Raw genomic sequence first — 61,299 nt, forward strand, 5'->3', positions numbered from 1 at the left:
GGTTTGTAATGGATATATTTACAGTATAAAACACATATTTTCTTTTCATTTCATGCAATCATGATGACAGAAAAATATTGATACTAAACCTTGTGTAACCATGCAAACATAGCTCAGTTGAGGTCTTAGTGACTTTTGCCATACACAGACTTTGCCCAAATAGCTCAGTTGGGAGAGCATTAGACTGAAGATCTAAAGGTCCCGGGTTTCAGCATGTTTGAGTACCTTTTTTCTTCTTTCCTTGAGCAGTTATCAGTTTTTAAGTATTTCAAATGTAAACAACATCATTTCTTAACATAGTTGAGTATTCAGTGGTAACTTCTAAATGATGAGAATGTTTATTTAACAACACGGTGCATAAATACAGCTTAAATATTGTTTTCATGATGTCCATCATGCTACTCTATTATGAAAATTTGAAATAAACTAACTGCTTTCTGACCACAATTTGTTAAAACTTTTACTTAAATGTATGATTAAGGGTTTGTAATGGATATATTTACAGTATAAAACACATCTTTTCTCTTCATTTCATGCAATCATGATGACAGAAAAATATTGATACTAAACCTTGTCTAACCATGCAAACATAGCTCAGTTGAGGTCTTAGTGACTTTTGCCATACACATACCTTGCCGAAATAGCTCAGTTGGGAGAGCGTTAGACTGAACATCTAAAGGTCTCTGGTTCGATCCCGGGTTTCGGCATGTTTGAGTGCATTTTTCTTTTTTCCTTGAGTAGTGATCTGATTTTAATTATTTCAAATTTAAACAACATCATTTCTTAACATAGTTGAGTATTCAGTAGTAACTTCTAAATGATGAGAATGTTTATTTAACAACACGGTGCATAAATACAGCTTAAATATTGTTTTCATGTTGTAAGTTACGCTACACTAACTATTATGAAAATTTGAAGTAATCTAACAATGCTTCCTGACCACAATTTGTTAAAACTTTTACTTAAATGTATGATTAAGGGTTTGTAATGGATATATTTACAATATAAAACACATATATTCTTTTCATTTCATGCAATCATGATGACAGAAAAATATTGATACTAAACCTTGTGTAACCATGCAAACATAGCTCAGTTGAGGTCTTAGTGACTTTTGCCATACACAGACTTTGCCAAAATAGCTCAGTTGGGAGAGCGTTTCACTGAAGATCTAAAGGTCCCGGGTTTCAGCATGTTTGAGTACCTTTTTTCTTCTTTCCTTGAGCAGTTATCAGTTTTTAAGTATTTCAAATGTAAACAACATCATTTCTTAACATAGTTGAGTATTCAGTGGTAACTTCTAAATGATGAGAATGTTTATTTAACAACACAGTGCATAAATACAGCTTAAATATTGTTTTCAGGATGTCCATCATGCTACTCTATTATGAAAATTTGAAATAAACTAACTGCTTTCTGACCACAATTTGTTAAAACTTTTACTTAAATGTATGATTAAGGGTTTGTAATGGATATATTTACAGTATAAAACACATATTTTCTCTTCATTTCATGCAATCATGATGACAGAAAAATATTGATACTTAACCTTGTGTAACCATGCAAACATAGCTCAGTTGATGTCTTAGTGACTTTTGCCATACACAGACCTTGCCGAAATAGCTCAGTTGGGAGAGCGTTAGACTGAAGATCTAAAGGTCCCTGGTTTCGGCATGTTTGAGTGCATATTTCTTTTTTCCATGAGTAGTGATCAGAATTTAATTATTTCAAATTTAAACAACATCATTTCTTAACATAGTTGAGTATTCAGTAGTAACTTCTAAATGATGAGAATGTTTATTTAACAACACGGTGCATAAATACAGCTTAAATATTGTTTTCATGTTTTAAGTCACGCTACTCTAACTATTATGAAAATTTGAAGTAATCTAACAATGCTTCCTGACCACAATTTGTTAAAACTTTTACTTAAATGTATGATTAAGGGTTTGTAATGGATATATTTACAGTAAATAACACATATTTTCTTTTCATTTCATGCAATCATGCTGACTGAAAAATATTGATACTTAACCTTGTGTAACCATGCAAACATAGCTCAGTTGATGTCTTAGTGACTTTTGCCATACACAGACCTTGCCGAAATAGCTCAGTTGGGAGAGCGTTAGACTGAAGATCTAAAGGTCCCTGGTTTCGGCATGTTTGAGTGTATTTTTCTTTTTTCCTTGAGTAGTGATCAGAATTTAATTAGTTCAAATTTAAACAACATCATTTCTTAACATAGTTGAGTATTCAGTAGTAACTTCTAAATGATGAGAATGTTTATTTAACAACACGGTGCATAAATACAGCTTAAATATTGTTTTCATGTTTTAAGTCACGCTACTCTAACTATTATGAAAATTTGAAGTAATCTAACAATGCTTCCTGACCACAATTTGTTAAAACTTTTACTTAAATGTATGATTAAGGGTTTGTAATGGATATATTTACAGTATAAAACACATATTTTCTTTTCATTTCATGCAATCATGATGACAGAAAAATATTGATACTAAACCTTGTGTAACCATGCAAACATAGCTCAGTTGAGGTCTTAGTGACTTTTGCCATACACAGACTTTGCCAAAATAGCTCAGTTGGGAGAGCGTTAGACTGAAGATCTAAAGTTCGCTGGTTCGATCCCGGGTTTCAGCATGTTTGAGTGCATTTTTCTTTTTTCCTTGAGTAGTGATCTGAATTTAATTATTTCAAATTTAAACAACATCATTTCTTAACATAGTTGAGTATTCAGTAGTAACTTCTAAATGATGAGAATGTTTATTTAACAACACGGTACATAAATACAGCTTAAATATTGTTTTCATGTTGTAAGTCACGCTACTCTAACTATTATGAAAATTTGAAGTAATCTAACAATGCTTCCTGACCACAATTTGTTAAAACTTTTACTTAAATGTATGATTAAGGGTTTGTAATGGATATATTTACAGTATAAAACACATATTTTCTTTTCATTTCATGCAATCATGATGACAGAAAAATATTGATACTAAACCTTGTGTAACCATGCAAACATAGCTCAGTTGAGGTCTTAGTGACTTTTGCCATACACAGACTTTGCCAAAATAGCTCAGTTGGGAGAGCGTTAGACTGAAGATCTAAAGGTCCCGGGTTTCGGCATGTTTGAGTACCTTTTTTCTTCTTTCCTTGAGCAGTTATCAGTTTTTAAGTATTTCAAATGTAAACAACATCATTTCTTAACATAGTTGAGTATTCAGTGGGAACTTCTAAATGATGAGAATGTTTATTTAACAACACGGTGCATAAATACAGCTTAAATATTGTTTTCATGATGTCCATCATGCTACTCTATTATGAAAATTTGAAATAAACTAACTGCTTTCTGACCACAATTTGTTAAAACTTTTACTTAAATGTATGATTAAGGGTTTGTAATGGATATATTTACAGTATAAAACACATCTTTTCTCTTCATTTCATGCAATCATGATGACAGAAAAATATTGATACTTAACCTTGTGTAACCATGCAAACATAGCTCAGTTGATGTCTTAGTGACTTTTGCCATACACAGACCTTGCCGAAATAGCACAGTTGGGAGAGCGTTAGACTGAAGATCTTAGGGTCCCTTGTTCAATCCCGGGGTTCGGCATGTTTGCGTGCATTTTTCTTTTTTCCTTGAGTAGTGATCAGAATTTAATTATTTCAAATTTAAACAACATCATTTCTTAACATAGTTGAGTATTCAGTAGTAAGTTCTAAATGATGAGAATGTTTATTTAACAACACGGTGCATAAATACAGCTTAAATATTGTTTTCATGTTTTAAGTCACGCTACTCTAACTATTATGAAAATTTGAAGTAATCTAACAATGCTTCCTGACCACAATTTGTTAAAACTTTTACTTAAATGTAAGATTAAGGGTTTGTAATGGATATATTTACAGTATAAAACACATATTTTCTTTTCATTTCATGCAATCATGCTGACTGAAAAATATTGATACTTAACCTTGTGTAACCATGCAAACATAGCTCAGTTGATGTCTTAGTGACTTTTGCCATACACAGACCTTGCCGAAATAGCTCAGTTGGGAGAGCGTTAGACTGAAGATCTAAAGGTCCCTGGTTTCGGCATGTTTGAGTGCATTTTTCTTTTTTCCTTGAGTAGTGATCAGAATTTAATTATTTCAAATTTAAACAACATAATTTCTTAACATAGTTGAGTATTCAGTAGTAACTTCTAAATGATGAGAATGTTTATTTAACAACACGGTGCATAAATACAGCTTAAATATTGTTTTCATGTTGTAAGTTACGCTACACTAACTATTATGAAAATTTGAAGTAATCTAACAATGCTTCCTGACCACAATTTGTTAAAACTTTTACTTAAATGTATGATTAAGGGTTTGTAATGGATATATTTACAGTATAAAACACATATATTCTTTTCATTTCATGCAATCATGATGACAGAAAAATATTGATACTAAACCTTGTGTAACCATGCAAACATAGCTCAGTTGAGGTCTTAGTGACTTTTGCCATACACAGACTTTGCCAAAATAGCTCAGTTGGGAGAGTGTTTCACTGAAGATCTAAAGGTCCCGGGTTTCAGCATGTTTGAGTACCTTTTTTCTTCTTTCCTTGAGCAGTTATCAGTTTTTAAGTATTTCAAATGTAAACAACATCATTTCTTAACATAGTTGAGTATTCAGTGGTAACTTCTAAATGATGAGAATGTTTATTTAACAACACGGTGCATAAATACAGCTTAAATATTGTTTTCATGATGTCCATCATGCTACTCTATTATGAAAATTTGAAATAAACTAACTGCTTTCTGACCACAATTTGTTAAAAATTTTACTTAAATGTATGATTAAGGGTTTGCAATGCATATATTTACAGTATAAAACACATCTTTTCTCTTCATTTCATGCAATCATGATGACAGAAAAATATTGATACTTAACCTTGTGTAACCATGCAAACATAGCTCAGTTGAGGTCTTAGTGACTTTTGCCATACACATACCTTGCCGAAATAGCTCAGTTGGGAGAGCGTTAGACTGAAGATCTAAAGGTCCCTGGTTCGATCCCGGGTTTCGGCATGTTTGAGTGCATTTTTCTTTTTTCCTTGAGTAGTGATCAGAATTTAATTATTTCAAATTTAAACAACATAATTTCTTAACATAGTTGAGTATTCAGTAGTAACTTCTAAATGATGAGAATGTTTATTTAACAACACGGTGCATAAATACAGCTTAAATATTGTTTTCATGTTGTCCGTCATGCTACTCTATTATGAAAATTTGAAGTAAACTAACTGCTTCCTGACCACAATTTGTTAAAACTTTTACTTAAATGTATGATTAAGGGCTTGTAATTTATATATTTACAGTATAAAATACATCTTTTCTCTTCATTTCATGCAATCATGATGACAGAAAAATATTGATACTTAACCTTGTGTAACCATGCAAACATAGCTCAGTTGATGTCTTAGTGACTTTTGCCATACACAGACCATGCCGAAATAGCTCAGTTGGGAGAGCGTTAGACTGAAGATCTAAAGGTCCCTGGTTTCGGCATGTTTGAGTGCATATTTCTTTTTTCCATGAGTAGTGATCAGAATTTAATTATTTTAAATTTAAACAACATCATTTCTTAACATAGTTGGGTATTCAGTAGTAACTTCTAAATGATGAGAATGTTTATTTAACAACACGGTGCATAAATACAGCTTAAATATTGTTTTCATGTTTTAAGTCACGCTACTCTAACTATTATGAAACTTTGAAGTAATCTAACAATGCTTCCTGACCACAATTTGTTAAAACTTTTACTTAAATGTATGATTAAGGGTTTGTAATGGATATATTTACAGTATAAAACACATATTTTCTTTTCATTTCATGCAATCATGCTGACTGAAAAATATTGATACTTAACCTTGTGTAACCATGCAAACATAGCTCAGTTGATGTCTTAGTGACTTTTGCCATACACAGACCTTGCCGAAATAGCTCAGTTGGGAGAGCGTTAGACTGAAGATCTAAAGGTCCCTGGTTTCGGCATGTTTGAGTGTATTTTTCTTTTTTCCTTGAGTAGTGATCAGAATTTAATTAGTTCAAATTTAAACAACATCATTTCTTAACATAGTTGAGTATTCAGTAGTAACTTCTAAATGATGAGAATGTTTATTTAACAACACGGTGCATAAATACAGCTTAAATATTGTTTTCATGTTTTAAGTCACGCTACTCTAACTATTATGAAAATTTGAAGTAATCTAACAATGCTTCCTGACCACAATTTGTTAAAACTTTTACTTAAATGTATGATTAAGGGTTTGTAATGGATATATTTACAGTATAAAACACATATTTTCTTTTCATTTCATGCAATCATGATGACAGAAAAATATTGATACTAAACCTTGTGTAACCATGCAAACATAGCTCAGTTGAGGTCTTAGTGACTTTTGCCATACACAGACTTTGCCAAAATAGCTCAGTTGGGAGAGCGTTAGACTGAAGATCTAAAGGTCCCGGGTTTCAGCATGTTTGAGTACCTTTTTTCTTCTTTCCTTGAGCAGTTATCAGTTTTTAAGTATTTCAAATGTAAACACCATCATTTCTTAACATAGTTGAGTATTCAGTGGTAACTTCTAAATGATGAGAATGTTTATTTAACAACACGGTGCATAAATACAGCTTAAATATTGTTTTCATGATGTCCATCATGCTACTCTATTATGAAAATTTGAAATAAACTAACTGCTTTCTGACCACAATTTGTTAAAACTTTTACTTAAATGTATGATTAAGGGTTTGTAATGGATATATTTACAGTATAAAACACATCTTTTCTCTTAATTTCATGCAATCATGATGACAGAAAAATAATGATACTAAACCTTGTGTAACCATGCAAACATAGCTCAGTTGAGGTCTTAGTGACTTTTGCCATACACATACCTTGCCGAAATAGCTCAGTTGGGAGAGCGTTAGACTGAAGATCTAAAGGTCGCTGGTTCGATCCCGGGTTTCAGCATGTTTGAGTGCATTTTTCTTTTTTCCTTGAGTAGTGATCTGAATTTAATTATTTCAAATTTAAACAACATCATTTCTTAACATAGTTGAGTATTCAGTAGTAACTTCTAAATGATGAGAATGTTTATTTAACAACACGGTGCATAAATACAGCTTAAATATTGTTTTCATGTTGTAAGTCACGCTACTCTAACTATTATGAAAATTTGAAGTAATCTAACAATGCTTCCTGACCACAATTTGTTAAAACTTTTACTTAAATGTATGATTAAGGGTTTGTAATGGATATATTTACAGTATAAAACACATATTTTCTTTTCATTTCATGCAATCATGATGACAGAAAAATATTGATACTAAACCTTGTGTAACCATGCAAACATAGCTCAGTTGAGGTCTTAGTGACTTTTGCCATACACAGACTTTGCCAAAATAGCTCAGTTGTGAGAGCGTTAGACTGAAGATCTAAAGGTCCCGGGTTTCGGCATGTTTGAGTACCTTTTTTCTTCTTTCCTTGAGCAGTTATCAGTTTTTAAGTATTTCAAATGTAAACAACATCATTTCTTAACATAGTTGAGTATTCAGTGGGAACTTCTAAATGATGAGAATGTTTATTTAACAACACGGTGCATAAATACAGCTTAAATATTGTTTTCATGATGTCCATCATGCTACTCTATTATGAAAATTTGAAATAAACTAACTGCTTTCTGACCACGGTTTGTTAAAACTTTTACTTAAATGTATGATTAAGGGTTTGTAATGGATATATTTACAGTATAAAACACATCTTTTCTCTTCATTTCATGCAATCATGATGACAGAAAAATATTGATACTTAACCTTGTGTAACCATGCAAACATAGCTCAGTTGATGTCTTAGTGACTTTTGCCATACACAGACCTTGCCGAAATAGCTCAGTTGGGAGAGCGTTAGACTGAAGATCTAAAGGTCCATGGTTTCGGCATGTTTGAGTGCATTTTTCTTTTTTCCTTGAGTAGTGATCAGAATTTAATTAGTTCAAATTTAAACAACATCATTTCTTAACATAGTTGAGTATTCAGTAGTAACTTCTAAATGATGAGAATGTTTATTTAACAACACGGTGCATAAATACAGCTTAAATATTGTTTTCATGTTTTAAGTCACGCTACTCTAACTATTATGAAACTTTGAAGTAATCTAACAATGCTTCCTGACAACAATTTGTTAAAACTTTTACTTAAATGTATGATTAAGGGTTTGTAATGGATATATTTACAGTATAAAACACATATTTTCTTTTCATTTCATGCAATCATGATGACAGAAAAATATTGATACTAAACCTTGTGTAACCATGCAAACATAGCTCAGTTGAGGTCTTAGTGACTTTTGCCATACACAGACTTTGCCAAAATAGCTCAGTTGGGAGAGCGTTAGACTGAAGATCTAAAGGTCCCGGGTTTCAGCATGTTTGAGTACCTTTTTTCTTCTTTCCTTGAGCAGTTATCAGTTTTTAAGTATTTCAAATGTAAACAACATCATTTCTTAACATAGTTGAGTATTCAGTGGTAACTTCTAAATGATGAGAATGTTTATTTAACAACACGGTGCATAAATACAGCTTAAATATTGTTTTCATGATGTCCATCATGCTACTCTATTATGAAAATTTGAAATAAACTAACTGCTTTCTGACCACAATTTGTTAAAACTTTTACTTAAATGTATGATTAAGGGTTTGTAATGGATATATTTACAGTATAAAACACATCTTTTCTCTTAATTTCATGCAATCATGATGACAGAAAAATAATGATACTAAACCTTGTGTAACCATGCAAACATAGCTCAGTTGAGGTCTTAGTGACTTTTGCCATACACATACTTTGCCGAAATAGCTCAGTTGGGAGAGCGTTAGACTGAAGATCTAAAGGTCGCTGGTTCGATCCCGGGTTTCAGCATGTTTGAGTGCATTTTTCTTTTTTCCTTGAGTAGTGATCTGAATTTAATTATTTAAAATTTAAACAACATCATTTCTTAACATAGTTGAGTATTCAGTAGTAACTTCTAAATGATGAGAATGTTTATTTAACAACACGGTGCATAAATACAGCTTAAATATTGTTTTCATGTTGTAAGTCACGCTACTCTAACTATTATGAAAATTTGAAGTAATCTAACAATGCTTCCTGACCACAATTTGTTAAAACTTTTACTTAAATGTATGATTAAGGGTTTGTAATGGATATATTTACAGTATAAAACACATATTTTCTTTTCATTTCATGCAATCATGATGACAGAAAAATATTGATACTAAACCTTGTGTAACCATGCAAACATAGCTCAGTTGAGGTCTTAGTGACTTTTGCCATACACAGACTTTGCCAAAATAGCTCAGTTGTGAGAGCGTTAGACTGAAGATCTAAAGGTCCCGGGTTTCGGCATGTTTGAGTACCTTTTTTCTTCTTTCCTTGAGCAGTTATCAGTTTTTAAGTATTTCAAATGTAAACAACATCATTTCTTAACATAGTTGAGTATTCAGTGGGAACTTCTAAATGATGAGAATGTTTATTTAACAACACGGTGCATAAATACAGCTTAAATATTGTTTTCATGATGTCCATCATGCTACTCTATTATGAAAATTTGAAATAAACTAACTGCTTTCTGACCACGGTTTGTTAAAACTTTTACTTAAATGTATGATTAAGGGTTTGTAATGGATATATTTACAGTATAAAACACATCTTTTCTCTTCATTTCATGCAATCATGATGACAGAAAAATATTGATACTTAACCTTGTGTAACCATGCAAACATAGCTCAGTTGATGTCTTAGTGACTTTTGCCATACACAGACCTTGCCGAAATAGCTCAGTTGGGAGAGCGTTAGACTGAAGATCTATAGGTCCATGGTTTCGGCATGTTTGAGTGCATTTTTCTTTTTTCCTTGAGTAGTGATCAGAATTTAATTATTTCAAATTTAAACAACATCATTTCTTAACATAGTTGAGTATTCAGTAGTAACTTCTAAATGATGAGAATGTTTATTTAACAACACGGTGCATAAATACAGCTTAAATATTGTTTTCATGTTGTAAGTCACGCTACTCTAACTATTATGAAAATTTGAAGTAATCTAACAATGCTTCCTGACCACAATTTGTTAAAACTTTTACTTAAATGTATGATTAAGGGTTTGTAATGGATATATTTACAGTATAAAACACATATTTTCTTTTCATTTCATGCAATCATGATGACAGAAAAATATTGATACTAAACCTTGTGTAACCATGCAAACATAGCTCAGTTGATGTCTTAGTGACTTTTGCCATACACAGACTTTGCCAAAATAGCTCAGTTGGGAGAGCGTTAGACTGAAGATCTAAAGGTCCCGGGTTTCAGCATGTTTGAGTACCTTTTTTCTTCTTTCCTTGAGCAGTTATCAGTTTTTAAGTATTTCAAATGTAAACAACATCATTTCTTAACATAGTTGAGTATTCAGTGGTAACTTCTAAATGATGAGAATGTTTATTTAACAACACAGTGCATAAATACAGCTTAAATATTGTTTTCATGATGTCCATCATGCTACTCTATTATGAAAATTTGAAGTAAACTAACTGCTTTCTGACCACAATTTGTTAAAACTTTTACTTAAATGTATGATTAAGGGTTTGTAATGGATATATTTACAATATAAAACACATCTTTTCTCTTCATTTCATGCAATCATGATGACAGAAAAATATTGATACTTAACCTTGTGTAACCATGCAAACATAGCTCAGTTGAGGTCTTAGTGACTTGTGCCATACACATACCTTGCTGAAATAGCACAGTTGGGAGAGCGTCAGACTGAAGATCTAAAGGTCCCTTGCTCAATCCCGGGTTTCGGCATGTTTGCATGCATTTTTCTTTTTTCCTTGAGTAGTGATCAGAATTTAATTATTTCAAATTTAAACAACATCATTTCTTAACATAGTTGAGTATTCAGTAGTAACTTCTAAATGATGAGAATGTTTATTTAACAACACGGTGCATAAATACAGCTTATATATTGTTTTCATGTTTTAAGTCACGCTACTCTAACTATTATGAAAATTTGAAGAAATCTAACAATGCTTCCTGACCACAATTTGTTAAAACTTTTACTTAAATGTATGATTAAGGGTTTGTAATGGATATATTTACAGTATAAAACACATATTTTCTTTTCATTTCATGCAATCATGCTGACTGAAAAATATTGATACTTAACCTTGTGTAACCATGCAAACATAGCTCAGTTGATGTCTTAGTGACTTTTGCCATACACAGACCTTGCCGAAATAGCTCAGTTGGGAGAGCGTTAGTCTGAAGATCTAAAGGTCCCTGGTTTCGGCATGTTTGAGTGCATTTTTCTTTTTTCCTTGAGTAGTGATCAGAATTTAATTATTTCAAATTTAAACAACATCATTTCTTAACATAGTTGAGTATTCAGTAGTAACTTCTAAATGATGAGAATGTTTATTTAACAACACGGTGCATAAATACAGCTTAAATATTGTTTTCATGTTGTAAGTCACGCTACTCTAACTATTATGAAAATTTGAAGTAATCTAACAATGCTTCCTGACCACAATTTGTTAAAACTTTTACTTAAATGTATGATTAAGGGTTTGTAATGGATATATTTACAGTATAAAACACATATTTTCTTTTCATTTCATGCAATCATGATGACAGAAAAATATTGATACTAAACCTTGTGTAACCATGCAAACATAGCTCAGTTGATGTCTTAGTGACTTTTGCCATACACAGACTTTGCCAAAATAGCTCAGTTGGGAGAGCGTTAGACTGAAGATCTAAAGGTCCCGGGTTTCAGCATGTTTGAGTACCTTTTTTCTTCTTTCCTTGAGCAGTTATCAGTTTTTAAGTATTTCAAATGTAAACAACATCATTTCTTAACATAGTTGAGTATTCAGTGGTAACTTCTAAATGATGAGAATGTTTAGTTAACAACACAGTGCATAAATACAGCTTAAATATTGTTTTCATGATGTCCATCATGCTACTCTATTATGAAAATTTGAAGTAAACTAACTGCTTTCTGACCACAATTTGTTAAAACTTTTACTTAAATGTATGATTAAGGGTTTGTAATGGATATATTTACAATATAAAACACATCTTTTCTCTTCATTTCATGCAATCATGATGACAGAAAAATATTGATACTTAACCTTGTGTAACCATGCAAACATAGCTCAGTTGAGGTCTTAGTGACTTGTGCCATACACATACCTTGCTGAAATAGCACAGTTGGGAGAGCGTCAGACTGAAGATCTAAAGGTCCCTTGCTCAATCCCGGGTTTCGGCATGTTTGCATGCATTTTTCTTTTTTCCTTGAGTAGTGATCAGAATTTAATTATTTCAAATTTAAACAACATCATTTCTTAACATAGTTGAGTATTCAGTAGTAACTTCTAAATGATGAGAATGTTTATTTAACAACACGGTGCATAAATACAGCTTATATATTGTTTTCATGTTTTAAGTCACGCTACTCTAACTATTATGAAAATTTGAAGAAATCTAACAATGCTTCCTGACCACAATTTGTTAAAACTTTTACTTAAATGTATGATTAAGGGTTTGTAATGGATATATTTACAGTATAAAACACATATTTTCTTTTCATTTCATGCAATCATGCTGACTGAAAAATATTGATACTTAACCTTGTGTAACCATGCAAACATAGCTCAGTTGATGTCTTAGTGACTTTTGCCATACACAGACCTTGCCGAAATAGCTCAGTTGGGAGAGCGTTAGTCTGAAGATCTAAAGGTCCCTGGTTTCGGCATGTTTGAGTGCATTTTTCTTTTTTCCTTGAGTAGTGATCAGAATTTAATTATTTCAAATTTAAACAACATCATTTCTTAACATAGTTGAGTATTCAGTAGTAACTTCTAAATGATGAGAATGTTTATTTAACAACACGGTGCATAAATACAGCTTAAAAATTGTTTTCATGTTGTCCGTCATGCTACTCTATTATGAATATTTGAAGTAAACTAACTGTTTCCTGACCACAATTTGTTAAAACTTGTACTTAAATGTATGATTAAGGGCTTGTAATTTATATATTTACAGTATAAAATACATCTTTTCTCTTCATTTCATGCAATCATGATGACAGAAAAATATTGATACTTAACCTTGTGTAACCATGCAAACATAGCTCAGTTGATGTCTTAGTGACTTTTGCCATACACAGACCATGCCGAAATAGCTCAGTTGGGAGAGCGTTAGACTGAAGATCTAAAGGTCCCTGGTTTCGGCATGTTTGAGTGCATATTTCTTTTTTCCATGAGTAGTGATCAGAATTTAATTATTTTAAATTTAAACAACATCATTTCTTAACATAGTTGGGTATTCAGTAGTAACTTCTAAATGATGAGAATGTTTATTTAACAACACGGTGCATAAATACAGCTTAAATATTGTTTTCATGTTTTAAGTCACGCTACTCTAACTATTATGAAAATTTGAAGTAATCTAACAATGCTTCCTGACCACAATTTGTTAAAACTTTTACTTAAATGTATGATTAAGGGTTTGTAATGGATATATTTACAGTATAAAACACATATTTTCTTTTCATTTCATGCAATCATGCTGACTGAAAAATATTGATACTTAACCTTGTGTAACCATGCAAACATAGCTCAGTTGATGTCTTAGTGACTTTTGCCATACACAGACCTTGCCGAAATAGCTCAGTTGGGAGAGCGTTAGACTGAAGATCTAAAGGTCCCTGGTTTCGGCATGTTTGAGTGTATTTTTCTTTTTTCCTTGAGTAGTGATCAGAATTTAATTAGTTCAAATTTAAACAACATCATTTCTTAACATAGTTGAGTATTCAGTAGTAACTTCTAAATGATGAGAATGTTTATTTAACAACACGGTGCATAAATACAGCTTAAATATTGTTTTCATGTTTTAAGTCACGCTACTCTAACTATTATGAAAATTTGAAGTAATCTAACAATGCTTCCTGACCACAATTTGTTAAAACTTTTACTTAAATGTATGATTAAGGGTTTGTAATGGATATATTTACAGTATAAAACACATATTTTCTTTTCATTTCATGCAATCATGATGACAGAAAAATATTGATACTAAACCTTGTGTAACCATGCAAACATAGCTCAGTTGAGGTCTTAGTGACTTTTGCCATACACAGACTTTGCCAAAATAGCTCAGTTGGGAGAGCGTTAGACTGAAGATCTAAAGGTCCCGGGTTTCAGCATGTTTGAGTACCTTTTTTCTTTTTTCCTTGAGCAGTTATCAGTTTTTAAGTATTTCAAATGTAAACAACATAATTTCTTAACATAGTTGAGTATTCAGTGGTAACTTCTAAATGATGAGAATGTTTATTTAACAACACGGTGCATAAATACAGCTTAAATATTGTTTTCATGATGTCCATCATGCTACTCTATTATGAAAATTTGAAATAAACTAACTGCTTTCTGACTACAATTTGTTAAAACTTTTACTTAAATGTATGATTAAGGGTTTGTAATGGACATATTTACAGTATAAAACACATCTTTTCTCTTCATTTCATGCAATCATGATGACAGAAAAATAATGATACTAAACCTTGTGTAACCATGCAAACATAGCTCAGTTGAGGTCTTAGTGACTTTTGCCATACACATACCTTGCCGAAATAGCTCAGTTGGGAGAGCGTTAGACTGAAGATCTAAAGGTCGCTGGTTCGATCCCGGGTTTCAGCATGTTTGAGTGCATTTATCTTTTTTCCTTGAGTAGTGATCTGAATTTAATTATTTCAAATTTAAACAACATCATTTCTTAACATAGTTGAGTATTCAGTAGTAACTTCTAAATGATGAGAATGTTTATTTAACAACACGGTGCATAAATACAGCTTAAATATTGTTTTCATGTTGTAAGTCACGCTACTCTAACTATTATGAAAATTTGAAGTAATCTAACAATACTTCCTGACCACAATTTGTTAAAACTTTTACTTAAATGTATGATTAAGGGTTTGTAATGGATATATTTACAGTATAAAACACATATTTTCTTTTCATTTCATGCAATCATGATGACAGAAAAATATTGATACTAAACCTTGTGTAACCATGCAAACATAGCTCAGTTGAGGTCTTAGTGACTTTTGCCATACACAGACTTTGCCAAAATAGCTCAGTTGGGAGAGCGTTAGACTCAAGATCTAAAGGTCCCGGGTTTCGGCATGTTTGAGTACCTTTTTTCTTCTTTCCTTGAGCAGTTATCAGTTTTTAAGTATTTCAAATGTAAACAACATCATTTCTTAACATAGTTGAGTATTCAGTGGGAACTTCTAAATGATGAGAATGTTTATTTCACAACACGGTGCATAAATACAGATTAAATATTGTTTTCATGATGTCCATCATGCTACTCTATTATGAAAATTTGAAATAAACTAACTGCTTTCTGACCACAATTTGTTAAAACTTTTACTTAAATGTATGATTAAGGGTTTGTAATGGATATATTTACAGTATAAAACACATCTTTTCTCTTCATTTCATGCAATCATGATGACAGAAAAATATTGATACTTAACCTTGTGTAACCATGCAAACATAGCTCAGTTGAGGTCTTAGTGACTTTTGCCATACACAGACCTTGCCGAAATAGCACAGTTGGGAGAGCGTTAGACTGAAGATCTAAGGGTCCCTTGTTCAATCCCGGGGTTCGGCATGTTTGCATGCATTTTTCTTTTTTCCTTGAGTAGTGATCAGAATTTAATTATTTCAAATTTAAACAACATCATTTCTTAACATAGTTGAGTATTCAGTAGTAAGTTCTAAATGATGAGAATGTTTATTTAACAACACGGTGCATAAATACAGCTTAAATATTGTTTTCATGTTTTAAGTCACGCTACTCTAACTATTATGAAAATTTGAAGTAATCTAACAATGCTTCCTGACCACAATTTGTTAAAACTTTTACTTAAATGTATGATTAAGGGTTTGTAATGGATATATTTACAGTATAAAACACATATTTTCTTTTCATTTCATGCAATCATGATGACAGAAAAATATTGATACTAAACCTTGTGTAACCATGCAAACATAGCTCAGTTGAGGTCTTAGTGACTTTTGCCATACACAGACTTTGCCAAAATAGCTCAGTTGGGAGAGCGTTAGACTGAAGATCTAAAGGTCCCGGGTTTCAGCATGTTTGAGTACCTTTTTTCTTCTTTCCTTGAGCAGTTATCAGTTTTTAAGTATTTCAAATGTAAACAACATCATTTCTTAACATAGTTGAGTATTCAGTGGTAACTTCTAAATGATGAGAATGTTTATTTAACAACACGGTGCATAAATACAGCTTAAATATTGTTTTCATGATGTCCATCATGCTACTCTATTATGAAAATTTGAAATAAACTAACTGCTTTCTGACCACAATTTGTTAAAACTTTTACTTAAATGTATGATTAAGGGTTTGTAATGGATATATTTACAGTATAAAACACATCTTTTCTCTTCATTTCATGCAATCATGATGACAGAAAAATAATGATACTAAACCTTGTGTAACCATGCAAACATAGCTCAGTTGAGGTCTTAGTGACTTTTGCCATACACATACCTTGCCGAAATAGCTCAGTTGGGAGAGCGTTAGACTGAAAATCTAAAGGTCGCTGGTTCGATCCCGGGTTTCAGCATGTTTGAGTGCATTTATCTTTTTTCCTTGAGTAGTGATCTGAATTTAATTATTTCAAATTTAAACAACATCATTTCTTAACATAGTTGAGTATTCAGTAGTAACTTCTAAATGATGAGAATGTTTATTTAACAACACGGTGCATAAATACAGCTTAAATATTGTTTTCATGTTGTAAGTCACGCTACTCTAACTATTATGAAAATTTGAAGTAATCTAACAATGCTTCCTGACCACAATTTGTTAAAACTTTTACTTAAATGTATGATTAAGGGTTTGTAATGGATATATTTACAGTATAAAACACATATTTTCTTTTCATTTCATGCAATCATGATGACAGAAAAATATTGATACTAAACCTTGTGTAACCATGCAAACATAGCTCAGTTGAGGTCTTAGTGACTTTTGCCATACACAGACTTTGCCAAAATAGCTCAGTTGGGAGAGCGTTAGACTCAAGATCTAAAGGTCCCGGGTTTCGGCATGTTTGAGTACCTTTTTTCTTCTTTCCTTGAGCAGTTATCAGTTTTTAAGTATTTCAAATGTAAACAACATCATTTCTTAACATAGTTGAGTATTCAGTGGGAACTTCTAAATGATGAGAATGTTTATTTAACAACACGGTGCATAAATACAGCTTAAATATTGTTTTCATGATGTCCATCATGCTACTCTATTATGAAAATTTGAAATAAACTAACTGCTTTCTGACCACAATTTGTTAAAACTTTTACTTAAATGTATGATTAAGGGTTTGTAATGGATATATTTACAGTATAAAACACATCTTTTCTCTTCATTTCATGCAATCATGATGACAGAAAAATATTGATACTTAACCTTGTGTAACCATGCAAACATAGCTCAGTTGAGGTCTTAGTGACTTTTGCCATACACAGACCTTGCCGAAATAGCTCAGTTGGGAGAGCGTTAGACTGAAGATCTAAAGGTCCCTGGTTTCGGCATGTTTGAGTGCATTTTTCTTTTTTCCTTGAGTAGTGATCAGAATTTAATTATTTCAAATTTAAACAACATCATTTCTTAACATAGTTGAGTATTCAGTAGTAACTTCTAAATGATGAGAATGTTTATTTAACAACACGGTGCATAAATACAGCTTATATATTGTTTTCATGTTTTAAGTCACGCTACTCTAACTATTATGAAAATTTGAAGTAATCTAACAATGCTTCCTGACCACAATTTGTTAAAACTTTTACTTAAATGTATTATTAAGGGTTTGTAATGGATATATTTACAGTATAAAACACATATTTTCTTTTCATTTCATGCAATCATGATGACAGAAAAATATTGATACTAAACCTTGTGTAGCCATGCAAACATAGCTCAGTTGAGGTCTTAGTGACTTTTGCCATACACAGACTTTGCCAAAATAGCTCAGTTGGGAGAGCGTTAGACTGAAGATCTAAAGGTCCCGGGTTTCAGCATGTTTGAGTACCTTTTTTCTTCTTTCCTTGAGCAGTTATCAGTTTTTAAGTATTTCAAATGTAAACAACATCATTTCTTAACATAGTTGAGTATTCAGTGGTAACTTCTAAATGATGAGAATGCTTATTTAACAACACGGTGCATAAATACAGCTTAAATATTGTTTTCATGATGTCCATCATGCTACTCTATTATGAAAATTTGAAATAAACTAACTGCTTTCTGACCACAATTTGTTAAAACTTTTACTTAAATGTATGATTAAGGGTTTGTAATGGATATATTTACAGTATAAAACACATCTTTTCTCTTCATTTCATGCAATCATGATGACAGAAAAATATTGATACTTAACCTTGTGTAACCATGCAAACATAGCTCAATTGATGTCTTAGTGACTTTTGCCATACACAGACCATGCTGAAATAGCTCAGTTGGGAGAGCGTTAGACTGAAGATCTAAAGGTCCCTGGTTTCAGCATGTTTGAGTGCATATTTCTTTTTTCTATGAGTAGTGATCAGAATTTAATTATTTCAAATTTAAACAACATCATTTCTTAACATAGTTGAGTATTCAGTAGTAACTTCTAAATGATGAGAATGTTTATTTAACAACACGGTGCATGAATACAGCTTAAATATTGTTTTCATGTTTTAAGTCAAGCTACTCTAACTATTATGAAAATTTGAAGTAATCTAACAATGCTTCCTGACCACAATTTGTTAAAACTTTTACTTAAATGTATGATTAAGGGTTTGTAATGGATATATTTACAGTATAAAACACATATTTTCTTTTCATTTCATGCAATCATGCTGACTGAAAAATATTGATACTTAACCTTGTGTAACCATGCAAACATAGCTCAGTTGATGTCTTAGTGACTTTTGCCATACACAGACCTTGCCGAAATAGCTCAGTTGGGAGAGCGTTAGACTGAAGATCTAAAGGTCCCTGGTTTCGGCATGTTTGAGTGCATTTTTCTTTTTTCCTTGAGTAGTGATCAGAATTTAATTATTTCAAATTTAAACAACATCATTTCTTAACATAGTTGAGTATTCAGTGGTAACTTCTAAATGATGAGAATGTTTATTTAACAACACGGTGCATAAATACAGCTTAAATATTGTTTTCATGATGTCCATCATGCTACTCTATTATGAAAATTTGAAATAAACTAACTGCTTTCTGACCACAATTTGTTAAAACTTTTACTTAAATGTATGATTAAGCATTTGTAATGGATATATTTACAGTATAAAACACATCTTTTCTCTTCATTTCATGCAATCATGATGACAGAAAAATATTGATACTTAACCCTGTGTAACCATGCAAACATAGCTCAGTTGAGGTCTTAGTGACTTTTGCCATACACATACCTTGCCGAAATAGCTCAGTTGGGAGAGCGTTAGACTGAAGATCTAAAGGTCCCTGGTTTGATCCCGGGTTTCGGCAGGTTTGAGTGCATTTTTCTTTTTTGCTTGAGTAGTGATCAGAATTTAATTATTTCAAATTTAAACAACATCATTTCTTAATATAGCTGAGTATTCAGTAGTAACTTCTAAATGATGAGAATGTTTATTTAACAACACGGTGCATAAATACAGCTTAAATATTGTTTTAATGTTGTCCATCATGCTACTCTATTATGAAAATTTGAAGTAAACTAACTGCTTCCTGACCACAATTTGTTAAAACTTTTACTTAAATGTATGATTAAGGGCTTGTAATTTATATATTTACAGTATAAAATACATCTTTTCTCTTCATTTCATGCAATCATGATGACAGAAAAATATTGATACTTAACCTTGTGTAACCATGCAAACATAGCTCAGTTGATGTCTTAGTGACTTTTGCCATACACAGACCATGCCAAAATAGCTCAGTTGGGAGAGCGTTAGACTGAAGATCTAAAGGTCCCTGGTTTCGGCATGTTTGAGTGCATATTTCTTTTTTCCATGAGTAGTGATCAGAATTTAATTATTTCAAATTTAATCAACATCATTTCTTAACATAGTTGAGTATTCAGTAGTAACTTCTAAATGATGAGAATGTTTATTTAACAACACGGTGCATAAATACAGCTTAAATATTGTTTTCATGTTTTAAGTCACGCTACTCTAACTATTATGAAAATTTGAAGTAATCTAACAATGCTTCCTGACCACAATTTGTTAAAACTTTTACTTAAATGTATGATTAAGGGTTTGTAATGGATATATTTACAGTATAAAACACATATTTTCTTTTCATTTCATGCAATCATGCTGACAGAAAAATATTGATACTTAACCTTGTGAAACCATGCAAACATAGCTCAGTTGATGTCTTAGTGACTTTTGCCATACACAGACCTTGCCGAAATAGCTCAGTTGGGAGAGCGTTAGACTGAAGATCTAAAGGTCCCTGGTTTCGGCATGTTTGAGTGCATTTTTCTTTTTTCCTTGAGTAGTGCTCAGAATTTAATTATTTCAAATTTAAACAACATCATTTCTTAACATAGTTAAGTATTCAGTAGTAACTTCTAAATGATGAGAATGTTTATTTAACAACACGGTGCATAAATACAGCTTAAATATTGTTTTCATGTTTTAAGTCACGCTACTCTAACTATTATGAAAATTTGAAGTAATCTAACAATGCTTCCTGACCACAATTTGTTAAAACTTTTACTTAAATGTATGATTAAGGGTTTGTAATGGATATATTTACAGTATAAAACACATATTTTCTTTTCATTTCATGCAATCATGCTGACAGAAAAATATTGATACTTAACCTTGTGAAACCATGCAAACATAGCTCAGTTGATGTCTTAGTGACTTTTGCCATACACAGACCTTGCCGAAATAGCTCAGTTGGGAGAGCGTTAGACTGAAGATCTAAAGGTCCCTGGTTTCGGCATGTTTGAGTGCATTTTTCTTTTTTCCTTGAGTAGTGCTCAGAATTTAATTATTTCAAATTTAAACAACATCATTTCTTAACATAGTTGAGTATTCAGTAGTAACTTCTAAATGATGAGAATGTTTATTTAACACCACGGTGCATAAATACAGCTTAAATATTGTTTTCATGTTGTAAGTCACGCTACTCTAACTATTATGAAAATTTGAAGCAATCTAACAATGCTTCCTGACCACAATTTGTTAAAACTTTTACTTAAATGTATGATTAAGGGTTTGTAATGGATATATTTACAGTATAAAACACATATTTTCTTTTCATTTCATGCAATCATGATGACAGAAAAATATTGATACTAAACCTTGTGTAACCATGCAAACATAGCTCAGTTGAGGTCTTAGTGACTTTTGCCATACACAGACTTTGCCAAAATAGCTCCGTTGGGAGAGCGTTAGACTGAAGATCTAAAGGTCCCGGGTTTCAGCATGTTTGAGTACCTTTTTTCTTCTTTCCTTGAGCAGTTATCAGTTTTTAAGTATTTCAAATGAAAACAACATCATTTCTTAACATAGTTGAGTATTCAGTGGTAACTTCTAAATTATGAGAATGTTTATTTAACAACATGGTGCATAAATACAGCTTAAATATTGTTTTCATGATGTTCATCATGCTACTCTATTGTGAAAATTTGAAATAAACTAACTGCTTTCTGACCACAATTTGTTAAAACTTTTACTTAAATGTATGATTAAGGGTTTGTAATGGATATATTTACAGTATAAAACACATCTTTTCTCTTCATTTCATGCAATCATGATGACAGAAAAATATTGATACTTAACCTTGTGTAACCATGCAAACATAGCTCAGTTGAGGTCTTAGTGACTTTTGCCATACACATACCTTGCCGAAATAGCTCAGTTGGGAGAGTGTTAGACTGAAGATCTAAAGGTCCCTGGTTTGATCCCGGGTTTCGGCATGTTTGAGTGCATTTTTCTTTTTTGCTTGAGTAGTGATCAGAATTTAATTATTTCAAATTTAAACAACATCATTTCTTAATATAGCTGAGTATTCAGTAGTAACTTCTAAATGATGAGAATGTTTATTTAACAACACGGTGCATAAATACAGCTTAAATATTGTTTTAATGTTGTCCATCATGCTACTCTATTATGAAAATTTGAAGTAAACTAACTGCTTCCTGACCACAATTTGTTAAAACTTTTACTTAAATGTATGATTAAGGGCTTGTAATTTATATATTTACAGTATAAAATACATCTTTTCTCTTCATTTCATGCAATCATGATGACAGAAAAATATTGATACTTAACCTTGTGTAACCATGCAAACATAGCTCAGTTGATGTCTTAGTGACTTTTGCCATACACAGACCATGCCAAAATAGCTCAGTTGGGAGAGCGTTAGACTGAAGATCTAAAGGTCCCTGGTTTCGGCATGTTTGAGTGCATATTTCTTTTTTCCATGAGTAGTGATCAGAATTTAATTATTTCAAATTTAATCAACATCATTTCTTAACATAGTTGAGTATTCAGTAGTAACTTCTAAATGATGAGAATGTTTATTTAACAACACGGTGCATAAATACAGCTTAAATATTGTTTTCATGTTTTAAGTCACGCTACTCTAACTATTATGAAAATTTGAAGTAATCTAACAATGCTTCCTGACCACAATTTGTTAAAACTTTTACTTAAATGTATGATTAAGGGTTTGTAATGGATATATTTACAGTATAAAACACATATTTTCTTTTCATTTCATGCAATCATGCTGACAGAAAAATATTGATACTTAACCTTGTGAAACCATGCAAACATAGCTCAGTTGATGTCTTAGTGACTTTTGCCATACACAGACCTTGCCGAAATAGCTCAGTTGGGAGAGCGTTAGACTGAAGATCTAAAGGTCCCTGGTTTCGGCATGTTTGAGTGCATTTTTCTTTTTTCCTTGAGTAGTGCTCAGAATTTAATTATTTCAAATTTAAACAACATCATTTCTTAACATAGTTGAGTATTCAGTAGTAACTTCTAAATGATGAGAATGTTTATTTAACACCACGGTGCATAAATACAGCTTAAATATTGTTTTCATGTTGTAAGTCACGCTACTCTAACTATTATGAAAATTTGAAGTAATCTAACAATGCTTCCTGACCACAATTTGTTAAAACTTTTACTTAAATGTATGATTAAGGGTTTGTAATGGATATATTTACAGTATAAAACACATATTTTCTTTTCATTTCATGCAATCATGATGACAGAAAAATATTGATACTAAACCTTGTGTAACCATGCAAACATAGCTCAGTTGAGGTCTTAGTGACTTTTGCCATACACAGACTTTGCCAAAATAGCTCCGTTGGGAGAGCGTTAGACTGAAGATCTAAAGGTCCCGGGTTTCAGCATGTTTGAGTACCTTTTTTCTTCTTTCCTTGAGCAGTTATCAGTTTTTAAGTATTTCAAATGTAAACAACATCATTTCTTAACATAGTTGAGTATTCAGTGGTAACTTCTAAATGATGAGAATGTTTATTTAACAACACGGTGCATAAATACAGCTTAAATATTGTTTTCATGATGTCCATCATGCTACTCTATTATGAAAATTTGAAATAAACTAACTGCTTTCTGACCACAATTTGTTAAAACTTTTACTTAAATGTATGATTAAGGGTTTGTAATGGATATATTTACAGTATAAAACACATCTTTTCTCTTCATTTCATGCAATCATGATGACAGAAAAATATTGATACTTAACCTTGTGTAACCATGCAAACATAGCTCAGTTGAGGTCTTAGTGACTTTTGCCATACACATACCTTGCCGAAATAGCTCAGTTGGGAGAGTGTTAGACTGAAGATCTAAAGGTCCCTGGTTCGATCCCAGGTTTTGGCATGTTTGAGTGCATTTTTCTTTTTTGCTTGAGTAGTGATCAGAATTTAATTATTTCAAATTTAAACAACATTATTTCTTAATATATCTGAGTATTCAGTAGTAACTTCTAAATGATGAGAATGTTTATTTAACAACATGGTGCATAAATACAGCTTAAATATTGTTTTCATGTTGTCCATCATGCTACTCTATTATGAAAATTTGAAGTAAACTAACTGCTTCCTGACCACAATTTGTTAAAACTTTTACTTAAATGTATGATTAAGGGCTTGTAATTTATATATTTACAGTATAAAATACATCTTTTCTCTTCATTTCATGCAATCATGATGACAGAAAAATATTGATACTTAACCTTGTGTAACCATGCAAACATAGCTCAGTTGATGTCTTAGTGACTTTGGCATACACAGACCATGCCGAAATAGCTCAGTTGGGAGAGCGATAGACTGAAGATCTAAAGGTCCCTGGTTTCGGCATGTTTGAGTGCATATTTCTTTTTTCCATGAGTAGTGATCAGAATTTAATTATTTAAAATTTAATCAACATCATTTCTTAACATAGTTGAGTATTCAGTAGTAACTTCTAAATGATGAGAATGTTTATTTAACAACACGGTGCATAAATACAGCTTAAATATTGTTTTCATGTTTTAAGTCACGCTACTCTAACTATTATGAAAATTTGATGTAATCTAACAATGCTTCCTGACCACAATTTGTTAAAACTTTTACTTAAATGTATGATTAAGGGTTTGTAATGGATATATTTACAGTATAAAACACATATTTTCTTTTCATTTCATGCAATCATGCTGACAGAAAAATATTGATACTTAACCTTGTGAAACCATGCAAACATAGCTCAGTTGATGTCTTAGTGACTTTTGCCATACACAGACCTTGCCAAAATAGCTCATTTGGGAGAGCATTAGACTGAAGATCTAAAGGTCCCTGGTTTCGGCATGTTTGAGTGCATTTTTCTTTTTTCCTTGAGTAGTGATCAGAATTTAATTATTTCAAATTTAAACAACATCATTTCTTAACATAGTTGAGTATTCAGTAGTAACTTCTAAATGATGAGAATGTTTATTTAACACCACGGTGCATAAATACAGCTTAAATATTGTTTTCATGTTGTAAGTCACGCTACTCTAACTATTATGAAAATTTGAAGTAATCTAACAATGCTTCCTGACCACAATTTGTTAAAACTTTTACTTAAATGTATGATTAAGGGTTTGTAATGGATATATTTACAGTATAAAACACATATTTTCTTTTCATTTCATGCAATCATGATGACAGAAAAATATTGATACTAAACCTTGTGTAACCATGCAAACATAGCTCAGTTGAGGTCTTAGTGACTTTTGCCATACACAGACTTTGCCAAAATAGCTCCGTTGGGAGAGCGTTAGACTGAAGATCTAAAGGTCCCGGGTTTCAGCATGTTTGAGTACCTTTTTTCTTCTTTCCTTGAGCAGTTATCAGTTTTTAAGTATTTCAAATGTAAACAACATCATTTCTTAACATAGTTGAGTATTCAGTGGTAACTTCTAAATGATGAGAATGTTTATTTAACAACATGGTGCATAAATACAGCTTAAATATTGTTTTCATGATGTCCATCATGCTACTCTATTATGAAAATTTGAAATAAACTAACTGCTTTCTGACCACAATTTGTTAAAACTTTTACTTAAATGTATGATTAAGGGTTTGTAATGGATATATTTACAGTATAAAACACATCTTTTCTCTTCATTTCATGCAATCATGATGACAGAAAAATATTGATACTTAACCTTGTGTAACCATGCAAACATAGCTCAGTTGAGGTCTTAGTGACTTTTGCCATACACATACCTTGCCGAAATAGCTCAGTTGGGAGAGCGTTAGACTGAAGATCTAAAGGTCCCTGGTTCGATCCCGGGTTTCGGCATGTTTGAGTGCATTTTTCTTTTTTGCTTGAGTAGTGATCAGAATTTAATTATTTCAAATTTAAACAACATCATTTCTTAATATAGCTGAGTATTCAGTAGTAACTTCTAAATGATGAGAATGTTTATTTAACAACACGGTGCATAAATACAGCTTAAATATTGTTTTCATGTTGTCCATCATGCTACTCTATTATGAAAATTTGATGTAAACTAACTGCTTCCTGACCACAATTTGTTAAAACTTTTACTTAAATGTATGATTAAGGGCTTGTAATTTATATATTTACAGTATAAAATACATCTTTTCTCTTCATTTCATGTAATCATGATGACAGAAAAATATTGATACTTAACCTTGTGTAACCATGCAAACATAGCTCAGTTGATGTCTTAGTGACTTTTGCCATACACAGACCATGCTGAAATAGCTCAGTTGGGAGAGCGTTAGACTGAAGATCTAAAGGTCCCTGGTTTCGGCATGTTTGAGTGCATATTTCTTTTTTCCATGAGTAGTGATCAGAATTTAATTATTTCAAATTTAATCAACATCATTTCTTAACATAGTTGAGTATTCAGTAGTAACTTCTAAATGATGAGAATGTTTATTTAACAACACGGTGCATAAATACAGCTTAAATATTGTTTTCATGTTATAAGTCACGCTACTCTAACTATTATGAAAATTTGAAGTAATCTAACAATGCTTCCTGACCACAATTTGTTAAAACTTTTACTTAAATGTATGATTAAGGGTTTGTAATGGATATATTTACAGTATAAAACACATATTTTCTTTTCATTTCATGCTATCATGCTGACAGAAAAATATTGATACTTAACCTTGTGTAACCATGCAAACATAGCTCAGTTGATGTCTTAGTGACTTTTGCCATACACAGACCTTGCCGAAATAGCTCAGTTGGGAGAGCGTTAGACTGAAGATCTAAAAGTCCCTGGTTTTGGCATGTTTGAGTGCATTTTTCTTTTTTCCTTGAGTAGTGATCAGAATTTAATTATTTCAAATTTAAACAACATCATTTCTTAACATAGTTGAGTATTCAGTAGTAACTTCTAAATGATGAGAATGTTTATTTAACAACACGGTGCATAAATACAGCTTAAATATTGTTTTCATGTTTTAAGTTACGCTACTCTAACTATTATGAAAATTTGAAGTAATCTAACAATGCTTCCTGACCACAATTTGTTAAAACTTTTACTTAAATGTATGATTAAGGGTTTGTAATGGATATATTTACAGTATAAAACACATATTTTCTTTTCATTTCATGCAATCATGCTGACAGAAAAATATTGATACTTAACCTTGTGAAACCATGCAAACATAGCTCAGTTGATGTCTTAGTGACTTTTGCCATACACAGACTTTGCCAAAATAGCTCCGTTGGGAGAGCGTTAGACTGAAGATCTAAAGGTCCCGGGTTTCAGCATGTTTGAGTACCTTTTTTCTTCTTTCCTTGAGCAGTTATCAGTTTTTAAGTATTTCAAATGTAAACAACATCATTTCTTAACATAGTTGAGTATTCAGTGGTAACTTCTAAATGATGAGAATGTTTATTTAACAACATGGTGCATAAATACAGCTTAAATATTGTTTTCATGATGTCCATCATGCTACTCTATTATGAAAATTTGAAATAAACTAACTGCTTTCTGACCACAATTTGTTAAAACTTTTACTTAAATGTATGATTAAGGGTTTGTAATGGATATATTTACAGTATAAAACACATCTTTTCTCTTCATTTCATGCAATCATGATGACAGAAAAATATTGATACTTAACCTTGTGTAACCATGCAAACATAGCTCAGTTGAGGTCTTAGTGACTTTTGCCATACACATACCTTGCCGAAATAGCTCAGTTGGGAGAGCGTTAGACTGAAGATCTAAAGGTCCCTGGTTCGATCCCGGGTTTCGGCATGTTTGAGTGCATTTTTCTTTTTTGCTTGAGTAGTGATCAGAATTTAATTATTTCAAATTTAAACAACATCATTTCTTAATATAGCTGAGTATTCAGTAGTAACTTCTAAATGATGAGAATGTTTATTTAACAACACGGTGCATAAATACAGCTTAAATATTGTTTTCATGTTGTCCATCATGCTACTCTATTATGAAAATTTGATGTAAACTAACTGCTTCCTGACCACAATTTGTTAAAACTTTTACTTAAATGTATGATTAAGGGCTTGTAATTTATATATTTACAGTATAAAATACATCTTTTCTCTTCATTTCATGTAATCATGATGACAGAAAAATATTGATACTTAACCTTGTGTAACCATGCAAACATAGCTCAGTTGATGTCTTAGTGACTTTTGCCATACACAGACCATGCTGAAATAGCTCAGTTGGGAGAGCGTTAGACTGAAGATCTAAAGGTCCCTGGTTTCGGCATGTTTGAGTGCATATTTCTTTTTTCCATGAGTAGTGATCAGAATTTAATTATTTCAAATTTAATCAACATCATTTCTTAACATAGTTGAGTATTCAGTAGTAACTTCTAAATGATGAGAATGTTTATTTAACAACACGGTGCATAAATACAGCTTAAATATTGTTTTCATGTTATAAGTCACGCTACTCTAACTATTATGAAAATTTGAAGTAATCTAACAATGCTTCCTGACCACAATTTGTTAAAACTTTTACTTAAATGTATGATTAAGGGTTTGTAATGGATATATTTACAGTATAAAACACATATTTTCTTTTCATTTCATGCTATCATGCTGACAGAAAAATATTGATACTTAACCTTGTGTAACCATGCAAGCATAGCTCAGTTGATGTCTTAGTGACTTTTGCCATACACAGACCTTGCCGAAATAGCTCAGTTGGGAGAGCGTTAGACTGAAGATCTAAAAGTCCCTGGTTTTGGCATGTTTGAGTGCATTTTTCTTTTTTCCTTGAGTAGTGATCAGAATTTAATTATTTCAAATTTAAACAACATCATTTCTTAACATAGTTGAGTATTCAGTAGTAACTTCTAAATGATGAGAATGTTTATTTAACAACACGGTGCATAAATACAGCTTAAATATTGTTTTCATGTTTTAAGTTACGCTACTCTAACTATTATGAAAATTTGAAGTAATCTAACAATGCTTCCTGACCACAATTTGTTAAAACTTTTACTTAAATGTATGATTAAGGGTTTGTAATGGATATATTTACAGTATAAAACACATATTTTCTTTTCATTTCATGCAATCATGCTGACAGAAAAATATTGATACTTAACCTTGTGAAACCATGCAAACATAGCTCAGTTGATGTCTTAGTGACTTTTGCCATACACAGACCTTGCCGAAATAGCTCAGTTGGGAGAGCGTTAGACTGAAGATCTAAAGGTCCCTGGTTTCGGCATGTTTGAGTGCATTTTTCTTTTTTCGTTGAGTAGTGATCAGAATTTAATTATTTCAAATTTAAACAACATCATTTCTTAACATAGTTGAGTATTCAGTAGTAACTTCTAAATGATGAGAATGTTTATTTAACACCACGGTGCATAAATACAGCTTAAATATTGTTTTCATGTTGTAAGTCACGCTACTCTAACTATTATGAAAATTTGAAGTATTCTAACAATGCTTCCTGACCACAATTTGTTAAAACTTTTACTTAAATGTATGATTAAGGGTTTGTAATGGATATATTTACAGTATAAAACACATATTTTCTTTTCATTTCATGCAATCATGCTGACAGAAAAATATTGATACTAAACCTTGTGTAACCATGCAAACATAGCTCAGTTGAGGTCTTAGTGACTTTTGCCATACACAGACTTTGCCAAAATAGCTCCGTTGGGAGAGCGTTAGACTGAAGATCTAAAGGTCCCGGGTTTCAGCATGTTTGAGTACCTTTTTTCTTCTTTCCTTGAGCAGTTATCAGTTTTTAAGTATTTCAAATGTAAACAACATCATTTCTTAACATAGTTGAGTATTCAGTGGTAACTTCTAAATGATGAGAATGTTTATTTAACAACACGGTGCATAAATACAGCTTAAATATTGTTTTCATGATGTCCATCATGCTACTCTATTATGAAAATTTGAAATAAACTAACTGCTTTCTGACCACAATTTGTTAAAACTTTTACTTAAATGTATGATTAAGGGTTTGTAATGGATATATTTACAGTATAAAACAAATCTTTTCTCTTCATTTCATGCAATCATGATGACAGAAAAATGTTGATACTTAACCTTGTGTAACCATGCAAACATAGCTCAGTTGAGGTCTTAGTGACTTTTGCCATACACATACCTTGCCGAAATAGCTCAGTTGGGAGAGTGTTTGGGAGAGCGTTAGACTGAAGATCTAAAAGTCCCTGGTTTTGGCATGTTTGAGTGCATTTTTCTTTTTTCCTTGAGTAGTGATCAGAATTTAATTATTTCAAATTTAAACAACATCATTTCTTAACATAGTTGAGTATTCAGTAGTAACTTCTAAATGATGAGAATGTTTATTTAACAACACGGTGCATAAATACAGCTTAAATATTGTTTTCATGTTTTAAGTTACGCTACTCTAACTATTATGAAAATTTGAAGTAATCTAACAATGCTTCCTGACCACAATTTGTTAAAACTTTTACTTAAATGTATGATTAAGGGTTTGTAATGGATATATTTACAGTATAAAACACATATTTTCTTTTCATTTCATGCAATCATGCTGACAGAAAAATATTGATACTTAACCTTGTGAAACCATGCAAACATAGCTCAGTTGATGTCTTAGTGACTTTTGCCATACACAGACCTTTCCGAAATAGCTCAGTTGGGAGAGCGTTAGACTGAAGATCTAAAGGTCCCTGGTTTCGGCATGTTTGAGTGCATTTTTCTTTTTTCCTTGAGTAGTGATCAGAATTTAATTATTTCAAATTTAAACAACATCATTTCTTAACATAGTTGAGTATTCAGTAGTAATTTCTAAATGATGAGAATGTTTATTTAACACCACGGTGCATAAATACAGCTTAAATATTGTTTTCATGTTGTAAGTCACGCTACTCTAACTATTATGAAAATTTGAAGTAATCTAACAATGCTTCCTGACCACAATTTGTTAAAACTTTTACTTAAATGTATGATTAAGGGTTTGTAATGGATATATTTACAGTATAAAACACATATTTTCTCTTAATTTCATGCAATCATGATGACAGAAAAATATCGATACTTAACCTTGTGTAACCATGCAAACATAGCTCAGTTGAGGTCTTAGTGACTTTTGCCATACACAGACCATGCCGAAATAGCTCAGATGGGAGAGCGTTAGACTGAAGATCTAAAGGTCCCTGGTTTCGGCATGTTTGAGTGCATATTTCTTTTTTCCATGAGTAGTGATCAGAATTTAATTATTTCAAATTTAATCAACATCATTTCTTAACATAGTTGAGTATTCAGTAGTAACTTCTAAATGATGAGAATGTTTATTTAACAACACGGTGCATAAATACAGCTTAAATATTGTTTTCATGTTTTAAGTCACGCTACTCTAACTATTATGAAAATTTGAAGTAATCTAACAATGCTTCCTGACCACAATTTGTTAAAACTTTTACTTAAATGTATGATTAAGGGTTTGTAATGGATATATTTACAGTATAAAACACATATTTTCTTTTCATTTCATGCTATCATGCTGACAGAAAAATATTGATACTTAACCTTGTGTAACCATGCAAACATAGCTCAGTTGATGTATTAGTGACTTTTGCCATACACAGACCTTGCCAAAATAGCTCAGTTGGGAGAGCGTTAGACTGAAGATCTAAAGGTCCCTGGTTTTGGCATGTTTGAGTGCATTTTTCTTTTTTCCTTGAGTAGTGATCAGAATTTAATTATTTCAAATTTAAACAACATCATTTCTTAACATAGTTGAGTATTCAGTAGTAACTTCTAAATGATGAGAATGTTTATTTAACAACACGGTGCATAAATACAGCTTAAATATTGTTTTCATGTTTTAAGTTACGCTACTCTAACTATTATGAAAATTTGAAGTAATCTAACAATGCTTCCTGACAACAATTTGTTAAAACTTTTACTTAAATGTATGATTAAGGGTTTGTAATGGATATATTTACAGTATAAAACACATATTTTCTTTTCATTTCATGCAATCATGCTGACAGAAAAATATTGATACTTAACCTTGTGAAACCATGCAAACATAGCTGAGTTGATGTCTTAGTGACTTTTGCCATACACAGACCTTGCCGAAATAGCTCAGTTGGGAGAGCGTTAGACTGAAGATCTAAAGGTCCCTGGTTTCGGCATGTTTGAGTGCATTTTTCATTTTTCCTTGAGTAGTGATCAGAATTTCATTATTTCAAATTTAAACAACATCATTTCTTAACATAGTTGAGTATTCAGTAGTAATTTCTAAATGATGAGAATGTTTATTTAACACCACGGTGCATAAATACAGCTTAAATATTGTTTTCATGTTGTAAGTCACGCTACTCTAACTATTATGAAAATTTGAAGTAATCTAACAATGCTTCCTGACCACAATTTGTTAAAACTTTTACTTAAATGTATGATTAAGGGTTTGTAATGGATATATTTACAGTATAAAACACATATTTTCTCTTAATTTCATGCAATCATGATGACAGAAAAATATCGATACTTAACCTTGTGTAACCATGCAAACATAGCTCAGTTGAGGTCTTAGTGACTTTTGCCATACACAGACCATGCCGAAATAGCTCAGATGGGAGAGCGTTAGACTGAAGATCTAAAGGTCCCTGGTTTCGGCATGTTTGAGTGCATATTTCTTTTTTCCATGAGTAGTGATCAGAATTTAATTATTTCAAATTTAATCAACATCATTTCTTAACATAGTTGAGTATTCAGTAGTAACTTCTAAATGATGAGAATGTTTATTTAACAACACGGTGCATAAATACAGCTTAAATATTGTTTTCATGTTTTAAGTCACGCTACTCTAACTATTATGAAAATTTGAAGTAATCTAACAATGCTTCCTGACCACAATTTGTTAAAACTTTTACTTAAATGTATGATTAAGGGTTTGTAATGGATATATTTACAGTATAAAACACATATTTTCTTTTCATTTCATGCAATCATGCTGACAGAAAAATATTGATACTTAACCTTGTGAAACCATGCAAACATAGCTCAGTTGATGTCTTAGTGACTTTTGCCATACACAGACCTTGCCGAAATAGCTCATTTGGGAGAGCGTTAGACTGAAGATCTAAAGGTCCCTGGTTTCGGCTTGTTTGAGTGCATTTTCTTTTTTCCTTGAGTAGTGATCAGAATTTAATTATTTCAAATTTAAACAACATCATTTCTTAACATAGTTGAGTATTCAGTAGTAACTTCTAAATGATGAGAATGTTTATTTAACACCACGGTGCATAAATACAGCTTAAATATTGTTTTCATGTTTTAAGTCACGCTACTCTAACTATTATGAAAATTTGAAGTAATCTAACAATGCTTCCTGACCACAATTTGTTAAAACTTTTACTTAAATGTATGATTAAGGGTTTGTAATGGATATATTTACAGTATAAAACACATATTTTCTTTTCATTTCATGCAATCATGCTGACAGAAAAATATTGATACTAAACCTTGTGTAACCATGCAAACATAGCTCAGTTGAGGTCTTAGTGACTTTTGCCATACACAGACTTTGCCAAAATAGCTCAGTTGGGAGAGCGTTAGACTGAAGATCTAAAGGTCCCGGGTTTCAGCATGTTTGAGTACCTTTTTTCTTCTTTCCTTGAGCAGTTATCAGTTTTTAAGTATTTCAAATGTAAACAACATCATTTCTTAACATAGTTGAGTATTCAGTGGTAACTTCTAAATGATGAGAATGTATATTTAACAACACGGTGCATAAATACAGCTTAAATATTGTTTTCATGATGTCCATCATGCTACTCTATTATGAAAATTTGAAATAAACTAACTGCTTTCTGACCACAATTTGTTAAAACTTTTACTTAAATGTATGATTAAGGGTTTGTAATGGATATATTTACAGTATAAAACACATCTTTTCTCTTCATTTCATGCAATCATGATGACAGAAAAATATTGATACTTAACCTTGTGTAACCATGCAAACATAGCTCAGTTGAGGTCTTAGTGACTTTTGCCATACACATACCTTGCCGAAATAGCTCAGTTGGGAGAGTGTTAGACTGAAGATCTAAAGGTCCCTGGTTCGATCCCGGGTTTTGGCATGTTTGAGTGCATTTTTCTTTTTTGCTTGAGTAGTGATCAGAATTTAATTATTTCAAATTTAAACAACATCATTTCTTAATATAGCTGAGTATTCAGTAGTAACTTCTAAATGATGAGAATGTTTATTTAACAACACGGTGCATAAATACAGCTTAAATATTGTTTTCATGTTGTCCATCATGCTACTCTATTATGAAAATTTGAAGTAAACTAACTGCTTCCTGACCACAATTTGTTAAAACTTTTACTTAAATGTATGATTAAGGGCTTGTAATTTATATATTTACAGTATAAAATACATCTTTTCTCTTCATTTCATGCAATCATGATGACAGAAAAATATTGATACTTAACCTTGTGTAACCATGCAAACATAGCTCAGTTGATGTCTTAGTGACTTTTGCCATACACAGACCATGCCGAAATAGCTCAGTTGGGAGAGCGTTAGACTGAAGATCTAAAGGTCCCTGGTTTCGGCATGTTTGAGTGCATATTTCTTTTTTCCATGAGTAGTGATCAGAATTTAATTATTTCAAATTTAATCAACATCATTTCTTAACATTGTTGAGTATTCAGTAGTAACTTCTAAATGATGAGAATGTTTATTTAACAACACGGTGCATAAATACAGCTTAAATATTGTTTTCATGTTTTAAGTCACGCTACTCTAACTATTATGAAAATTTGAAGTAATCTAACAATGCTTCCTGACCACAATTTGTTAAAACTTTTACTTAAATGTATGATTAAGGGTTTGTAATGGATATATTTACAGTATAAAACACATATTTTCTTTTCATTTCATGCTATCATGCTGACAGAAAAATATTGATACTTAACCTTGTGTAACCATGCAAACATAGCTCAGTTGATGTCTTAGTGACTTTTGCCATACACAGACCTTGCCGAAATAGCTCAGTTGGGAGAGCGTTAGACTGAAGATCTAAAAGTCCCTGGTTTTGGCATGTTTGAGTGCATTTTTCTTTTTTCCTTGAGTAGTGATCAGAATTTAATTATTTCAAATTTAAACAACATCATTTCTTAACATAGTTGAGTATTCAGTAGTAACTTCTAAATGATAAGAATGTTTATTTAACAACACGGTGCATAAATACAGCTTAAATATTGTTTTCATGTTTTAAGTTACGCTACTCTAACTATTATGAAAATTTGAAGTAATCTAACAATGCTTCCTGACCACAATTTGTTAAAACTTTTACTTAAATGTATGATTAAGGGTTTGTAATGGATATATTTACAGTATAAAACACATATTTTCTTTTCATTTCATGCTATCATGCTGACAGAAAAATATTGATACTTAACCTTGTGTAACCATGCAAACATAGCTCAGTTGATGTCTTAGTGACTTTTGCCATACACAGACCTTGCCGAAATAGCTCAGTTGGGAGAGCGTTAGACTGAAGATCTAAAAGTCCCTGGTTTTGGCATGTTTGAGTGTATTTTTCTTTTTTCCTTGAGTAGTGATCAGAATTTAATTATTTCAAATTTAAACAACATCATTTCTTAACATAGTTGAGTATTCAGTAGTAACTTCTAAATGATGAGAATGTTTATTTAACAACACGGTGCATAAATACAGCTTAAATATTGTTTTCATGTTTTAAGTTACGCTACTCTAACTATTATGAAAATTTGAAGTAATCTAACAATGCTTCCTGACCACAATTTGTTAAAACTTTTACTTAAATGTATGATTAAGGGTTTGTAATGGATATATTTACAGTATAAAACACATATTTTCTTTTCATTTCATGCAATCATGCTGACAGAAAAATATTGATACTTAACCTTGTGAAACCATGCAAACATAGCTCAGTTGATGTCTTAGTGACTTTTGCCATACACAGACCTTGCCGAAATAGCTCAGTTGGGAGAGCGTTAGACTGAAGATCTAAAGGTCCCTGGTTTCGGCATGTTTGAGTGCATTTTTCTTTTTTCCTTGAGTAGTGATCAGAATTTAATTATTTCAAATTTAAACAACATCATTTCTTAACATAGTTGAGTATTCAGTAGTAATTTCTAAATGATGAGAATGTTTATTTAACACCACGGTGCATAAATACAGCTTAAATATTGTTTTCATGTTGTAAGTCACGCTACTCTAACTATTATGAAAATTTGAAGTAATCTAACAATGCTTCCTGACCACAATTTGTTAAAACTTTTACTTAAATGTATGATTAAGGGTTTGTAATGGATATATTTACAGTATAAAACACATATTTTCTCTTAATTTCATGCAATCATGATGACAGAAAAATATCGATACTTAACCTTGTGTAACCATGCAAACATAGCTCAGTTGAGGTCTTAGTGACTTTTGCCATACACAGACCATGCCGAAATAGCTCAGATGGGAGAGCGTTAGACTGAAGATCTAAAGGTCCCTGGTTTCGGCATGTTTGAGTGCATATTTCTTTTTTCCATGAGTAGTGATCAGAATTTAATTATTTCAAATTTAATCAACATCATTTCTTAACATAGTTGAGTATTCAGTAGTAACTTCTAAATGATGAGAATGTTTATTTAACAACACTGTGCATAAATACAGCTTAAATATTGTTTTCATGTTTTAAGTCACGCTACTCTAACTATTATGAAAATTTGAAGTAATCTAACAATGCTTCCTGACCACAATTTGTTAAAACTTTTACTTAAATGTATGATTAAGGGTTTGTAATGGATATATTTACAGTATAAAACACATATTTTCTTTTCATTTCATGCTATCATGCTGACAGAAAAATATTGATACTTAACCTTGTGTAACCATGCAAACATAGCTCAGTTGATGTATTAGTGACTTTTGCCATACACAGACCTTGCCAAAATAGCTCAGTTGGGAGAGCGTTAGACTGAAGATCTAAAGGTCCCTGGTTTTGGCATGTTTGAGTGCATTTTTCTTTTTTCCTTGAGTAGTGATCAGAATTTAATTATTTCAAATTTAAACAACATCATTTCTTAACATAGTTGAGTATTCAGTAGTAACTTCTAAATGATGAGAATGTTTATTTAACAACACGGTGCATAAATACAGCTTAAATATTGTTTTCATGTTTTAAGTTACGCTACTCTAACTATTATGAAAATTTGAAGTAATCTAACAATGCTTCCTGACAACAATTTGTTAAAACTTTTACTTAAATGTATGATTAAGGGTTTGTAATGGATATATTTACAGTATAAAACACATATTTTCTTTTCATTTCATGCAATCATGCTGACAGAAAAATATTGATACTTAACCTTGTGAAACCATGCAAACATAGCTGAGTTGATGTCTTAGTGACTTTGCCATACACAGACCTTGCCGAAATAGCTCAGTTGGGAGAGCATTAGACTGAAGATCTAAAGGTCCCTGGTTTCGGCATGTTTGAGTGCATTTTTCATTTTTCCTTGAGTAGTGATCAGAATTTCATTATTTCAAATTTAAACAACATCATTTCTTAACATAGTTGAGTATTCAGTAGTAATTTCTAAATGATGAGAATGTTTATTTAACACCACGGTGCATAAATACAGCTTAAATATTGTTTTCATGTTGTAAGTCACGCTACTCTAACTATTATGAAAATTTGAAGTAATCTAACAATGCTTCCTGACCACAATTTGTTAAAACTTTTACTTAAATGTATGATTAAGGGTTTGTAATGGATATATTTACAGTATAAAACACATATTTTCTCTTAATTTCATGCAATCATGATGACAGAAAAATATCGATACTTAACCTTGTGTAACCATGCAAACATAGCTCAGTTGAGGTCTTAGTGACTTTTGCCATACACAGACCATGCCGAAATAGCTCAGATGGGAGAGCGTTAGACTGAAGATCTAAAGGTCCCTGGTTTCGGCATGTTTGAGTGCATATTTCTTTTTTCCATGAGTAGTGATCAGAATTTAATTATTTCAAATTTAATCAACATCATTTCTTAACATAGTTGAGTATTCAGTAGTAACTTCTAAATGATGAGAATGTTTATTTAACAACACGGTGCATAAATACAGCTTAAATATTGTTTTCATGTTTTAAGTCACGCTACTCTAACTATTATGAAAATTTGAAGTAATCTAACAATGCTTCCTGACCACAATTTGTTAAAACTTTTACTTAAATGTATGATTAAGGGTTTGTAATGGATATATTTACAGTATAAAACACATATTTTCTTTTCATTTCATGCAATCATGCTGACAGAAAAATATTGATACTTAACCTTGTGAAACCATGCAAACATAGCTCAGTTGATGTCTTAGTGACTTTTGCCATACACAGACCTTGCCGAAATAGCTCATTTGGGAGAGCGTTAGACTGAAGATCTAAAGGTCCCTGGTTTCGGCTTGTTTGAGTGCATTTTCTTTTTTCCTTGAGTAGTGATCAGAATTTAATTATTTCAAATTTAAACAACATCATTTCTTAACATAGTTGAGTATTCAGTAGTAACTTCTAAATGATGAGAATGTTTATTTAACACCACGGTGCATAAATACAGCTTAAATATTGTTTTCATGTTTTAAGTCACGCTACTCTAACTATTATGAAAATTTGAAGTAATCTAACAATGCTTCCTGACCACAATTTGTTAAAACTTTTACTTAAATGTATGATTAAGGGTTTGTAATGGATATATTTACAGTATAAAACACATATTTTCTTTTCATTTCATGCAATCATGCTGACAGAAAAATATTGATACTAAACCTTGTGTAACCATGCAAACATAGCTCAGTTGAGGTCTTAGTGACTTTTGCCATACACAGACTTTGCCAAAATAGCTCAGTTGGGAGAGCGTTAGACTGAAGATCTAAAGGTCCCGGGTTTCAGCATGTTTGAGTACCTTTTTTCTTCTTTCCTTGAGCAGTTATCAGTTTTTAAGTATTTCAAATGTAAACAACATCATTTCTTAACATAGTTGAGTATTCAGTGGTAACTTCTAAATGATGAGAATGTATATTTAACAACACGGTGCATAAATACAGCTTAAATATTGTTTTCATGATGTCCATCATGCTACTCTATTATGAAAATTTGAAATAAACTAACTGCTTTCTGACCACAATTTGTTAAAACTTTTACTTAAATGTATGATTAAGGGTTTGTAATGGATATATTTACAGTATAAAACACATCTTTTCTCTTCATTTCATGCAATCATGATGACAGAAAAATATTGATACTTAACCTTGTGTAACCATGCAAACATAGCTCAGTTGAGGTCTTAGTGACTTTTGCCATACACATACCTTGCCGAAATAGCTCAGTTGGGAGAGTGTTAGACTGAAGATCTAAAGGTCCCTGGTTCGATCCCGGGTTTTGGCATGTTTGAGTGCATTTTTCTTTTTTGCTTGAGTAGTGATCAGAATTTAATTATTTCAAATTTAAACAACATCATTTCTTAATATAGCTGAGTATTCAGTAGTAACTTCTAAATGATGAGAATGTTTATTTAACAACACGGTGCATAAATACAGCTTAAATATTGTTTTCATGTTGTCCATCATGCTACTCTATTATGAAAATTTGAAGTAAACTAACTGCTTCCTGACCACAATTTGTTAAAACTTTTACTTAAATGTATGATTAAGGGCTTGTAATTTATATATTTACAGTATAAAATACATCTTTTCTCTTCATTTCATGCAATCATGATGACAGAAAAATATTGATACTTAACCTTGTGTAACCATGCAAACATAGCTCAGTTGATGTCTTAGTGACTTTTGCCATACACAGACCATGCCGAAATAGCTCAGTTGGGAGAGCGTTAGACTGAAGATCTAAAGGTCCCTGGTTTCGGCATGTTTGAGTGCATATTTCTTTTTTCCATGAGTAGTGATCAGAATTTAATTATTTCAAATTTAATCAACATCATTTCTTAACATTGTTGAGTATTCAGTAGTAACTTCTAAATGATGAGAATGTTTATTTAACAACACGGTGCATAAATACAGCTTAAATATTGTTTTCATGTTTTAAGTCACGCTACTCTAACTATTATGAAAATTTGAAGTAATCTAACAATGCTTCCTGACCACAATTTGTTAAAACTTTTACTTAAATGTATGATTAAGGGTTTGTAATGGATATATTTACAGTATAAAACACATATTTTCTTTTCATTTCATGCTATCATGCTGACAGAAAAATATTGATACTTAACCTTGTGTAACCATGCAAACATAGCTCAGTTGATGTCTTAGTGACTTTTGCCATACACAGACCTTGCCGAAATAGCTCAGTTGGGAGAGCGTTAGACTGAAGATCTAAAAGTCCCTGGTTTTGGCATGTTTGAGTGCATTTTTCTTTTTTCCTTGAGTAGTGATCAGAATTTAATTATTTCAAATTTAAACAACATCATTTCTTAACATAGTTGAGTATTCAGTAGTAACTTCTAAATGATAAGAATGTTTATTTAACAACACGGTGCATAAATACAGCTTAAATATTGTTTTCATGTTTTAAGTTACGCTACTCTAACTATTATGAAAATTTGAAGTAATCTAACAATGCTTCCTGACCACAATTTGTTAAAACTTTTACTTAAATGTATGATTAAGGGTTTGTAATGGATATATTTACAGTATAAAACACATATTTTCTTTTCATTTCATGCTATCATGCTGACAGAAAAATATTGATACTTAACCTTGTGTAACCATGCAAACATAGCTCAGTTGATGTCTTAGTGACTTTTGCCATACACAGACCTTGCCGAAATAGCTCAGTTGGGAGAGCGTTAGACTGAAGATCTAAAAGTCCCTGGTTTTGGCATGTTTGAGTGCATTTTTCTTTTTTCCTTGAGTAGTGATCAGAATTTAATTATTTCAAATTTAAACAACATCATTTCTTAACATAGTTGAGTATTCAGTAGTAACTTCTAAATGATGAGAATGTTTATTTAACAACACGGTGCATAAATACAGCTTAAATATTGTTTTCATGTTTTAAGTTACGCTACTCTAACTATTATGAAAATTTGAAGTAATCTAACAATGCTTCCTGACCACAATTTGTTAAAACTTTTACTTAAATGTATGATTAAGGGTTTGTAATGGATATATTTACAGTATAAAACACATATTTTCTTTTCATTTCATGCAATCATGCTGACAGAAAAATATTGATACTTAACCTTGTGAAACCATGCAAACATAGCTCAGTTGATGTCTTAGTGACTTTTGCCATACACAGACCTTGCCGAAATAGCTCAGTTGGGAGAGCGTTAGACTGAAGATCTAAAGGTCCCTGGTTTCGGCATGTTTGAGTGCATTTTTCTTTTTTCCTTGAGTAGTGATCAGAATTTAATTATTTCAAATTTAAACAACATCATTTCTTAACATAGTTGAGTATTCAGTAGTAACTTCTAAATGATGAGAATGTTTATTTAACACCACGGTGCATAAATACAGCTTAAATATTGTTTTCATGTTGTAAGTCACGCTACTCTAACTATTATGAAAATTTGAAGTATTCTAACAATGCTTCCTGACCACAATTTGTTAAAACTTTTACTTAAATGTATGATTAAGGGTTTGTAATGGATATATTTACAGTATAAAACACATATTTTCTTTTCATTTCATGCAATCATGCTGACAGAAAAATATTGATACTTAACCTTGTGAAACCATGCAAACAGCTCAGTTGAGGTCTTAGTGACTTTTGCCATACACAGACTTTGCCAAAATAGCTCCGTTGGGAAAGCGTTAGACTGAAGATCTAAAGGTCCCGGGTTTCAGCATGTTTGAGTACCTTTTTTCTTCTTTCCTTGAGCAGTTATCAGTTTTTAAGTATTTCAAATGTAAACAACATCATTTCTTAACATAGTTGAGTATTCAGTGGTAACTTCTAAATGATGAGAATGTTTATTTAACAACACGGTGCATAAATACAGCTTAAATATTGTTTTCATGATGTCCATCATGCTACTCTATTATGAAAATTTGAAATAAACTAACTGCTTTCTGACCACAATTTATTAAAACTTTTACTTAAATGTATGATTAAGGGTTTGTAATGGATATATTTACAGTATAAAACACATCTTTTCTCTTCATTTCATGCAATCATGATGACAGAAAAATATTGATACTTAACCTTGTGTAACCATGCAAACATAGCTCAGTTGAGGTCTTAGTGACTTTTGCCATACACATACCTTGCCGAAATAGCTCAGTTGGGAGAGTGTTAGACTGAAGATCTAAAGGTCCCTGGTTCGATCCCGGGTTTCGGCATGTTTGAGTGCATTTTTCTTTTTTCCTTGAGTAGTGATCAGAATTTAATTATTTCAAATTTAAACAACATCATATCTTAACATAGTTGAGTATTCAGTAGTAACTGCTAAATGATGAGAATGTTTATTTAACACCACGGTGCATAAATACAGCTTAAATATTGTTTTCATGTTGTAAGTCACGCTACTCTAACTATTATGAAAATTTGAAGTAATCTAACAATGCTTCCTGACCACAATTTGTTAAAACTTTTACTTAAATGTATGATTAAGGGTTTGTAATGGATATATTTACAGTATAAAACACATATTTTCTTTTCATTTCATGCAATCATGATGACAGAAAAATATTGATACTAAACCTTGTGTAACCATGCAAACATAGCTCAGTTGAGGTCTTAGTGACTTTTGCCATACACAGACTTTGCCAAAATAGCTCCGTTGGGAGAGCGTTAGACTGAAGATCTAAAGGTCCCTGGTTTTGGCATGTTTGAGTGCATTTTTCTTTTTTCCTTGAGTAGTGATCAGAATTTAATTATTTCAAATTTAAACAACATCATTTCTTAACATAGTTGAGTATTCAGTAGTAACTTCTAAATGATGAGAATGTTTATTTAACAACACGGTGCATAAATACAGCTTAAATATTGTTTTCATGTTTTAAGTTACGCTACTCTAACTATTATGAAAATTTGAAGTAATCTAACAATGCTTCCTGACAACAATTTGTTAAAACTTTTACTTAAATGTATGATTAAGGGTTTGTAATGGATATATTTACAGTATAAAACACATATTTTCTTTTCATTTCATGCAATCATGCTGACAGAAAAATATTGATACTTAACCTTGTGAAACCATGCAAACATAGCTCAGTTGATGTCTTAGTGACTTTTGCCATACACAGACCTTGCCGAAATAGCTCAGTTGGGAGAGCGTTAGACTGAAGATCTAAAGGTCCCTGGTTTCGGCTTGTTTGAGTGCATTTTTCTTTTTTTCCTTGAGTAGTGATCAGAATTTCATTATTTCAAATTTAAACAACATCATTTCTTAACATAGTTGAGTATTCAGTAGTAACTTCTAAATGATGAGAATGTTTATTTAACACCACGGTGCATAAATACAGCTTAAATATTGTTTTCATGTTGTAAGTCACGCTACTCTAACTATTATGAAAATTTGAAGTAATCTAACAATGCTTCCTGACCACAATTTGTTAAAACTTTTACTTAAATGTATGATTAAGGGTTTGTAATGGATATATTTACAGTATAAAACACATATTTTCTCTTCATTTCATGCAATCATGATGACAGAAAAATATTGATACTAAACCTTGTGTAACCATGCAAACATAGCTCAGTTGAGGTCTTAGTGACTTTTGCCATACACAGACTTTGCCAAAATAGCTCAGTTGGGAGAGCGTTAGACTGAAGATCTAAAGGTCCCGGGTTTCAGCATGTTTGAGTACCTTTTTTCTTCTTTCCTTGAGCAGTTATAAGTTTTTAAGTATTTCAAATGTAAACAACATCATTTCTTAACATAGTTGAGTATTCAGTGGTAACTTCTAAATGATGAGAATGTATATTTAACAACACGGTGCATAAATACAGCTTAAATATTGTTTTCATGATGTCCATCATGCTACTCTATTATGAAAATTTGAAGTAAACTAACTGCTTCCTGACCACAATTTGTTAAAACTTTTACTTAAATGTATGATTAAGGGCTTGTAATTTATATATTTACAGTATAAAATACATCTTTTCTCTTCATTTCATGCAATCATGAGGACAGAAAAATATTGATACTTAACCTTGTGTAACCATGCAAACATAGCTCAGTTGATGTCTTAGTGACTTTTGCCATACACAGACCATGCCGAAATAGCTCAGTTGGGAGAGCGTTAGACTGAAGATCTAAAGGTCCCTGGTTTCGGCATGTTTGAGTGCATATTTCTTTTTTCCATGAGTAGTGATCAGAATTTAATTATTTCAAATTTAATCAACATCATTTCTTAACATTGTTGAGTATTCAGTAGTAACTTCTAAATGATGAGAATGTTTATTTAACAACACGGTGCATAAATACAGCTTAAATATTGTTTTCATGTTTTAAGTCACGCTACTCTAACTATTATGAAAATTTGAAGTAATCTAACAATGCTTCCTGACCACAATTTGTTAAAACTTTTACTTAAATGTATGATTAAGGGTTTGTAATGGATATATTTACAGTATAAAGCACATATTTTCTTTTCATTTCATGCTATCATGCTGACAGAAAAATATTGATACTTAACCTTGTGTAACCATGCAAACATAGCTCAGTTGATGTCTTAGTGACTTTGGCCATACACAGACCTTGCTGAAATAGCTCAGTTGGGAGAGCATTAGACTGAAGATCTAAAGGTCCCTGGTTTTGGCATGTTTGAGTGCATTTTTCTTTTTTCCTTGATTAGTGATCAGAATTTAATTATTTCAAATTTAAACAACATCATTTCTTAACATAGTTGAGTATTCAGTAGTAACTTCTAAATGATGAGAATGTTTATTTTACAACACGGTGCATAAATACAGCTTAAATATTGTTTTCATGTTTTAAGTTACGCTACTCTAACTATTATGAAAATTTGAAGTAATCTAACAATGCTTCCTGACCACAATTTGTTAAAACTTTTACTTAAATGTATGATTAAGGGTTTGTAATGGATATATTTACCGTATAAAACACATCTTTTCTCTTCATTTCATGCAATCATGATGACAGAAAAATATTGATACTTAACCTTGTGTAACCATGCAAACATAGCTCAGTTGAGGTCTTAGTGACTTTTGCCATACACATACCTTGCCGAAATAGCTCAGTTGGGAGAGCGTTAGACTGAAGATCTAAAGGTCCTTGGTTCGATCCCGGGTTTCGGCATGTTTGAGTTCATTTTTCTTTTTTCCTTGAGTAGTGATCAGAATTTAATTATTTCAAATTTAAACAACATAATTTCTTAACATAGTTGAGTATTCAGTAGTAACTTCTAAATGATGAAAATGTTTATTTAACAACACGGTGTATAAATACAGCTTAAATATTGTTTTCATGTTGTCCGTCATGCTACGCTATTATGAAAATTTGAAGTAAACTAACTGCTTCCTGACCACAATTTGTTAAAACTTTTACTTAAATGTATGATTAAGGGCTTGTAATTTATATATTTACAGTATAAAATACATCTTTTCTCTTCATTTCATGCAATCATGATGACAGAAAAATATTGATACTTAACCTTGTGTAACCATGCAAACATAGCTCAGTTGAGGTCTTAGTGACTTTTGCCATACACATACCTTGCCGAAATAGCTCAGTAGGGAGAGTGTTAGACTGAAGATCTAAAGGTCCCTGGTTCGATCCCGGGTTTCGGCATGTTTTCTTTTTTGCTTGAGTAGTAATCAGAATTTAATTATTTCAAATTTAAACAACATCATTTCTTAACATAGTTGAGTATTCAGTAGTAACTTCTAAATGATGAGAATGTTTATTTAACAACACGGTGCATAAATACAGCTTAAATATTGTTTTCATGTTGTCCATCATGCTACTCTATTATGAAAATTTGAAGTAATCTAACAATGCTTCCTGACCACAATTTGTTAAAACTTTTACTTAAATGTATGATTAAGGGTTTGTAATGGATATATTTACAGTATAAAACACCTATTTTCTTTTCATTTCATGCAATCATGCTGACTGAAAAATATTGATACTTAACCTTGTGAAACCATGCAAACATAGCTCAGTTGATGTCTTAGTGACTTTTGCCATACACAGACCTTGCCGAAATAGCTCAGTTGGGAGAGCGTTAGACTGAAGATCTAAAGGTCCCTGGTTTCGGCATGTTTGAGTGCATTTTTCTTTTTTCCTTGAGTAGTGATCAGAATTTAATTATTTCAAATTTAAACAACATCATTTCTTAACATAGTTGAGTATTCAGTAGTAACTTCTAAATGATGAGAATGTTTATTTAACACCACGGTGCATAAATACAGCTTAAATATTGTTTTCATGTTGTCCATCATGCTACTCTATTATGAAAATTTGAAGTAAACTAACTGCTTCCTGACAACAATTTGTTAAAACTTTTACATAAATGTATGATTAAGGGCTTGTAATTTATATATTTACAGTATAAAATACATCTTTTCTCTTCATTTCATGCAATCATGATGACAGAAAAATATTGATACTTAACCTTGTGTAACCATGCAAACATAGCTCAGTTGATGTCTTAGTGACTTTTGCCATACACAGACCATGCCGAAATAGCTCAGTTGGGAGAGCGTTAGACTGAAGATCTAAAGGTCCCGGGTTTCAGCATGTTTGAGTACCTTTTTTCTTCTTTCCTTGAGCAGTTATCAGTTTTTAAGTATTTCAAATGTAAACAACATCATTTCTTAACATAGTTGAGTATTCAGTGGTAACTTCTAAATGATGAGAATGTTTATTTAACAACACGGTGCATAAATACAGCTTAAATATTGTTTTCATGATGTCCATCATGCTACTCTATTATGAAAATTTGAAATAAACTAACTGCTTTCTGACCACAATTTGTTAAAACTTTTACTTAAATGTATGATTAAGGGTTTGTAATGGATATATTTACAGTATAAAACACATCTTTTCTCTTCATTTCATGCAATCATGATGACAGAAAAATATTGATACTTAACCTTGTGTAACCATGCAAACATAGCTCAGTTGAGGTCTTAGTGACTTTTGCCATACACATACCTTGCCGAAATATCTCAGTTGGGAGAGCGTTAGACTGAAGATCTAAAGGTCCCTGGTTCGATCCCGGGTTTCGGCATGTTTGAGTTCATTTTTCTTTTTCCTTGAGTAGTGATCAGAATTTAATTATTTCAAATTTAAACAACATCATTTCTTAACATAGTTGAGTATTCAGTAGTAACTTCTAAATGATGAGAATGTTTATTTAACAACACGGTGCATAAATACAGCTTAAATATTGTTTTCATGTTGTCCGTTATGCTACTCTATTATGAAAATTTGAAGTAAACTAACTGCTTCCTGACCACAATTTGTTAAAACTTTTACTTAAATGTATGATTAAGGGTTTGTAATTTATATATTTACAGTATAAAATACATCTTTTCTCTTCATTTCATGCAATCATGATGATAGAAAAATATTGATACTTAACCTTGTGTAACCATGCAAACATAGCTCAGTTGATGTCTTAGTGACTTTTGCCATACACAGACCATGCCGAAATAGCTCAGTTGGGAGAGCATTAGACTGAAGATCTAAAGGTCCCTGGTTTCGGCATGTTTGAGTGCATATTTCTTTTTTCCATGAGTAGTGATCAGAATTTAATTATTCCAAACTTAAACAACATCATTTCTTAACATAGTTGAGTATTCAGTAGTAACTTCTAAATGATGAGAATGTTTATTTAACAACACGGTGCATAAATACAGCTTAAATATTGTTTTCATGTTTTAAGTCACGCTACTCTAACTATTATGAAAATTTGAAGTAATCTAACAATGCTTCCTGACCACAATTTGTTAAAACTTTTACTTAAATGTATGATTAAGGGTTTGTAATGGATATATTTACAGTATAAAACACATATTTTCTTTTCATTTCATGCAATCATGCTGACAGAAAAATATTGATACTTAACCTTGTGTAACCATGCAAACATAGCTCAGTTGATGTCTTAGTGACTTTTGCCATACACAGACCATGCCGAAATAGCTCAGTTGGGAGAGCGTTAGACTGAAGATCTAAAGGTCCCTGGTTTCGGCATGTTTGAGTGCATATTTCTTTTTTCCATAAGTAGTGATCAGAATTTAATTATTTCAAATTTAATCAACATCATTTCTTAACATAGTTGAGTATTCAGTAGTAACTTCTAAATGATGAGAATGTTTATTTAACAACACGGTGCATAAATACAGCTTAAATATTGTTTTCATGTTTTAAGTCACGCTACTCTAACTATTATGAAAATTTGAAGTAATCTAACAATGCTTCCTGACCACAATTTGTTAAAACTTTTACTTAAATGTATGATTAAGGGTTTGTAATGGATATATATACAGTATAAAACACATATTTTCTTTTCATTTCATGCTATCATGCTGACAGAAAAATATTGATACTTAACCTTGTGTAACCATGCAAACATAGCTCAGTTGATGTCTTAGTGACTTTTGCCATACACAGACCTTGCCGAAATAGCTCAGTTGGGAGAGCGTTAGACTGAAGATCTAATGGTCCCTGGTTTTGGCATGTTTGAGTGCATTTTTCTTTTTTCCTTGAGTAGTGATCAGAATTTAATGATTTCAAATTTAAACAACATCATTTCTTAACATAGTTGAGTATTCAGTAGTAACTTCTAAATGATGAGAATGTTTATTTAACAACACGGTGCATAAATACAGCTTAAATATTGTTTTCATGTTTTAAGTCACGCTACTCTAACTATTATGAAAATTTGAAGTAATCTAACAATGCTTCCTGACCACAATTTGTTAAAACTTTTACTTAAATGTATGATTAAGGGTTTGTAATGGATATATTTACAGTATAAAACACCTATTTTCTTTTCATTTCATGCAATCATGCTGACTGAAAAATATTGATACTTAACCTTGTGAAACCATGCAAACATAGCTCAGTTGATGTCTTAGTGACCTTTGCCATACACAGACCTTGCCGAAATAGCTCAGTTGGGAGAGCGTTAGACTGAAGATCTAAAGGTCCCTGGTTTCGGCATGTTTGAGTGCATTTTTCTTTTTTCCTTGAGTAGTGATCAGAATTTAATTATTTCAAATTTAAACAACATCATTTCTTAACATAGTTGAGTATTCAGTAGTAACTTCTAAATGATGAGAATGTTTATTTAACACCACGGTGCATAAATACAGCTTAAATATTGTTTTCATGTTGTAAGTCACGCTACTCTAACTATTATGAAAATTTGAAGTAATCTAACAATGCTTCCTGACCACAATTTGTTAAAACTTTTACTTAAATGTATGATTAAGGGTTTGTAATGGATATATTTACAGTATAAAACACATATTTTCTTTTCATTTCATGCTATCATGATGACAGAAAAATATTGATACTAAACCTTGTGTAACCATGCAAACATAGCTCAGTTGAGGTCTTAGTGACTTTTGCCATACACAGACTTTGCCAAAATAGCTCAGTTGGGAGAGCGTTAGACTGAAGATCTAAAGGTCCCGGGTTTCAGCATGTTTGAGTACCTTTTTTCTTCTTTCCTTGAGCAGTTATCAGTTTTTAAGTATTTCAAATGTAAACAACATCATTTCTTAACATAGTTGAGTATTCAGTGGTAACTTCTAAATGATGAGAATGTTTATTTAACAACACGGTGCATAAATACAGCTTAAATATTGTTTTCATGTTGTAAGTCATGCTACTCTAACTATTATGAAAATTTGAAGTAATCTAACTATGCTTCCTGACCACAATTTGTTAAAGCTTTTACTTAAATGTATGATTAAGGGTTTGTAATGGATATATTTACAGTATAAAACACATCTTTTCTCTTCATTTCATGCAATCATGATGACAGAAAAATATTGATACTTAACCTTGTGTAACCATGCAAACATAGCTCAGTTGAGGTCTTAGTGACTTTTGCCATACACATACCTTGCCGAAATAGCTCAGTTGGGAGAGCGTTAGACTGAAGATCTAAAGGTCCCTGGTTCGATCCCGGGTTTCGGCATGTTTGAGTTCATTTTTCTTTTTCCTTGAGTAGTGATCAGAATTTAATTATTTCAAATTTAAACAACATCATTTCTTAACATAGTTGAGTATTCAGTAGTAACTTCTAAATGATGAGAATGTTTATTTAACAACACGGTGCATAAATACAGCTTAAATATTGTTTTCATGTTGTCCGTTATGCTACTCTATTATGAAAACTTGAAGTAAACTAACTGCTTCCTGACCACAATTTGTTAAAACTTTTACTTAAATGTATGATTAAGGGTTTGTAATTTATATATTTACAGTATAAAATACATCTTTTCTCTTCATTTCATGCAATCATGATGACAGAAAAATATTGATACTTAACCTTGTGTAACCATGCAAACATAGCTCAGTTGATGTCTTAGTGACTTTTGCCATACATAGACCATGCCGAAATAGCTCAGTTGGGAGAGCATTAGACTGAAGATCTAAAGGTCCCTGGTTTCGGCATGTTTGAGTGCATATTTCTTTTTTCCATGAGTAGTGATCAGAATTTAATTATTTCAAATTTAAACAACATCATTTCTTAACATAGTTGAGTATTCAGTAGTAACTTCTAAATGATGAGAATGTTTATTTAACAACACGGTGCATAAATACAGCTTAAATATTGTTTTCATGTTTTAAGTCACGCTACTCTAACTATTATGAAAATTTGAAGTAATCTAACAATGCTTCCTGACCACAATTTGTTAAAACTTTTACTTAAATGTATGATTAAGGGTTTGTAATGGATATATTTACAGTATAAAACACATATTTTCTTTTCATTTCATGCAATCATGCTGACAGAAAAATATTGATACTTAACCTTGTGTAACCATGCAAACATAGCTCAGTTGATGTCTTAGTGACTTTTGCCATACACAGACCATGCCGAAATAGCTCAGTTGGGAGAGCGTTAGACTGAAGATCTAAAGGTCCCTGGTTTCGGCATGTTTGAGTGCATATTTCTTTTTTCCATAAGTAGTGATCAGAATTTAATTATTTCAAATTTAATCAACATCATTTCTTAACATAGTTGAGTATTCAGTAGTAACTTCTAAATGATGAGAATGTTTATTTAACAACACGGTGCATAAATACAGCTTAAATATTGTTTTCATGTTTTAAGTCACGCTACTCTAACTATTATGAAAATTTGAAGTAATCTAACAATGCTTCCTGACCACAATTTGTTAAAACTTTTACTTAAATGTATGATTAAGGGTTTGTAATGGATATATTTACAGTATAAAACACATATTTTCTTTTCATTTCATGCTATCATGCTGACAGAAAAATATTGATACTTAACCTTGTGTAACCATGCAAACATAGCTCAGTTGATGTCTTAGTGACTTTTGCCATACGCAGACCTTGCCGAAATAGCTCAGTTGGGAGAGCGTTAGACTGAAGATCTAATGGTCCCTGGTTTTGGCATGTTTGAGTGCATTTTTCTTTTTTCCTTGAGTAGTGATCAGAATTTAATTATATCAAATTTAAACAACATCATTTCTTAACATAGTTGAGTATTCAGTAGTAACTTCTAAATGATGAGAATGTTTATTTAACAACACGGTGCATAAATACAGCTTAAATATTGTTTTCATGTTTTAAGTCACGCTACTCTAACTATTATGAAAATTTGAAGTAATCTAACAATGCTTCCTGACCACAATTTGTTAAAACTTTTACTTAAATGTATGATTAAGGGTTTGTAATGGATATATTTACAGTATAAAACACATATTTTCTTTTCATTTCATGCTATCATGATGACAGAAAAATATTGATACTAAACCTTGTGTAACCATGCAAACATAGCTCAGTTGAGGTCTTAGTGACTTTTGCCATACACAGACTTTGCCAAAATAGCTCAGTTGGGAGAGCGTTAGACTGAAGATCTAAAGGTCCCGGGTTTCAGCATGTTTGAGTACCTTTTTTCTTCTTTCCTTGAGCAGTTATCAGTTTTTAAGTATTTCAAATGTAAACAACATCATTTCTTAACATAGTTGAGTATTCAGTGGTAACTTCTAAATGATGAGAATGTTTATTTAACAACACGGTGCATAAATACAGCTTAAATATTGTTTTCAAGTTGTAAGTCATGCTACTCTAACTATTATGAAAATTTGAAGTAATCTAACAATGCTTCCTGACCACAATTTGTTAAAGCTTTTACTTAAATGTATGATTAAGGGTTTGTAATGGATATATTTACAGTATAAAACACATCTTTTCTCTTCATTTCATGCAATCATGATGACAGAAAAATATTGATACTTAACCTTGTGTAACCATGCAAACATAGCTCAGTTGAGGTCTTAGTGACTTTTGCCATACACATACCTTGCCGAAATAGCTCAGTTGGGAGAGCGTTAGACTGAAGATCTAAAGGTCCCTGGTTCGATCCCGGGTTTCGGCATGTTTGAGTTCATTTTTCTTTTTCCTTGAGTAGTGATCAGAATTTAATTATTTCAAATTTAAACAACATCATTTCTTAACATAGTTGAGTATTCAGTAGTAACTTCTAAATGATGAGAATGTTTATTTAACAACACGGTGCATAAATACAGCTTAAATATTGTTTTCATGTTGTCCGTTATGCTACTCTATTATGAAAACTTGAAGTAAACTAACTGCTTCCTGACCACAATTTTTTAAAACTTTTACTTAAATGTATGATTAAGGGTTTGTAATTTATATATTTACAGTATAAAATACATCTTTTCTCTTCATTTCATGCAATCATGATGACAGAAAAATATTGATACTTAACCTTGTGTAACCATGCAAACATAGCTCAGTTGATGTCTTAGTGACTTTTGCCATACACAGACCATGCCGAAATAGCTCAGTTGGGAGAGCATTAGACTGAAGATCTAAAGGTCCCTGGTTTCGGCATGTTTGAGTGCATATTTCTTTTTTCCATGAGTAGTGATCAGAATTTAATTATTTCAAATTTAAACAACATCATTTCTTAACATAGTTGAGTATTCAGTAGTAACTTCTAAATGATGAGAATGTTTATTTAACAACACGGTGCATAAATACAGCTTAAATATTGTTTTCATGTTTTAAGTCACGCTACTCTAACTATTATGAAAATTTGAAGTAATCTAACAATGCTTCCTGACCACAATTTGTTAAAACTTTTACTTAAATGTATGATTAAGGGTTTGTAATGGATATATTTACAGTATAAAACACATATTTTCTTTTCATTTCATGCAATCATGCTGACAGAAAAATATTGATACTTAACCTTGTGTAACCATGCAAACATAGCTCAGTTGATGTCTTAGTGACTTTTGCCATACACAGACCATGCCGAAATAGCTCAGTTGGGAGAGCGTTAGACTGAAGATCTAAAGGTCCCTGGTTTCGGCATGTTTGAGTGCATATTTCTTTTTTCCATAAGTAGTGATCAGAATTTAATTATTTCAAATTTAATCAACATCATTTCTTAACATAGTTGAGTATTCAGTAGTAACTTCTAAATGATGAGAATGTTTATTTAACAACACGGTGCATAAATACAGCTTAAATATTGTTTTCATGTTTTAAGTCACGCTACTCTAACTATTATGAAAATTTGAAGTAATCTAACAATGCTTCCTGACCACAATTTGTTAAAACTTTTACTTAAATGTATGATTAAGGGTTTGTAATGGATATATTTACAGTATAAAACACATATTTTCTTTTCATTTCATGCTATCATGCTGACAGAAAAATATTGATACTTAACCTTGTGTAACCATGCAAACATAGCTCAGTTGATGTCTTAGTGACTTTTGCCATACACAGACCTTGCCGAAATAGCTCAGTTGGGAGAGCGTTAGACTGAAGATCTAATGGTCCCTGGTTTTGGCATGTTTGAGTGCATTTTTCTTTTTTCCTTGAGTAGTGATCAGAATTTAATTATATCAAATTTAAACAACATCATTTCTTAACATAGTTGAGTATTCAGTAGTAACTTCTAAATGATGAGAATGTTTATTTAACAACACGGTGCATAAATACAGCTTAAATATTGTTTTCATGTTGTCCGTTATGCTACTCTATTATGAAAATTTGAAGTAAACTAACTGCTTCCTGACCACAATTTGTTAAAACTTTTACTTAAATGTATGATTAAGGGTTTGTAATTTATATATTTACAGTATAAAATACATCTTTTCTCTTCATTTCATGCAATCATGATGATAGAAAAATATTGATACTTAACCTTGTGTAACCATGCAAACATAGCTCAGTTGATGTCTTAGTGACTTTTGCCATACACAGACCATGCCGAAATAGCTCAGTTGGGAGAGCATTAGACTGAAGATCTAAAGGTCCCTGGTTTCGGCATGTTTGAGTGCATATTTCTTTTTTCCATGAGTAGTGATCAGAATTTAATTATTTCAAATTTAAACAACATCATTTCTTAACATAGTTGAGTATTCAGTAGTAACTTCTAAATGATGAGAATGTTTATTTAACAACACGGTGCATAAATACAGCTTAAATATTGTTTTCATGTTTTAAGTCACGCTACTCTAACTATTATGAAAATTTGAAGTAATCTAACAATGCTTCCTGACCACAATTTGTTAAAACTTTTACTTAAATGTATGATTAAGGGTTTGTAATGGATATATTTACAGTATAAAACACATATTTTCTTTTCATTTCATGCAATCATGCTGACAGAAAAATATTGATACTTAACCTTGTGTAACCATGCAAACATAGCTCAGTTGATGTCTTAGTGACTTTTGCCATACACAGACCATGCCGAAATAGCTCAGTTGGGAGAGCGTTAGACTGAAGATCTAAAGGTCCCTGGTTTCGGCATGTTTGAGTGCATATTTCTTTTTTCCATAAGTAGTGATCAGAATTTAATTATTTCAAATTTAATCAACATCATTTCTTAACATAGTTGAGTATTCAGTAGTAACTTCTAAATGATGAGAATGTTTATTTAACAACACGGTGCATAAATACAGCTTAAATATTGTTTTCATGTTTTAAGTCACGCTACTCTAACTATTATGAAAATTTGAAGTAATCTAACAATGCTTCCTGACCACAATTTGTTAAAACTTTTACTTAAATGTATGATTAAGGGTTTGTAATGGATATATTTACAGTATAAAACACATATTTTCTTTTCATTTCATGCTATCATGCTGACAGAAAAATATTGATACTTAACCTTGTGTAACCATGCAAACATAGCTCAGTTGATGTCTTAGTGACTTTTGCCATACACAGACCTTGCCGAAATAGCTCAGTTGGGAGAGCGTTAGACTGAAGATCTAATGGTCCCTGGTTTTGGCATGTTTGAGTGCATTTTTCTTTTTTCCTTGAGTAGTGATCAGAATTTAATTATTTCAAATTTAAACAACATCATTTCTTAACATAGTTGAGTATTCAGTAGTAACTTCTAAATGATGAGAATGTTTATTTAACAACACGGTGCATAAATACAGCTTAAATATTGTTTTCATGTTTTAAGTCACGCTACTCTAACTATTATGAAAATTTTAAGTAATCTAACAATGCTTCCTGACCACAATTTGTTAAAACTTTTACTTAAATGTATGATTAAGGGTTTGTAATGGATATATTTACAGTATAAAACACCTATTTTCTTTTCATTTCATGCAATCATGCTGACTGAAAAATATTGATACTTAACCTTGTGAAACCATGCAAACATAGCTCAGTTGATGTCTTAGTGACCTTTGCCATACACAGACCTTGCCGAAATAGCTCAGTTGGGAGAGCGTTAGACTGAAGATCTAAAGGTCCCTGGTTTCGGCATGTTTGAGTGCATTTTTCTTTTTTCCTTGAGTAGTGATCAGAATTTAATTATTTCAAATTTAAACAACATCATTTCTTAACATAGTTGAGTATTCAGTAGTAACTTCTAAATGATGAGAATGTTTATTTAACACCACGGTGCATAAATACAGCTTAAATATTGTTTTCATGTTGTAAGTCACGCTACTCTAACTATTATGAAAATTTGAAGTAATCTAACAATGCTTCCTGACCACAATTTGTTAAAACTTTTACTTAAATGTATGATTAAGGGTTTGTAATGGATATATTTACAGTATAAAACACATATTTTCTTTTCATTTCATGCTATCATGATGACAGAAAAATATTGATACTAAACCTTGTGTAACCATGCAAACATAGCTCAGTTGAGGTCTTAGTGACTTTTGCCATACACAGACTTTGCCAAAATAGCTCAGTTGGGAGAGCGTTAGACTGAAGATCTAAAGGTCCCGGGTTTCAGCATGTTTGAGTACCTTTTTTCTTCTTTCCTTGAGCAGTTATCAGTTTTTAAGTATTTCAAATGTAAACAACATCATTTCTTAACATAGTTGAGTATTCAGTGGTAACTTCTAAATGATGAGAATGTTTATTTAACAACACGGTGCATAAATACAGCTTAAATATTGTTTTCATGTTGTAAGTCATGCTACTCTAACTATTATGAAAATTTGAAGTAATCTAACAATGCTTCCTGACCACAATTTGTTAAAGCTTTTACTTAAATGTATGATTAAGGGTTTGTAATGGATATATTTACAGTATAAAACACATCTTTTCTCTTCATTTCATGCAATCATGATGACAGAAAAATATTGATACTTAACCTTGTGTAACCATGCAAACATAGCTCAGTTGAGGTCTTAGTGACTTTTGCCATACACATACCTTGCCAAAATAGCTCAGTTGGGAGAGCGTTAGACTGAAGATCTAAAGGTCCCTGGTTCGATCCCGGGTTTCGGCATGTTTGAGTTCATTTTTCTTTTTCCTTGAGTAGTGATCAGAATTTAATTATTTCAAATTTAAACAACATCATTTCTTAACATAGTTGAGTATTCAGTAATAACTTCTAAATGATGAGAATGTTTATTTAACAACACGGTGCATAAATACAGCTTAAATATTGTTTTCATGTTGTCCGTTATGCTACTCTATTATGAAAACTTGAAGTAAACTAACTGCTTCCTGACCACAATTTGTTAAAACTTTTACTTAAATGTATGATTAAGGGTTTGTAATTTATATATTTACAGTATAAAATACATCTTTTCTCTTCATTTCATGCAATCATGATGACAGAAAAATATTGATACTTAACCTTGTGTAACCATGCAAACATAGCTCAGTTGATGTCTTAGTGACTTTTGCCATACACAGACCATGCCGAAATAGCTCAGTTGGGAGAGCATTAGACTGAAGATCTAAAGGTCCCTGGTTTCGGCATGTTTGAGTGCATTTTTCTTTTTTCCATGAGTAGTGATCAGAATTTAATTATTTCAAATTTAAACAACATCATTTCTTAACATAGTTGAGTATTCAGTAGTAACTTCTAAATGATGAGAATGTTTATTTAACAACACGGTGCATAAATACAGCTTAAATATTGTTTTCATGTTTTAAGTCACGCTACTCTAACTATTATGAAAATTTGAAGTAATCTAACAATGCTTCCTGACCACAATTTGTTAAAACTTTTACTTAAATGTATGATTAAGGGTTTGTAATGGATATATTTACAGTATAAAACACATATTTTCTTTTCATTTCATGCAATCATGCTGACAGAAAAATATTGATACTTAACCTTGTGTAACCATGCAAACATAGCTCAGTTGATGTCTTAGTGACTTTTGCCATACACAGACCATGCCGAAATAGCTCAGTTGGGAGAGCGTTAGACTGAAGATCTAAAGGTCCCTGGTTTCGGCATGTTTGAGTGCATATTTCTTTTTTCCATAAGTAGTGATCAGAATTTAATTATTTCAAATTTAATCAACATCATTTCTTAACATAGTTGAGTATTCAGTAGTAACTTCTAAATGATGAGAATGTTTATTTAACAACACGGTGCATAAATACAGCTTAAATATTGTTTTCATGTTTTAAGTCACGCTACTCTAACTATTATGAAAATTTGAAGTAATCTAACAATGCTTCCTGACCACAATTTGTTAAAACTTTTACTTAAATGTATGATTAAGGGTTTGTAATGGATATATTTACAGTATAAAACACATATTTTCTTTTCATTTCATGCTATCATGCTGACAGAAAAATATTGATACTTAACCTTGTGTAACCATGCAAACATAGCTCAGTTGATGTCTTAGTGACTTTTGCCATACACAGACCTTGCCGAAATAGCTCAGTTGGGAGAGCGTTAGACTGAAGATCTAATGGTCCCTGGTTTTGGCATGTTTGAGTGCATTTTTCTTTTTTCCTTGAGTAGTGATCAGAATTTAATTATATCAAATTTAAACAACATCATTTCTTAACATAGTTGAGTATTCAGTAGTAACTTCTAAATGATGAGAATGTTTATTTAACAACACGGTGCATAAATACAGCTTAAATATTGTTTTCATGTTTTAAGTCACGCTACTCTAACTATTATGAAAATTTGAAGTAATCTAACAATGCTTCCTGACCACAATTTGTTAAAACTTTTACTTAAATGTATGATTAAGGGTTTGTAATGGATATATTTACAGTATAAAACACATATTTTCTTTTCATTTCATGCTATCATGCTGACAGAAAAATATTGATACTTAACCTTGTGTAACCATGCAAACATAGCTCAGTTGATGTCTTAGTGACTTTTGCCATACGCAGACCTTGCCGAAATAGCTCAGTTGGGAGAGCGTTAGACTGAAGATCTAATGGTCCCTGGTTTTGGCATGTTTGAGTGCATTTTTCTTTTTTCCTTGAGTAGTGATCAGAATTTAATTATTTCAAATTTAAACAACATCATTTCTTAACATAGTTGAGTATTCAGTAGTAACTTCTAAATGATGAGAATGTTTATTTAACAACACGGTGCATAAATACAGCTTAAATATTGTTTTCATGTTTTAAGTCACGCTACTCTAACTATTATGAAAATTTGAAGTAATCTAACAATGCTTCCTGACCACAATTTGTTAAAACTTTTACTTAAATGTATGATTAAGGGTTTGTAATGGATATATTTACAGTATAAAACACCTATTTTCTTTTCATTTCATGCAATCATGCTGACTGAAAAATATTGATACTTAACCTTGTGAAACCATGCAAACATAGCTCAGTTGATGTCTTAGTGACCTTTGCTATACACAGACCTTGCCGAAATAGCTCAGTTGGGAGAGCGTTAGACTGAAGATCTAAAGGTCCCTGGTTTCGGCATGTTTGAGTGCATTTTTCTTTTTTCCTTGAGTAGTGATCAGAATTTAATTATTTCAAATTTAAACAACATCATTTCTTAACATAGTTGAGTATTCAGTAGTAACTTCTAAATGATGAGAATGTTTATTTAACACCACGGTGCATAAATACAGCTTAAATATTGTTTTCATGTTGTAAGTCACGCTACTCTAACTATTATGAAAATTTGAAGTAATCTAACAATGCTTCCTGACCACAATTTGTTAAAACTTTTACTTAAATGTATGATTAAGGGTTTGTAATGGATATATTTACAGTATAAAACACATATTTTCTTTTCATTTCATGCTATCATGATGACAGAAAAATATTGATACTAAACCTTGTGTAACCATGCAAACATAGCTCAGTTGAGGTCTTAGTGACTTTTGCCATACACAGACTTTGCCAAAATAGCTCAGTTGGGAGAGCGTTAGACTGAAGATCTAAAGGTCCCGGGTTTCAGCATGTTTGAGTACCTTTTTTCTTCTTTCCTTGAGCAGTTATCAGTTTTTAAGTATTTCAAATGTAAACAACATCATTTCTTAACATAGTTGAGTATTCAGTGGTAACTTCTAAATGATGAGAATGTTTATTTAACAACACGGTGCATAAATACAGCTTAAATATTGTTTTCATGATGTCCATCATGCTACTCTATTATGAAAATTTGAAATAAACTAACTGCTTTCTGACCACAATTTGTTAAAACTTTTACTTAAATGTATGATTAAGGGTTTGTAATGGATATATTTACAGTATAAAACACATCTTTTCTCTTCATTTCATGCAATCATGATGACAGAAAAATATTGATACTTAACCTTGTGTAACCATGCAAACATAGCTCAGTTGAGGTCTTAGTGACTTTTGCCATACACATACTTTGCCGAAATAGCTCAGTTGGGAGAGCGTTAGACTGAAGATCTAAAGGTCCCTGGTTCGATCCCGGGTTTCGGCATGTTTGAGTTCATTTTTCTTTTTCCTTGAGTAGTGATCAGAATTTAATTATTTCAAATTTAAACAACATCATTTCTTAACATAGTTGAGTATTCAGTAGTAACTTCTAAATGATGAGAATGTTTATTTAACAACACGGTGCATAAATACAGCTTAAATATTGTTTTCATGTTGTCCGTTATGCTACTCTATTATGAAAACTTGAAGTAAACTAACTGCTTCCTGACCACAATTTGTTAAAACTTTTACTTAAATGTATGATTAAGGGTTTGTAATTTATATATTTACAGTATAAAATACATCTTTTCTCTTCATTTCATGCAATCATGATGACAGAAAAATATTGATACTTAACCTTGTGTAACCATGCAAACATAGCTCAGTTGATGTCTTAGTGACTTTTGCCATACACAGACCATGCCGAAATAGCTCAGTTGGGAGAGCATTAGACTGAAGATCTAAAGGTCCCTGGTTTCGGCATGTTTGAGTGCATATTTCTTTTTTCCATGAGTAGTGATCAGAATTTAATTATTTCAAATTTAAACAACATCATTTCTTAACATAGTTGAGTATTCAGTAGTAACTTCTAAATGATGAGAATGTTTATTTAACAACACGGTGCATAAATACAGCTTAAATATTGTTTTCATGTTTTAAGTCACGCTACTCTAACTATTATGAAAATTTGAAGTAATCTAACAATGCTTCCTGACCACAATTTGTTAAAACTTTTACTTAAATGTATGATTAA

The 61,299-nt window shown here is 31.5% G+C and overlaps 16 non-coding genes across 16 annotated transcripts; all 16 read left to right on the forward strand.

The window, feature by feature from the left end:
• Positions 1 to 5,029: 5,029 nt before the first annotated feature.
• TRNAF-GAA (transfer RNA phenylalanine (anticodon GAA)) lies at positions 5,030 to 5,102 on the forward strand. Its single transcript has one exon. It is a non-coding gene; the product is annotated as a tRNA-Phe (tRNA).
• Positions 5,103 to 19,632: 14,530 nt separating this feature from the next.
• TRNAF-GAA (transfer RNA phenylalanine (anticodon GAA)) lies at positions 19,633 to 19,705 on the forward strand. The gene has a single exon. It is a non-coding gene; the product is annotated as a tRNA-Phe (tRNA).
• Positions 19,706 to 22,063: 2,358 nt separating this feature from the next.
• On the forward strand, positions 22,064 to 22,136 carry TRNAF-GAA (transfer RNA phenylalanine (anticodon GAA)). Its single transcript has one exon. It is a non-coding gene; the product is annotated as a tRNA-Phe (tRNA).
• A 1,872-nt stretch (positions 22,137 to 24,008) lies between these two features.
• TRNAF-GAA (transfer RNA phenylalanine (anticodon GAA)) lies at positions 24,009 to 24,081 on the forward strand. Its single transcript has one exon. It is a non-coding gene; the product is annotated as a tRNA-Phe (tRNA).
• Positions 24,082 to 25,952: 1,871 nt separating this feature from the next.
• TRNAF-GAA (transfer RNA phenylalanine (anticodon GAA)) lies at positions 25,953 to 26,025 on the forward strand. Its single transcript has one exon. It is a non-coding gene; the product is annotated as a tRNA-Phe (tRNA).
• A 1,872-nt stretch (positions 26,026 to 27,897) lies between these two features.
• On the forward strand, positions 27,898 to 27,970 carry TRNAF-GAA (transfer RNA phenylalanine (anticodon GAA)). Its single transcript has one exon. It is a non-coding gene; the product is annotated as a tRNA-Phe (tRNA).
• A 6,252-nt stretch (positions 27,971 to 34,222) lies between these two features.
• Positions 34,223 to 34,295, forward strand: TRNAF-GAA (transfer RNA phenylalanine (anticodon GAA)). Its single transcript has one exon. It is a non-coding gene; the product is annotated as a tRNA-Phe (tRNA).
• A 5,272-nt stretch (positions 34,296 to 39,567) lies between these two features.
• TRNAF-GAA (transfer RNA phenylalanine (anticodon GAA)) lies at positions 39,568 to 39,640 on the forward strand. Its single transcript has one exon. It is a non-coding gene; the product is annotated as a tRNA-Phe (tRNA).
• A 2,842-nt stretch (positions 39,641 to 42,482) lies between these two features.
• On the forward strand, positions 42,483 to 42,555 carry TRNAF-GAA (transfer RNA phenylalanine (anticodon GAA)). The gene has a single exon. It is a non-coding gene; the product is annotated as a tRNA-Phe (tRNA).
• Positions 42,556 to 45,406: 2,851 nt separating this feature from the next.
• On the forward strand, positions 45,407 to 45,479 carry TRNAF-GAA (transfer RNA phenylalanine (anticodon GAA)). Its single transcript has one exon. It is a non-coding gene; the product is annotated as a tRNA-Phe (tRNA).
• A 419-nt stretch (positions 45,480 to 45,898) lies between these two features.
• On the forward strand, positions 45,899 to 45,971 carry TRNAF-GAA (transfer RNA phenylalanine (anticodon GAA)). The gene has a single exon. It is a non-coding gene; the product is annotated as a tRNA-Phe (tRNA).
• Positions 45,972 to 47,342: 1,371 nt separating this feature from the next.
• Positions 47,343 to 47,415, forward strand: TRNAF-GAA (transfer RNA phenylalanine (anticodon GAA)). Its single transcript has one exon. It is a non-coding gene; the product is annotated as a tRNA-Phe (tRNA).
• A 2,849-nt stretch (positions 47,416 to 50,264) lies between these two features.
• On the forward strand, positions 50,265 to 50,337 carry TRNAF-GAA (transfer RNA phenylalanine (anticodon GAA)). The gene has a single exon. It is a non-coding gene; the product is annotated as a tRNA-Phe (tRNA).
• Positions 50,338 to 52,700: 2,363 nt separating this feature from the next.
• On the forward strand, positions 52,701 to 52,773 carry TRNAF-GAA (transfer RNA phenylalanine (anticodon GAA)). Its single transcript has one exon. It is a non-coding gene; the product is annotated as a tRNA-Phe (tRNA).
• A 4,301-nt stretch (positions 52,774 to 57,074) lies between these two features.
• Positions 57,075 to 57,147, forward strand: TRNAF-GAA (transfer RNA phenylalanine (anticodon GAA)). The gene has a single exon. It is a non-coding gene; the product is annotated as a tRNA-Phe (tRNA).
• Positions 57,148 to 60,476: 3,329 nt separating this feature from the next.
• Positions 60,477 to 60,549, forward strand: TRNAF-GAA (transfer RNA phenylalanine (anticodon GAA)). Its single transcript has one exon. It is a non-coding gene; the product is annotated as a tRNA-Phe (tRNA).
• The last annotated feature ends 750 nt before the right edge of the window (positions 60,550 to 61,299 follow it).

This window comes from Taudactylus pleione, unplaced genomic scaffold, assembly GCF_031769625.1.
Source record: "Taudactylus pleione unplaced genomic scaffold, aTauple2 ptg000593l, whole genome shotgun sequence".
Classification (NCBI taxonomy): domain Eukaryota; kingdom Metazoa; phylum Chordata; class Amphibia; order Anura; family Myobatrachidae; genus Taudactylus; species Taudactylus pleione.